This window comes from Apium graveolens, chromosome 10 (genome assembly GCF_009905375.1).
Source record: "Apium graveolens cultivar Ventura chromosome 10, ASM990537v1, whole genome shotgun sequence".
In the NCBI taxonomy this organism is placed as follows: domain Eukaryota; kingdom Viridiplantae; phylum Streptophyta; class Magnoliopsida; order Apiales; family Apiaceae; genus Apium; species Apium graveolens.
The window spans coordinates 100,538,006-100,610,094 of record NC_133656.1 but is presented as its reverse complement, the minus strand read 5'-3'; the positions used below and the strand labels follow the sequence as shown (position 1 = coordinate 100,610,094).

The 72,089-nt window shown below is 36.5% G+C and overlaps 1 protein-coding gene and 1 pseudogene across 1 annotated transcript; one reads left to right on the top strand and one right to left on the bottom strand.

Moving 5' to 3' along the window:
* The first annotated feature begins 43,708 nt into the window (after nucleotides 1-43,708).
* LOC141693079 (calcium-dependent mitochondrial ATP-magnesium/phosphate carrier protein 2-like) lies at nucleotides 43,709-56,301 on the top strand (annotated as a pseudogene).
* On the bottom strand, nucleotides 56,157-57,476 carry LOC141693080 (uncharacterized). The gene is made up of 2 exons (XM_074498085.1): nucleotides 56,687-57,476; nucleotides 56,157-56,289 (listed from the first exon to the last, which is right to left on the bottom strand). Exons 1-2 carry the CDS (start codon nucleotides 57,218-57,220, stop codon nucleotides 56,236-56,238), a joined length of 588 nt encoding a protein of 195 aa, XP_074354186.1. The 5' UTR covers nucleotides 57,221-57,476; the 3' UTR covers nucleotides 56,157-56,235.
* Between the last annotated feature and the right edge of the window lie 14,613 nt (nucleotides 57,477-72,089).

Here is a 72,089-nt window from a genome sequence, read left to right as displayed (position 1 = left end):
ACCTTGACTATGACCTCTACCCATTCCAGGGTTTCCTTGATCATCTTTTTCATCATCCTTTCCTGTCAGTGTCTTGTCAGTCTTATATTTGGACTTAATTACTTTCTCCCCCTTTTTGGCATCAGCAGGTAGTAGAAGAGAGATAAGCAATTCCACTGAGGATTGGATTTCAGTCAGTTGTGATTGCTGAAAAGCTTGATTTTTCAGAATATCATCAATCTGAGCTTGTTGATGATCTTGAGTCTTCTCAATATAAGCAATCCTGTCAATGGTAGGTTGGAAGAACGTTTTCTTATCAATTTTCCAAACTTGTTCCTGTTTGATAAAGTTTTCCTGAATCTTGTGTAGCTCTGCATGAGTAGTGGAGTGAAGACCTTGTAGATGTTTAGTACTCAATGCAGTGACCCTAAGCTGGGTTTTGAAATCATCAGAATTTAACATTTCATCAGCTTTAGTCAAGTGCTCAGCAAGATGCTTTTTAGTTGGAACACATGAAACTGAGTTCCATTCCTTAGTCCAAACCTGACCTGCAGGAGTTTCACTCCAAGGTACTGGTGCTTCTCCGGTAACAAACTTCTTAACCAATTCAGACTTTAGAATAGTCTGTTGAGGAGCATGTCCTGAAGGACCTGCTGCATCAGCATCTGCAGTTGGAGCAGCATCACCAGTATCTCCAGCATTTGCAGCATCAGAACTTAAAGAATCAGTATCTTCTGATAAGACAACAGTGTGAGTAGCAATGGAGGTTTCAGCATCCTCTAATTGCTGATCTGGTTCTAAGTTCTGATCAACAGCCAAATCCTGATGCTCACCTAAAGTCTGATCATCAGCATCATGATGTAGAGAAGGTGTTGTTGATAACTCAGGAGTTTGAACAGCATCAGTAACAGGTGTTGTAGAAGGATTAATTGTTGTTGGAGCTTCTAAGAGAATTACTTCAGGCACAACCAAGTTTTGAACATCAATATCAGCACTTGTGCCTGGATCAATAGGAGACACAGATGGTGTGTTAGCCTTTTCAGAAACAGCTTCCTGAGATGGAGTTGATGGAGAAAAGTGACTGGAGCAAATTCCTTGTCTTGTGAGATCGGACATTCTTGATCCCCTTCCTTAGTTGCTTCCTCTTCATCATCTGAAACTGGCCTTTTTGCCCTCTGTTTCTTGTATCTCTTTGTTGATTTGGATTCCTTGGGAGTTTCAGGAACTGTCATTCTTCTTAGCCTTTTGAGAAGCCTAGATCCCCCAATTCCAGAATCCTTCTGAGAAGTCTCTTTCTCAGCTTCACCTACAACAGGTTCTGAAGAAGGAACCTGTTCCTTCATCAGATTCATCTCTCAAGGCAATCCTCCTTCTCTTTTGAGGTGTTTGACGAACAGTCTTTGTCCTCTTAGGCTTGGAGGATGAAGGCGTCACAGTAGGTGCTGAGGATGATGGTTTTTGGGTATTTATTGTTGGTTGGACATCAGAGTAAACAGATCTATAAGTATCAGGATTAGCATTTACGAGGATCTGTTTTACAGACTGAGGAATCTGTAATGGTCTAACCACTGATTTCTTAGTGTCAGCATTTACCAGGTTATTAAAGTAGCGTTTTGCAACTTTAAAAGGTGGGGTTGAGGAACTGACTAATTGAGGTTCATCAGTACAAAAAGTATAAATAAGTTGACAGAATCTAGCAAAATAGACAACATTCCTATCCTCTGTCATCCTATCCACAATAAAACTAATTATACCAGTTGCAAAATCAAAATGAGTTTGGTTTATAATAGCATACTGTAACGACCGAGAATTTTGCATCGTAATTAAGAAAGTAAAGTATGTGTTATGTGATGAGATTATGTGATGAAGTGGTGATTATTTGTCTTATCTGTATACTAGAGTTAAAGAGCGTGGATAAAAACGTTCCAATTTAAAGAGTTAACTTAAAAGTCAAGCTGTGGTTTCGAGCCGTCAGGTAGAACGGAACCCGTCCTAGTATGAAAATTAAATAATATAAAATGTGAACTATAGGTGAAGTAAATGAAAGAAGTATTTCGTCTTAAGAGACGTGTTGATTGGCAAAGGTAATGAGAAGCGTATTCGAAACGCTGAGCGTCGGGCCGTCAGGCTGAACGTGACCCGGTACGCGTAAAAAGGGAATGAAGATTAAAGAGGGATAGATTCTATGATCAGACCTGAGTCGTTATGTGACTATATGCGTGTGATTGCTTGACTGTGTGCATGATTATGTTCTGTGTTAATTTCTGTGAATTTTAAAGGAATTATGTGATTTACATAAGGGTTTATTTAACCTTCGTGCATTTTTATAAAATCATCTGAGATGGATAAAAACATGGGATTTGTTCTGTTATCTCGTAGAGGTCTTAGAGAACTTTTAAAAATGATAAGTGAATTTAATTGTGGGTCTTGGCATTTTTAAATTGATTTTATGTGGAAAAGGTATTTATTAAGGCAAGTTTGCGAAATTCATATAAAATCAACCGCTCGCTTAAATTCTTATTATGAGTAATGGATGAAAAGCTAATTTCGAGACCTACGCGTTAAAAATGTTATTTTCAATAATTCTCGACTTTCCGAGAGAGATATATTTTGTATTTGAATTTTATCGCATTTAAGTAAAAAGAAAAGGAATGAGTGATTAAAAGGAAGTTGGTAAATTACTAGATTGCCCTTGTTTCTAAGTGCTATATATAATCCACCTTTCTTTCTTTTCTTTCTTTTTTGTGCTCTCACTTTCTCTTCTCTCTTTTCTCTCTCTTCTCTCCCGAACTCTCACTCCACTCCTCTCTCTCTCTCGGCAACTCTCTCTCTCTCTCTCTCTTTGATTTCTCTCGGTATTCCTCTCTTTTCTTTGATCAAACACCCAATCATCCCTAAATCTTCTTGTTAAACACTTATTTATAGGTAGAAGTGTTTGCATGTGTGATTAAGCTTGCATGTCGATGTGTGGGTGTTGTGTGTGTTCGGTGTGTGTGTTCACCCGAGAACCACATGGTTCTTCTTGTTGTTGATTGATGTTATCTTGTTTAAAGCTTGATTCTTTGCAAACAAATGATAGAAAAGATGTGCATGTTAGTTATTTTGCGTAATTGACGGAAATTGGGGGTTTCGTGGTTGGACACCCTCGAATGAGGGCACCACCGTGAAGCCACCGCCACCGGTGATGAACTCCGGTGAACCGGTGGTGAGTTGTGATGTGAAAACTGAACTCTACACAAAGTACACTTAAATTTTCGTAGATGCATGTGGTGTTTCTATATAACCGAATGGGTTTATGTTCTTAAAGTGATAAAGTTGATTTTTGACCATGAAATTAATAGTGGATAGTTGTTAATAAAAGTTGTAATTTATAAACTTGAAATGATGCATGCATGTTAAGATTTCTTGAAAATTTGGAAAAGGGTTTTTGGCTTCTTTGATAAAAATCGAGTGGGTGTTTGATTAAATGATTCCTTTGATTGTAAATGAATGTGTGCATATGATTGTGCTTAGAAAAATCAAAAATTGAGGTTGCATGTGAATCTTTGCTTCGGGTTTTGTGGACTTTTGCTTCGGCTTTTGTTAATAAAGAAGAGGGAATCGGTTTTTGCGGGTTAATCTTGTTGAATACTAAGTTTATGTGGCTTAAATGTGATTGCATGATAGTTTTAAAGAAGATCAATTAGTGCATGTTAAATGATTAGTCTTTGAGTTGAAAACCATGTTTTTGCCGAATGAAAACAAGATAAAAGGGGGTTAATTATTGATTGAGCAAATGCATGTTGGTTGAATGAGTTAGATGTTGTATGGAATGATCTTGTTAAAAACTAAAATAGGTAGAGAATTTGATGTATTGCCTTGTATGTCGATTTATGGAAAAAAAACTCGAATGGATTCTTAGGAATAAAAAGGCGAAATTAAGTTGATTTAATGGCTAAGTAAGATTTTGATTGCATGACAAAAATTAAGAAGTGTTATGTTCAAATTTTGGTAATTAAACGGAAGTGTTGATCTCGATCTTAATAAAAGTAAGATTCGGAGTTTTTGGTTAAAAAGGGATGAATTTTAAGTGCTAAATGATCCTTGTGAATTGCATTAGTTGTGTTTGCTTATATGAGATTGAAAATGAATATATGTGGATGTGTTTTTGTATGTGTGGTTCGAATTAAGGAACAAAGGAAAAGGTAATTAAGTTGATTAATATAAGCGATAGTATGCACGTAAATGTTTGGTTAAATAAGGTCTAGCACTCGTAAAAGAGTCGTGTTAGTGTGATTTGAGAAATAGCCTAGGTCAAGCGAGTACGCTTTGATTGCTAGGTATATAAGGATATAAAAACTACGAGAAAGAATTGTGCTATGTGCTATGTGCTGTGTGCTTATTTGTATAAGCTATACTCGTATAGTTCGAGTCAAGAATATAATCGAGTTATCGTATAGTGTGATCGTTCCGGGAACGAGAGTTGGGAATCTAATTAAGGTTTTGGTTTTTATTGTAGAATCGGAGCGTGAGGGCATTCGGGCTAGGAAAAGGGAAAAGTATATTAGGTGGCATTAGTTCACCCTCAGGAAAGCAATTTCAGGCAAGTAACTCTGATTACTTGTGTAAATGATTATAAAGGAAATATTGTTCATACCATGTAGAGTATTGAACTGTTAAAGTATGAAACCCTTGCTTTATGAAACCCTGATATTGATTTGAAGTACCCTTTGTTCTTGATAACCTGTTATTGATAGCCTATTGATTTCACTCATTGATAACCTAACCTTTCTGTTCAAGTTACCTATAATGCCATGATCATATTGAACCTTTAATTATCTTGGTTAACCTTGTTTAATGATATTCTGTTTCTTTTTGATCACCCTATTGATCTCTAAATCAATGTTTATCCTTCTAGTTTAGTGTCTTGTTATCCTTGATACAGAATTCTTGAGAATTGTTCCTTGTGTATCTTTGATTCACATCCCCTGAACTTTGTTTTATTTAAATCTGAATGAAGAATGAGTTTCGACTTGAAAGAGTCCGAATGATTTCAAAGGCTTGGTAATGATAAAATGAATTTTAGAAAAACCTATTGTTTTTTTTCCAACTCAAGGTTTTCCGAATGAATTCCTGATGGATTGGATTGAGACGTAAGAGGCTAGTGGGACTAGTCCAGTCATGGTAAGAGGCTAGTGGGACTAGTCCAATTTAAGGCTGAAATTATTCCGAATGGTACCTTAAAGACCGGAAATGGAGGTCGATACTGGGCTGATCACCCGTATATAATGAAATGAAAGATAAGTGATCCAATCAAGGGTTCTAAATGATTATTTAAAAGGGAACTGAAACTTTTGTTCAGTAAATGGATTTTTGGAAATGAAAATGGTTTATATTGTTTTGAAAAGAGTTGATTATGTTATTGTGGAGCTTAAAGCTCAGAACCCTGATTCCTGAAATTATTGATCATATGAATGATTCTATATCTTGAAATACTGCTATATAGTTACTTGCTGAGTTTTATACTCATTGTTTTGTCTTAATCTAACCATGGCAGTTAAGCAAGAAGATGGCCAGGCTTAGGCGCACTGCTCGTAAGAGCGTACCTGGTGGTCCCTACCGTGTTGAGGGCTTCCAGTTGCCAGAGCAGGTAGTACAGGTTATGAGTGAGCTCGCGCCTAGTAAGAGGGTGTTTAAAGATACAATGGGTTATCTGTCGGTTTCCCAGCCGGAATCGATATGGATTATTCAATAATATTTTGGGTTTGTAAGTTATATTCTATGATTGGTAGTTGTAATCTTGTCTCATACTTTATCCTGTTGATCCTGTTAGTAGTTAATCGGGGTTTATGCATATTTAATTAGTAGATTAGAGGTGTGTGAGTCCTCATTTCCTAACCCCGAGATTGAGGGCGTCACAAGTTGGTATCAGAGCTACAGGATCTAGTCCCTGAGACAAGTTAGGTTTTAAAAAGGGGTATTTTGGGAATATATCTATATCGTGAGAGAGTTCGACTCATGTAGAGTTGAGTTAGACTATTAGGTATAGTCTAAGGAAAGTGTTTGATTGGTAAAGCAGAAACTAGAGTTAGGGTTTGAGTTAGCTGGAAGCTTTATTTGACCCTAACATTGTTTCTTGGTTGTTGTTTTATGTTTTTTCTCAGGATCCTAGTAGTGGTAGTGACTCAGACTCTGAGATTAGCTTGACTGGTACCCCCGTGGACCCTATTCCACCCTCTCCAGAGGAGCCTGTATATGTTAGTTCAGACCCAGAGGAGGACCCTTCTGAGAGTAGTGAGATCCCCATGCAGAGATTTCACCCTTGAGGCTTGATTCAGAGACCCCTGCCCCTGAGCCAGAGTCGGAGATGCCTAAGACTGTTCCTGTCAGTATTGGTGGCAAGTTAGCCTAGGACCGAGACTTTGTGTACTCCCGCATTCCTGAGTTGGGAGCTTTGGTAGATAGGTTGATTCGAGACTCTAGGCAGAGGACCTCAGTGGTGGTGGAGAATGGAGAGCTTAGGATTGCAGTTGGTGGAGCAGGTTGCCAGGAAGAGATTGGATGAGGGACCATCCACTAGTGATGCTGATGCTGAGGCCCGGAGGCTGCATAAGATCATTCGCTGGATGTTGGTTGTGTTGAGAGAGATCCTAGATGATTAGACGGGACTGTTGGTTGAGCCCGTAGATTGTTGTTGTTGTTTTCAGCGCCGGTAGGCTATGGGATACTTGGTCAGATGCCGGGATCCCTTTTTCATTTATCTTGTTGTATTTCAGACCAGTGTAGTAATAGTAGTAGTTGGAAGTTAGGGGTAGATAGGGGATGTTTTCCAGTTTTTCCTCTGTTTAACCCTGCTATTTATTGTACCTTGTTTCAGAACCTTAAAATCCAGAATATTTCCTATGTAACCCTTGATTTAAATAAATCTATTATCTTGCTTTCCTTTGTGCACCTTGTTTATCTTATAAACTGTTCTCAATGCCATGTTTTTTGTACAACCATGTCTAAGATCGTAAACCCTATTCGTGCCATGATAAAACAACACTGATATGAGAATTATGTAGTAATAGGATTGCATGTGCAAATTGGGTAAAACTTAAAACCCATAAAAGAGATTTCATAAAAATTGTTGTTGTATGTATGCCATGCTATCGTATTGCTAAATAATTGCTCAATCAGGTTTGTAAGAAATGGACAACTCACCAGATCACCAAGAAGAAGAAATTCCCACCCAAGATCCAGAAATAAACCCGGAAACCACTTTGATGAGCAGACTTGCTCAGCTTTTGCAACAACCTGTGACCCCAAAAGTTGGAAATTTCAAGCACTTTCAATCTGTTCACCCTCCAGAGTTCTTAGGTTTGCCAGATCCGATTAAAGCACAGTCGTGGTTGAGAGAGATGGAAAAAGCCTTTGAGCTAGCCGAAGTTAAGGACGATAAGAAAGCTAAGTACGCAAGTTATTACTTGAGGGATGAAGCAAGTTTCTGGTGGGAGTCTTCTAAGGCGTTGTTGGAAGGCAAAGACTTATCTTGGGAGAAGTTTACTGAGATGTTTCTGGAAAATATTTGCCAAGTTATATGCAAGATCAGTTGGAGATGAAATTTTTGGATCTTAGATAGGAGGAAATGTCGGTAGGAGAATATGAGGTGAAGTTTTCGGAGTTGGCTAGGTTCGTGCCAGAGTAAGTGAATACTGAAGCAAAGAAGGCTAAGAGGTTCCAGCAGGGACTTAATCCGTGGATTAGGAGTCAAATAGCAATGTTGGAGATCAAGAACTATGCTGCCTTGGTTCAAAAGGCAATGATAGTGGAAGGTGAGCGGGAAGCTGCTCGAAGAGAAAATGAAGGAAGAAAGAGGAAGTTTGAAAGCTCTGAGCAAGAGCAAGGAAGTTCAAAGTTCAGAGGAAAGTTTGGAAAGAATGGTGGAGGTCAGAACAAAAAGTTTCAGAAGTTTAGACCCGGGAATGGAGCTTAGAAGAACCGTTTCCAGAAAGCTGGACAACCGGGAAAGGATAGCAGGCCCCAGATGCAAGAATGCAGGAACTGTGGAAAGAAACACCCGGGGAGGTGTAATAAGCTGGATATAACATGTTTTAAGGGCAACCAGAAGGGGCATTATTCTTCGGAATGTTCAAATGAAATAAGGAAGCCTGATTTGACTTATTTCAAGTGTGGCAAGGTAGGCCATATGGCTAGGAATTGCAAGGAGCCTGTGCAGAAGGCTAATGTTCTCAGAATTGCTGGACCGCCGTCTCTCCCAGTACCATCAGCTCAACCCAGAGCTAGGACCTTTAACATGTCAATGAAAGATGCGGTGGAAAATATGTGGATGTGGTAGCAGGTATGCTTGTCTATAAACTCAGTAGAAGTAAAAGTTTTGATGGATTCTGGAGCGACCAGATCTTTTATTTCTGAAAGCATTCTTGATAAGTTAAATTAGTGTTGTGTACCCTCTAGAGCCTAATTTGATTATAGAGGTAGCAAATCAAGAGAAAGTTCTTGTTAATAAGTTTTGTCCCGATTGTGATGTGTCTATAGAAGGTCGGCATTTTTCTGCTGACTTAATTCCTTTTAAGTTAGGAGAATTTGAGGTTATTCTAGGAATGGATTGGTTGTCAAATCATGAGGCGCAAATAGAGTGTAAAAGTAAGAAAGTGAAGTTAAAAACCAAGGATGGTGAGGAAGTGATATTTAAGGGAAAGAGGCAAGAGAAGAAATTTCTAACGGTTATTGAGGTAAGAAGATTAATACGACAAGGATGCGAAGTTTATTTGGCTCATGTCGTGGACGTGGAGAAAGAACCTGTAAGGATCGACGATATTCCGGTAGTAAGAGATTTTCCGGATGTGTTTCCTGATGAATTGCCTGGACTACCTCCAGACAGAGAGATCGAGTTTACGATTGAATTGGCTCCTGGTACGGAACCAGTGTCGAAAGCTCCCTATCGCATGGCGCCGGTTGAAATGAAGGAATTGGCAGCTCAGTTGCAAGAGTTGTTGGACAAAAGAGTAATCCGACCGAGTGTATCCCCGTGGGGCGCATCGATGTTGTTTGTAAAGAAGAAGGATGGAAGTATGCGATTGTGTATCGATTACCGTGAACTGAATAAGTTGACGATCAAGAATAAGTACCCTCTACCGCGGATCGATGACTTGTTTGACCAATTAAAAGGAGCTTCGTGCTTTTCAAATATTGATTTAAGATCTGGGTATCATCAACTAAAGATCAAAGCGGAAGATATACCCAAGACAGCGTTCCGAATAAGATACGGACATTATGAGTTTTTGGTGATGGCATTTGGCTTGACGAATGCGCCAGCTGCATTTATGGATCTTATGAACAGAGTGTTCAAGCAGTATTTGGACAAGTTCGTGATAGTGTTTATTGACGATATACTTATTTATTCCAAAACGGAGGAAGATCATAAGGAGCATTTGAGGATTTCCTTGGAAATTCTGCGAAAAGAAAAGCTGTATGCAAAGTTTTCAAAGTGTGAATTTTGGCTAAAAGAAGTGCAATTTCTTGGTCATGTAGTTAATAAAGAAGGAATTAAAGTGGACCCAGCCAAGATAGAAGCTGTAATGAATTGGGAAAGACCCAAGACTCCGACGGAAGTCAGAAGTTTTCTGGGATTAGCCGGATACTATAGAAGATTTGTACAAGATTTCTCAAAGATCGCAGTTCCATTGACAAAATTGACGAGGAAGAATGAGAAGTTTGTTTGGACAGAAAAGTGTGAGGAAAGTTTCCAAGAGTTAAAGAAGAGATTGGTAACCGCCCCTGTGTTGGTATTACCAGATGATAAAGGTGAATTTGTGATATTCAGTGATGCTTCCTATAAAGGACTTGGATGCGTGTTAATGCAACACGGGAAGGTGATAGCATACGCGTCAAGGCAACTCAAACCGCACGAGTAAAAGTATCCAACGCACGATTTGGAATTGGCAGCAATAGTGTTTGCCCTCAAGATTTGGAGGCATTATTTGTACGGGGAAAAGTGCGAGATTTATACGGACCATAAGAGCTTAAAGTATATCTTTACTCAGAAAGAACTGAATATGCGACAAAGAAGGTGGTTGGAATTGATCAAAGATTATGATTGTGCGATAAACTATCATCCTGGAAAGGCAAATGTGGTAGCTGATGCTTTAAGTCGAAAGGAAAAGTTGAATATGTTAACGTCATCAGAAGAATTAATCAAGGACTTTGAAAAGATGGAAATAGTGGTGCAGACTCCAGAATGTGGAGGTGAAGCCATTTATGCAATGCTGTTTCAACCTGAAATTTTGGAAAAGATTAGATGCTGTCAAGAGCAAGTGATGAATCGCGAAAGGAATAAGTTGACGGGAGAAGAAATTAAAGCTCAAAAGGATGGAAAAGGGATATACTGTGTTAACTCACGTATTTGGATACCTGATGTTGTGGAACTAAAGCACGAGATTTTGCAAGAAGCGCATAACTCGAGATTTTCAATTCACCCTGGAAGTACGAAGATGTACCGGGATTTGAAAGAAAATTTTTGGTGGCCAAACATGAAAAAGGAAATTGCAGAATGGATAAGCAAATGTTACACGTGCCAAAGAGTTAAAGCGGAACATCAAAGGCCAAGTGGATTGCTTCAGCCACTGGACATACCTGAATGGAAATGGGAACATATCGCCATGGATTTCGTGGTAGGATTACCTAAAACCAAGTCTAATCATGATACGATTTGGGTGGTAATTGATCGACTGACAAAGTCAGCATATTTCTTGCCGATAAACGAAAGGTTTTCATTAGAGAAGCTGGTCAAAATGTATCTGGATGAAATCGTGATGCGTCACGGAGTTCCTGTATCTATCGTGTCTGATAGAGATTCAAGGCTTAATTCAAAATTTTGGCGACAATTCCACGATCATTTGGGAACGAAATTGAAAATGAGTACGGCATATCATCCGCAGACAGACGGACAAAGTGAAAGGACAATTCAGACAATTGAGGATATGTTGCGAACCTGCGCAATAGATTTCAAAGGAAATTGGGACGATCATTTGCCCTTAATTGAGTTTTCCTACAACAACAGTTATCACGCAAGTATTGGCATGCCGCCTTATGAAGCGTTGTATGGAAGAAAGTGTAGATCCCCTACTTATTGGGATGAAGTTGGTGAGCGCAAGTTAATTGGCCCCGAGCTAGTGCAGCAAACGAAGGAAAAAGTTGAAATGATACAAAAGAGATTAATTGCAGCTCAAGACCGACAGGCAAAGTACGCGAATCAAGAGCGGAAAGATGTGCAATTCAAAACTGGAGACAAGGTCTTGTTGAAGATATCTCCTTGGAAAGGTTTAACTCGATTTGGAAAGAAAGGAAAGCTAAGTCCAAGGTACATTGGACCATTTGAAGTATTGCGACAAGTTGGGAAAGTGGCGTATAAATTAGCGCTACCGCCGCAAATGCAACATCTGCACAATGTATTTCATGTATCTCTCCTGAAGAAGTATAATGCTGATGCGGGTCATGTGATCGAGTTGGAACCAGTAGAAATCCAACCAGATTTGTCCTATGTGGAACAACCAGTGCGAATTTTGGATCGAAAAGAAAGGACGCTTAGAAATAAAGTTGTACCTCTAGTTAGAGTGTTGTGGAGAAATCCACTAGTCGAGGAATCGACTTGGGAATTAGAAAGCGAAATGAAAGAAAAGTATCCCCATCTATTTGCTTAGATTAGATTATGGGGACAGAATCCTTTTAAGGAGGGTAGATTGTAACGACCGAGAATTTTGCGTCGTAATTAAGAAAGTAAAGTATGTGTTATGTGATGAGATTATGTGATTAAGTGGTGATTATTTGTCTTATCTGTATACTAGAGTTAAAGAGCGTGGATAAAAACGTTCCAATTTAAAGAGTCAGCTTAGAAGTCAAGCTGTGGTTTCGGGCCGTCAGGTAGAACGGAACCCGTCCTAGTATGAAAATTAAATGATATAAAATGTGAATTATATGTGAAGTAAATGAAAGAAGTATTTCATCTTAAGAGACGTGTTGATTGGCAAAGGTAATGAGAAGCGTATTCGAAACGCTGAGCGTCGGGCCGTCAGGCTGAACGTGACCCGGTACGCGTAAAAAGGGAATAAAGATTAAAGAGGGATAGATTCTATGATCAGACCTGAGTCGTTATGTGACTATATGCGTGTGATTGCTTGACTGTGTGCATGATTATATGTTCTGTGTTAATTTCTGTGAATTTTAAAGGAATTATGTGATTTACATAAGGGTTTATTTAACCTTCGTGCATTTTTATAAAATCATCTGAGATGGATAAAAACATAGGATTTGTTCTGTTATCTTCGTAGAGGTCTTAGAGACTTTTTAAAAATGATAAGTGAATTTAATTGTGGGTCTTGGCATTTTTAAATTGATTTTATGTGGAAAAGGTATTTATTAAGGCAAGTTTGCGAAATTCATATAAAATCAACCGCTCACTCAAATTCTTATTATGAGTAATGGATGAAAAGCTAATTTCGAGACCTACGCGTTAAAAATGTTATTTTCAATAATTCTCAACTTTTTGAGAGAGATATATTTTGTATTTGAATTTTATCGCATTTGAGTAAAAAGAAAAGGAATGAGTGATTAAAAGGAAGTTGGTAAATTACTAGATTGCCCTTGTTTCTAAGTGCTATATATAATCCACCTTTCTTTCTTTTCTTTCTTTTTTGTGCTCTCACTTTCTCTTCTCTCCTTTCTCTCTTTCTCTCCCGAACTCTCACTCTCACTCTCTCTCTCTCTCGGAAACTCTCTCTCTCTCTCTCTCTCTTTGATTTCTCTCGGTATTTCTCTCTTTTCTTTGATCAAACACACCAATCATCCCTAAATCTTCTTGTTAAATACTTATTTGTAGGTAGAAGTGTTTGCATGTGTGTGATTAAGCTTGCATGTCGATGTGTGGGTGTTGTGTGTGTTCGGTGTGTGTGTTCACCCGAGAACCACATGGTTCTTCTTGTTGTTGATTGATGTTATCTTGTTTAAAGCTTGATTCTTTGTAAACAAATGATAGAAAAGATGTGCATGTTAGTTATTTTGCGTAATTGACGGAAATTGGGGGTTTCGTGGTTGGACACCCTCGAATGAGGGCACCACCGTGAAGCCACCGCCACCGGTGATGAACTCCGGTGAACCGGTGGTGAGTTGTGATGTGAAAACTGAACTCTACACAAAGTACACTTAAATTTTTGTAGATGCATGTGGTGTTTTTCTATATAACCGAATGGGTTTATGTTCTTAAAGTGATAAAGTTGATTTTTGACCATGAAATCAATAGTGGATAGTTGTTAATAAAAGTTGTAATTTATAAACTTGAAATGATGCATGCATGTTAGGATTTCTTGAAAATTTGGAAAAGGGTTTTTGGCTTCTTTGATAAAAATCGAGTGGGTGTTTGATTAAATGATTCCTTTGATTGTAAATGAATGTGTGCATATGATTGTGCTTAGAAAAATCAAAAATTGAGGTTGCATGTGAATCTTTGCTTCGGGTTTTGTGGACTTTTGCTTCGGCTTTTGTTAATAAAGAAGAGGGAATCGGTTTTTGCGGGTTAATCTTGTTGAATACTAAGTTTATGTGGCTTAAATGTGATTGCATGATAGTTTTAAAGAAGATCAATTAGTGCATGTTAAATGATTAGTCTTTGAGTTGAAAACCATGTTTTTGCCGAATGAAAACAAGATAAAAGGGGGTTAATTATTGATTGAGCAAATGCATGTTGGTTGAATGAGTTAGATGTTGTAAGGAATGATCTTGTTAAAAAGTAAAATAGGTAGAGAATGTGATGTATTGCCTTGTATGTCGATTTATGGAAAAAAACTCGAATGGATTCTTAGGAATAAAAAGGCGAAATTAAGTTGATTTAATGGCTAAATAAGATTTTGATTGCATGACAAAAAATTAAGAAGTGTTATGTTCGAATTTTGGTAATTAAACGGAAGTGTTGATCTCGATCTTAATAAAAGTAAGATTCGGAGTTTTTGGTTAAAAAGGGATGAATTTTAAGTGCTAAATGATCCTTGTGAATTGCATTAGTTGTGCTGGCTTATATGAGATTGAAAATGAATATATGTGGATGTGTTTTTGTATGTGTGGTTCGAATTAAGGAACAAAGGAAAAGGTAATTAAGTTGATTAATATAAGCGATAGTATGCACGTAAATGTTTGGTTTAAATAAGGTCTAGTACTCGTAAAAGAGTCGTGTTAGTGTGATTTGAGAAATAGCCTAGGTCAAGCGAGTACGCTTTGATTGCTAGGTATATAAGGATATAAAAACTACGAGAAAGAATTGTGCTGTGTGCTTATTTGTATAAGCTATACTCGTATAGTTCGAGTCAAGAATATAATCGAGTTATCGTATAGTGTGATCGTTCCGGGAACGAGAGTTGGGAATCTAATTAAGGTTTTGGTTTTTATTGTAGAATCGGAGCGTGAGGGCATTCGGGCTAGGAAAGGGAAAAGTATATTAGGTGGCAGTAGTTCAACCCTCAGGAAAGCAATTTCAGGCAAGTAACTCTGATTACTTGTGTAAATGATTATAAAGGAAATGTTGTTCATACCATGTAGAGTATTGAACTGTTAAAGTATGAAACCCTTGCTTTATGAAACCCTGATATTGATTTGAAGTACCCTTTGTTCTTGATAACCTGTTATTGATAAGCCTATTGATTTCACTCATTGATAACCTAACCTTTCTGTTCAAGTTACCTATAATGCCATGATCATATTGAACCTTTAATTATCTTGGTTAACCTTGTTTAATGATATTCTGTTTCTTTTGATCACCCTATTGATCTCTAAATCAATGTTTATCCTTCTAGTTTAGTGTCTTGTTATCCTTGATACAGAATTCTTGAGAATTGTTCCTTGTGTATCTTTGATTCACTCCCTGAACTTTGTTTTATTTAAATCTGAATGAAGAATGAGTTTCGACTTGAAAGAGTCCGAATGATTTCAAAGGCTTGGTAATGATAAAATGAATTTTAGAAAACCTATTCGTTTTTTTTTCCAACTCAAGGTTTTCCGAATGAATTCCTGATGGATTGGATTGAGACGTAAGAGGCTAGTGGGACTAGTCCAGTCATGGTAAGAGGCTAGTGGGACTAGTCCAGTCATGGTAAGAGGCTAGTGGGACTAGTCCAATTTAATGCTGAAATTATGCCGAATGGTACCTTAAAGACCGGAATGGAGGTCGATACGGGCTGATCACCCGTATATAATGAAATGGAAAGATAAGTGATCCAATCAAGGGTTCTAAATGATTATTTAAAAGGGAACTGAAACTTTTGTTCAGTAAATGGATTTTTGGAAATGAAAATGGTTTATATTGTTTTAAAAAGAGTTGATTATGTTATTGTGGAGCTTAAAGCTCAGAACCCTGATTCCTGAAATTATTGATCATATGAATGATTCTATATCTTGAAATACTGTTGCTTTCCTTTATCGAAAGATCTATTTTGATCCTATAATGATTTGTGTTGAATGTCGGCTTTCATCCTGTTTCGAGCCTTGTTTCTTGAAAGCCCAACTATTCTTCGGATACCTTTCCTTATCTCAAAGAAAACAAAAATGAATATACGGAAATCTGCCACCTAGATTAGCCAGAGTAGAATACCCTAGTTTATTCAAAGTATATTGAGATTTGATATTGTAGAACTGCTATATAGTTACTTGCTGAGTTTTATACTCATTGTTTTGTCTTAATCTAACCATGGCAGTTAAGCAAGAAGATGGCCAGGCTTAGGCCCACTGCTCGTAAGAGCGTACCTGGTGGTCCCTACCGTGTTGAGGGCTTCCAGTTGCCAGAGCAGGTAGTACAGGTTATGAGTGAGCTCACGCCTAGTAAGAGGTGTTTAAAGATACAATGGGTTATCTGTCGGTTCCCAGCCGGAATCGATATGGATTATTCAATAATATTTTGGGTTTGTAAGTTATATTCTATGATTGGTAGTTGTAATCTTATCTCATACTTTATCCTGTTGATCCTGTTAGTAGTTAATCGGGGTTTATGCATATTTAATTAGTAGATTAGAGGTGTGTGAGTCCTCATTTCCTAACCCCGAGATTGAGGGCGTCACAAGTTGGTATCAGAGCTACAGGATCTAGTCCCTAAGACAAGTTAGGTTTTAAAAAGGGGTATTTTGGGAATATATTTATATCGCAGAGAGTTCGACTCATGTAGAGTTGAGTTAGACTATTAGGTATAGTCTAAGGAAAGTGTTTGATTGGTAAAGCAGAAACTAGAGTTAGGGTGTGAGTTAGCTGGAAGCTTTATTTGACCCTAACATTGTTTCTTGGTTGCTGTTTTATGTTTTTTCTCAGGATCCTAGTAGTGGTAGTGACTCAGACTCTGAGATTAGCTTGACTGGTACCCCCGTGGACCCTATTCCACCCTCTCCAGAGGAGCCTGTATATGTTAGTCCAGACCCAGAGGAGGACCCTTCTGAGAGTAGTGAGATCCCCATGCAGATTTCACCCTTGAGGCTTGATTCAGAGACCCCTGCCCCTGAGCCAGAGTCGGAGATGCCTAAGACTATTCCTGTCAGTATTGGTGGCAAGTTAGCCCAGGACCGAGACTTTATGTACTCCCGCATTCCTGAGTTAGGAGCTTTGGTGGATAGACTAGCCAGGGAGTCTAGGCAGAGTGCTTCTGTTATGGATGATGAGTGGCGAGTTCGAGTGAAGATGGTGGAGCAGGTTGCCAGGAAGAGATTGGATGAGGGACCATCCACTAGTGATGCTGATGCTGAGGCCCAGAGGCTGCATAAGATCATTCACTGGATGTTGGTTGTGTTGAGAGAGATCCTAGATGATTAGACGGGACTGTTGGTTGAGCCCGTAGATTGTTGTTGTTGTTTTCAGCGCCGGTAGGCTTTGGGATACTTGGTCAGATGCCGGGATCCCTTTTTCATTTATCTTGTTGTATTTCAGACCAGTGTAGTAATAGTAGTAGTTGGAAGTTAGGGGTAGATAAGGGGATGTTTTCCAGTTTTTCCTCTGTTTAACCCTGCTATTTATTGTACCTTGTTTCAGAACCTTAAAATCCAGAATATTTCCTATGTAACCCTTGATTTAAATAAATCTATTATCTTGCTTTCCTTTGTGCACCTTGTTTATCTTATAAACTGTTCTCAATGCCATGTTTTTTTGTACAACCATGTCTAAAGACCGTAAAACCCTATTCCGTGCCATGATAAAACAACACTGATATGAGAATTATGTAGTAATAGGATTGCATGTGCAAATTGGGTAAAACTTAAAACCCACAAAAGAGATTTCATAAAAATTGTTGTTGTATGTATGTCATGCTATCGTATTGCTAAATAATTGCTCAATCAGGTTTTTAAGAAATGGCCAACTCACCAGATCACCAAGAAGAAAAAATTCCCACCCAAGATCCAGAAATAAACCCAGAAACCACTTTGATGAGCAGACTTGCTCAGCTTTTGCAACAACCTGTGACCCCAAAAGTTGGAAATTTCTAGCACTTTCAATCTGTTCACCCTCCAGAGTTCTTAGGTTTTCCAGATCCGATTAAAGCACAGTCGTGGTTGAGAGAGATGGAAAAAGCCTTTGAGCTAGCCGAAGTTAAGGACGATAAGAAAGCTCAGTACGCAAGTTATTACTTGAGGGATGAAGCAAGTTTCTGGTGGGAGTCTTCTAAGGCGTTGTTGGAAGGCAAAGACTTATCTTGGGAGAAGTTTACTGAGATGTTTCTGGAAAAATATTTTCCAAGTTATATGCAAGATCAGTTGGAGATGAAATTTTTGGATCTTAGACAGGAGGAAATGTCGGTAGGAGAATATGAGGTGAAGTTTTCGGAGTTGGCGAGGTTCATGCCAGAGTACGTGAATACTGAAGCAAAGAAGGCTAAGAGGTTCCAGCAGGGACTTAAGCCGTGGATTAGGAGTCAAATAGCAATGTTGGAGATCAAGAACTATGCTGCCTTGGTTCAAAAGGCAATGATAGTGGAAGGTGAGCGGGAAGCTGCTCGAAGAGAAAATGAAGGAAGAAAGAGGAAGTTTGAAAGCTCTGAGCAAGAGCAAGGAAGTTCAAAGTTTAGAGGAAAGTTTGGAAAGAATGGTGGAGGTCAGAACAAAAAGTTTTAGAAGTTTAGACCCGGGAATGGAGCTCAGAAGAACCGTTTCCAGAAAGCTGGACAACCGGGAAAGGATAGCAGGCCCCAGAAGCAAGAATGCAGGAACTGTGGAAAGAAACACCCGGGGAGGTGTAATAAGCTGGATATAACATGTTTTAAGTGCAACCAGAAGGGGCATTATTCTTCGGAATGTTCAAATGAAATAAGGAAGCCTGATTTGACTTATTTCAAGTGTGGCAAGGTAGGCCATATGGCTAGGAATTGCAAGGAGCCTGTGCAGAAGGCTAATGTTCTCAGAATTGCTGGACCGCCGTCTCTCCCAGTACCATCAGCTCAACCCAGAGCTAGGACCTTTAACATGTCAATGAAAGATGCGGTGGAAAATATGGACGTGGTAGCAGGTATGCTTGTTATAAACTCAGTAGAAGTAAAAGTTTTGATGGATTCTGGAGCGACCAGATCTTTTATTTCTGAAAGCATTCTTGATAAGTTAAATTATGTTGCGTACCCTCTAGAGCCTAATTTGATTATAGAGGTAGCAAATCAAGAGAAAGTTCTTGTTAATAAGTTTTGTCCCGATTGTGATGTGTCTATAGAAGGTCGGCATTTTTCTGCTGACTTAATTCCTTTTAAGTTAGGAGAATTTGAGGTTATTCTAGGAATGGATTGGTTGTCAAATCATGAGGCGCAAATAGAGTGTAAAAGTAAGAAAGTGAAGTTAAAAACCAAGGATGGTGAGGAAGTGATATTTAAGGGAAAGAGGCAAGAGAAGAAATTTCTAACGGTTATTGAGGTAAGAAGATTAATACGACAAGGATGCGAAGTTTATTTGGCTCATGTCGTGGACGTGGAGAAAGAATCTGTAAGGATCGACGATATTCCGGTAGTAAGAGATTTTCCGGATGTGTTTCCTGATGAATTGCCTGGACTACCTCCAGACAGAGAGATCGAGTTTATGATTGAATTGGCTCCTGGTACGAAACCAGTGTCGAAAGCTCCCTATCGCATGGCGCCGGTTGAAATGAAGGAATTGGCAGCTCAGTTGCAAGAGTTGTTGGACAAAGGAGTAATCCGACCAAGTGTATCCCCGTGGGGCGCACCGGTGTTGTTTGTAAAGAAGAAGGATGGAAGTATGCGATTGTGTATCGATTACCGTGAACTGAATAAGTTGACGATCAAGAATAAGTAGCCTGTACCGCGGATCGATGACTTGTTTGACCAATTAAAAGGAGCTTCGTGCTTTTCAAAGATTGATTTAAGATCTGGGTATCATCAACTAAAGATCAAAGCGGAAGATATACCCAAGACAGCGTTCCGAACAAGATACGGACATTATGAGTTTTTGGTGATGGCATTTGGCTTGACGAATGCGCCAGCTGCATTTATGGATCTTATGAACAGAGTGTTCAAGCAGTATTTGGACAAGTTCGTGATCGTGTTTATTGACGATATACTTATTTATTCCAAAACGGAGGAAGATCATAAGGAGCATTTGAGGATTTCCTTGGAAATTCTGCGAAAAGAAAAGCTGTATGCAAAGTTTTCAAAGTGTGAATTTTGGCTAAAAGAAGTGTAATTTCTTGGTCATGTAGTTAATAAAGAAGGAATTAAAGTGGACCCAGCCAAGATAAAAGCTGTAATGAATTGGGAAAGACCCAAGACTCCGACGGAAGTCAGAAGTTTTCTGGGATTAGCCGGATACTATAGAAGATTTGTGCAAGATTTCTCAAAGATCGCAGTTCCATTGACAAAATTGACGAGGAAGAATGAGAAGTTTGTTTGGACAGAAAAGTGTGAGGAAAGTTTCCAAGAGTTAAAGAAGAGATTGGTAACCGCCCCTGTGTTGGTATTACCAGATGATAAAGGTGAATTTGTGATATTCAGTGATGCTTCCTATAAAGGACTTGGATGCGTGTTAATGCAACACGGGAAGGTGATAGCATACGCGTCAAGGCAACTCAAACCGCACGAGCAAAAGTATCCAACGCACGATTTGGAATTGGCAGCAATAGTGTTTGCCCTCAAGATTTGGAGGCATTATTTGTACGGGGAAAAGTGCGAGATTTATACGGACCATAAGAGCTTAAAGTATATCTTTACTCAGAAAGAACTGAATATGCGACAAAGAAGGTGGTTGGAATTGATCAAAGATTATGATTGTGCGATAAACTATCATCCTGGAAAGGCAAATGTGGTAGCTGATGCTTTAAGTCGAAAGGAAAAGTTGAATATGTTAACGTCATCAGAAGAATTAATCAAGGACTTTGAAAAGATGGAAATAGTGGTGCAGACTCCAGAATATGGAGGTGAAGCCATTTATGCAATGCTGTTTCAACCTGAAATTTTGGAAAAGATTAGATGCTGTCAAGAGCAAGTGATGAATCGCGAAAGGAATAAGTTGACGGGAGAAGAAATTAAAGCTCAAAAGGATGGAAAAGGGATATACCGTGTTAACTCACGTATTTGGATACCTGATGTTGTGGAACTAAAGCACGAGATTTTGCAAGAAGCGCATAACTCGAGATTTTCAATTCACCTTGGAAGTACGAAGATGTACCGGGATTTGAAAGAAAATTTTTGGTGGCCAAACATGAAAAAGGAAATTGCAGAATGGATAAGCAAATGTTACACGTGCCAAAGAGTTAAAGCGGAACATCAAAGGCCAAGTGGATTGCTTCAGCCACTGGACATACCTGAATGGAAATGGGAACATATCGCCATGGATTTCGTGGTAGGATTACCTAAAACCAAGTCTAATCATGATACGATTTGGGTGGTAATTGATCGACTGACAAAGTCAGCACATTTCTTGCCGATAAACGAAAGGTTTTCATTAGAGAAGCTAGTCAAAATGTATCTGGATGAAATCGTGATGCGTCACGGAGTTCCTGTATCTATCGTGTCTGATAGAGATCCAAGGTTTAATTCAAAATTTTGGCGACAATTCCACGATCATTTGGGAACGAAATTGAAAATGAGTACGGCATATCATCCGCAGACAGACGGACAAAGTGAAAGGACAATTCAGAAAATTGAGGATATGTTGCGAACCTGCGCAATAGATTTCAAAGGAAATTGGGACGATCATTTGCCCTTAATTGAGTTTTCCTACAACAACAGTTATCACGCAAGTATTGGCATGCCGCCTTATGAAGCGTTGTATGGAAGAAAGTGTAGATCCCCTACTTATTGGGACGAAGTTGGTGAGCGCAAGTTAATTGGCCTCGAGCTAGTGCAGTAAACGAAGGAAAAAGTTGAAATGATACAAAAGAGATAAATGGCAGCTCAAGACCGACATGCAAAGTACGCGAATCAAGAGCGGAAAGATGTGCAATTCAAAACTGGAGACAAGGTCTTGTTGAAGATATCTCCTTGGAAAGGTTTAACTCGATTTGGAAAGAAAGGAAAGCTAAGTCCAAGGTACATTGGACCATTTGAAGTATTGCGACAAGTTGGGAAAGTGGCGTATGAATTAGCGCTACCGCCGCAAATGCAACATCTGCACAATGTATTTCATGTATCTCTCCTGAAGAAGTATAATGCTGATGCGGGTCATGTGATCGAGTTGGAACCAGTAGAAATCCAACCAGATTTGTCCTATGTGGAACAATCAGTGCGAATTTTGGATCGAAAAGAAAGGACGCTTAGAAATAAAGTTGTACCTCTAGTTAGAGTGTTGTGGAGAAATCCACTAGTCGAGGAATCGACTTGGGAATTAGAAAGCGAAATGAAAGAAAAGTATCCCCATCTATTTGCTTAGATTAGATTATGGGGACAGAATCCTTTTAAGGAGGGTAGATTGTAACGACCGAGAATTTTGCGTCATAATTAAGAAAGTAAAGTATGTGTTATGTGATGAGATTATGTGATTAAGTGGTGATTATTTGTCTTATCTGTATACTAGAGTTAAAGAGCGTGGATAAAAACGTTCAATTTAAAGAGTCAGCTTAGAAGTCAAGCTGTGGTTTCGGGCCGTCAGGTAGAACGGAACCCGTCCTAGTATGAAAATTAAATGATATAAAATGTGAATTATATGTGAAGTAAATGAAAGAAGTATTTCGTCTTAAGAGACGTGTTGATTGGCAAAGGTAATGAGAAGCGTATTCGAAACGCTGAGCGTCGGGCCGTCAGGCTGAACGTGACCCGGTACGCGTAAAAAGGGAATAAAGATTAAAGAGGGATAGATTCTATGATCAGACCTGAGTCGTTATGTGACTATATGCGTGTGATTGCTTGACTGTGTGCATGATTATATGTTCTGTGTTAATTTCTGTGAATTTTAAAGGAATTATGTGATTTACATAAGGGTTTATTTAACCTTCGTGCATTTTTATAAAATCATCTGAGATGGATAAAAACATAGGATTTATTCTGTTATCTTCGTAGAGGTCTTAGAGACTTTTTAAAAATGATAAGTAAATTTAATTGTGGGTCTTGGCATTTTTAAATTGATTTTATGTGGAAAAGGTATTTATTAAGGCAAGTTTGCGAAATTCATATAAAATCAACCGCTCACTCAAATTCTTATTATGAGTAATGGATGAAAAGCTAATTTCGAGACCTACGCGTTAAAAATGTTATTTTCAATAATTCTCGACTTTTCGAGAGAAATATATTTTGTATTTGAATTTTATCGCATTTGAGTAAAAAGAAAAGGAATGAGTGATTAAAAGGAAGTTGGTAAATTACTAGATTGCCCTTGTTTCTAAGTGCTATATATAATCCACCTTTCTTTCTTTTCTTTCTTTTTTGTGCTCTCACTTTCTCTTCTCTCCTTTCTCTCTTTCTCTCCCGAACTCTCACTCTCACTCTCTCTCTCTCTCGGAAACTCTCTCTCTCTCTTTGATTTCTCTCGGTATTTCTCTCTTTTCTTTGATCAAACACACCAATCATCCCTAAATCTTCTTGTTAAACACTTATTTGTAGGTAGAAGTGTTTGCATGTGTGTGATTAAGCTTGCATGTCGATGTGTGGGTGTTGTGTGTGTTCGGTGTGTGTGTTCACCCGAGAACCACATGGTTCTTCTTGTTGTTGATTGATGTTATCTTGTTTAAATCTTGATTCTTTGCAAACAAATGATAGAAAAGATGTGCATGTTAGTTATTTTGCGTAATTGACGGAAATTGGGGGTTTCGTGGTTGGACACCCTCGAATGAGGGCACCACCGTGAAGCCACCGCCACCGGTGATGAACTCCGGTGAACCGGTGGTGAGTTGTGATGTGAAAACTGAACTCTACACAAAGTACACTTAAATTTTCGTAGATGCATGTGGTGTTTTTCTATATAACCGAATGGGTTTATGTTCTTAAAGTGATAATGTGTGCATATGATTGTGCTTAGAAAAATCAAAAATTGAGGTTGCATGTGAATCTTTGCTTCGGGTTTTGTGGACTTTTGCTTCGGCTTTTTTTAATAAAGAAGTGGGAATCGGTTTTTGCGGGTTAATCTTGTTGAATACTAAGTTTATGTGGCTTAAATGTGATTGCATGATAGTTTTAAAGAAGATCAATTAGTGCATGTTAAATGATTAGTCTTTGAGTTGAAAACCATGTTTTTGCCGAATGAAAACAAGATAAAAGGGGGTTAATTATTGATTGAGCAAATGCATGTTGGTTGAATGAGTTAGATGTTGTAAGGAATGATCTTGTTAAAAACTAAAATAGGTAGAGAATGTGATGTATTGCCTTGTATGTCGATTTTTGGAAAAAAACTCGAATGGATTCTTAGGAATAAAAAGGCGAAATTAAGTTGATTTAATGGCTAAGTAAGATTTTGATTGCATGACAAAAAATTAAGAAGTGTTATGTTCGAATTTTGGTAATTAAACGGAATTGTTGATCTCGATCTTAATAAAAGTAAGATTCGGAGTTTTTGGTTAAAAAGGGATGAATTTTAAGTGCTAAATGATCCTTGTGAATTGCATTAGTTGTGCTTGCTTATATGAGATTGAAAATGAATATATGTGGATGTGTTTTTGTATGTGTGGTTCGAATTAAGGAACAAAGGAAAAGGTAATTAAGTTGATTAATATAAGCGATAGTATGCACGTAAATGTTTGGTTTAAATAAGGTCTAGTACTCGTAAAAGAGTCGTGTTAGTGTGATTTGAGAAATAGCCTAGGTCAAGCGAGTACGCTTTGATTGCTAGGTATATAAGGATATAAAAACTACGAGAAAGAATTGTGCTATGTGCTATGTGCTGTGTGCTTATTTGTATAAGCTATACTCGTATAGTTCGAGTCAAGAATATAATCGAGTTATCGTATAGTGTGATCGTTCCGGGAACGAGAGTTGGGAATCTAATTAAGGTTTTGGTTTTTATTGTAGAATCGGAGCGTGAGGGCATTCGGGCTAGGAAAGGGAAAAGTATATTAGGTGGCAGTAGTTCAACCCTCAGGAAAGCAATTTCAGGCAAGTAACTCTGATTACTTGTGTAAATGATTATAAAGGAAATGTTGTTCATACCATGTAGAGTATTGAACTGTTAAAGTATGAAACCCTTGCTTTATGAAACCCTGATATTGATTTGAAGTACCCTTTGTTCTTGATAACCTGTTATTGATAAGCCTATTGATTTCACTCATTGATAACCTAACCTTTCTGTTCAAGTTACCTATAATGCCATGATCATATTGAACCTTTAATTATCTTGGTTAACCTTGTTTAATGATATTCTGTTTCTTTTGATCACCCTATTGATCTCTAAATCAATGTTTATCCTTCTAGTTTAGTGTCTTGTTATCCTTGATACAGAATTCTTGAGAATTGTTCCTTGTGTATCTTTGATTCACTCCCTGAACTTTGTTTTATTTAAATCTGAATGAAGAATGAGTTTCGACTTGAAAGAGTCCGAATGATTTCAAAGGCTTGGTAATGATAAAATGAATTTTAGAAAACCTATTTGTTTTTTTTTCCAACTCAAGGTTTTCCAAATGAATTCCTGATGGATTGGATTGAGACGTAAGAGGCTAGTGGGACTAGTCCAGTCATGGTAAGAGGCTAGTGGGACTAGTCCAATTTAAGGCTGAAATTATGCCGAATGGTACCTTAAAGACCGGAATGGAGGTCGATACGGGCTGATCACCCGTATATAATGAAATGGATAGATAAGTGATCCAATCAAGGGTTCTAAATGATTATTTAAAAGGGAACTGAAACTTTTGTTCAGTAAATGGATTTTTGGAAATGAAAATGGTTTATATTGTTTTAAAAAGAGTTGATTATGTTATTGTGGAGCTTAAAGCTCAGAACCCTGATTCCTGAAATTATTGATCATATGAATGATTCTATATCTTGAAATACTGTTGCTTTCCTCTATCGAAAGATCTATTTTGATCCTATAATGATTTGTGTTGAATGTCGGCTTTCATCCTGTTTCGAGCCTTATTTCTTGAAAGCCCAACTATTCTTCGGATATCTTTCCTTATCTCAAAGAAAACAAAAATGAATATACGGAAATCTGCCACCTAGATTAGCCAGAGTAGAATGCCCTAGTTTATTCAAAGTATATTGAGATTTGATATTGTAGAACTGCTATATAGTTACTTGCTGAGTTTTATACTCATTGTTTTGTCTTAATCTAACCATGGCAGTTAAGCAAGAAGATGGCCAGGCTTAGGCGCACTTCTCGTAAGAGCGTACCTGGTGGTCCCTACCGTGTTGAGGGCTTCCAGTTGCCAGAGCAGGTAGTACAGGTTATGAGTGAGCTCGCGCCTAGTAAGAGGTGTTTAAAGATACAATGGGTTATCTATCGGTTCCCAGCCAGAATCGATATGGATTATTCAATAATATTTTGGGTTTGTAAGTTATATTCTATGATTGGTAGTTGTAATCTTGTCTCATACTTTATCCTGTTGATCCTGTTAGTAGTTAATCGGGGTTTATGCATATTTAATTAGTAGATTAGAGGTGTGTGAGTCCTCATTTCCTAACCCCGAGATTGAGGGCGTCACAAGTTGGTATCAGAGCTACAGGATCTAGTCCCTAAGACAAGTTAGGTTTTAAAAAGGGGTATTTTGGGAATATATCTATATCGCGAGAGAGTTCAACTCATGTAGAGTTGGGTTAGACTATTAGGTATAGTCTAAGGAAAGTGTTTGATTGGTAAAGCAGAAACTAGAGTTAGGGTGTGAGTTAGCTGGAAGCTTTATTTGACCCTAACATTGTTTCTTGGTTGCTTTTTTTTGTTTTCTCTCAGGATCCTAGTAGTGGTAGTGACTCAGACTCTGAGATTAGCTTGACTGGTACCCCCGTGGACCCTATTCCACCCTCTCCAGAGGAGCCTGTATATGTTAGTTCAAACCCAGAAGAGGACCCTTCTGAGAGTAGTGAGATCCCCATGCAGATTTCACCCTTGAGGCTTGATTCAGAGACCCCTGCCCCTGAGCCAGAGTCGGAGATGCCTAAGACTGTTCCTGTCAGTATTGGTGGCAAGTTAGCCCAGGACCGAGACTTTGTGTACTCCCGCATTCCTGAGTTAGGAGCTTTGGTGGATAGACTAGCCAGGGAGTCTAGGCAGAGTGCTTCTGTTATGGATGATGAGTGGCGAGTTCGAGTGAAGATGGTGGAGCAGGTTGCCAGGAAGAGATTGGATGAGGGACCATCCACTAGTGATGCTGATGCTGAGGCCCGGAGGCTGCATAAGATCATTCGCTGGATGTTGGTTGTGTTGAGAGAGATCCTAGATGATTAGACGGGACTGTTGGTTGAGCCCGTAGATTGTTGTTGTTGTTTTCAGCGCCGGTAGGCTTTGGGATACTTGGTCAGATGCCGGGATCCCTTTTTCATTTATCTTGTTGTATTTCAGACCAGTGTAGTAATAGTAGTAGTTGGAAGTTAGGGGTAGATAGGGGGATGTTTTCCAGTTTTTCCTCTGTTTAACCCTGCTATTTATTGTACCTTGTTTCAGAACCTTAAAATCCAGAATATTTCCTATGTAACCCTTGATTTAAATAAATCTATTATCTTGCTTTCCTTTGTGCACCTTGTTTATCTTATAAACTGTTCTCAATGCCATGTTTTTTTGTACAACCATGTCTAAAGACCGTAAAACCCTATTCCGTGCCATGATAAAACAACACTGATATGAGAATTATGTAGTAATAGGATTGCATGTGCAAATTGGGTAAAACTTAAAACCCACAAAAGAGATTTCATAAAAATTGTTGTTGTATGTATGTCATGCTATCGTATTGCTAAATAATTGCTCAATCAGGTTTGTAAGAAATGGCCAACTCACCAGATCACCAAGAAGAAGAAATACCCACCCAAGATCCAGAAATAAACCCAGAAACCACTTTGATGAGCAGACTTGCTCAGCTTTTGCAACAACCTGTGACCCCAAAAGTTGGAAATTTCAAGCACTTTCAATCTGTTCACCCTCCAGAGTTCTTAGGTTTTCCAGATCCGATTAAAGCACAGTCGTGGTTGAGAGAGATGGAAAAAGCCTTTGAGCTAGCCAAAGTTAAGGACGATAAGAAAGCTCAGTACGCAAGTTATTACTTGAGGGATGAAGCAAGTTTCTGGTGGGAGTCTTCTAAGGCGTTGTTGGAAGGCAAAGACTTATCTTGGGAGAAGTTTACTGAGATGTTTCTGGAAAAATATTTGCCAAGTTATATGCAAGATCAGTTGGAGATGAAATTTTTGGATCTTAGACAGGAGGAAATGTCGGTAGGAGAATATGAGGTGAAGTTTTCGGAGTTGGCGAGGTTCATGCCAGAGTACGTGAATACTGAAGCAAAGAAGGCTAAGAGGTTCCAGCAGGGACTTAAGCCGTGGATTAGGAGTCAAATAGCAATGTTGGAGATCAAGAACTATGCTGCCTTGGTTCAAAAGGCAATGAGAGTGGAAGGTGAGCGGGAAGCTGCTCGAAGAGAAAATGAAGGAAGAAAGAGGAAGTTTGAAAGCTCTGAGCAAGAGCAAGGAAGTTCAAAGTTCAGAGGAAAGTTTGGAAAGAATGGTGGAGGTCAGAACAAAAAGTTTCAGAAGTTTAGACCCGGGAATGGAGCTCAGAAGAACCGTTTCCAGAAAGCTGGACAACCGGGAAAGGATAGCAGGCCCCAGATGCAAGAATGCAGGAACTGTGGAAAGAAACACCCGGGGAGGTGTAATAAGCTGGATATAACATGTTTTAAGTGCAACCAGAAGGGGCATTATTCTTCGAAATGTTCAAATGAAATAAGGAAGCCTGATTTGACTTGTTTCAAGTGTGGCAAGGTAGGCCATATGGCTAGGAATTGCAAGGAGCCTGTGCAGAAGGCTAATGTTCTCAGAATTGCTGGACTGCCGTCTCTCCCAGCACCATCAGCTCAACCCAGAGCTAGGACCTTTAACATGTCAATGAAAGATGCGGTGGAAAATGTGGACGTGGTAGCAGGTATGCTTGTTATAAACTCAGTAGAAGTAAAAGTTTTGATGGATTCTGGAGCGACCAGATCTTTTATTTCTGAAAGCATTCTTGATAAGTTAAATTGTGTTGCGTACCCTCTAGAGCCTAATTTGATTATAGAGGTAGCAAATCAAGAGAAAGTTCTTGTTAATAAGTTTTGTCCCGATTGTGATGTGTCTATAGAAGGTCGGCATTTTTCTGCTGACTTAATTCCTTTTAAGTTAGGAAAATTTGAGGTTATTCTAGGAATGGATTGGTTGTCAAATCATGAGGCGCAAATAGAGTGTAAAAGTAAGAAAGTGAAGTTAAAAGCCAAGGATGGTGAGGAAGTGATATTTAAGGGAAAGAGGCAAGAGAAGAAATTTCTAACGGTTATTGAGGTAAGAAGATTAATACGACAAGGATGCGAAGTTTATTTGGCTCATGTCGTGGACGTGGAGAAAGAATCTGTAAGGATCGACGATATTCCGGTAGTAAGAGATTTTCCGGATGTGTTTCCTGATGAATTGCCTAGACTACCTCCAGACAGAGAGATCGAGTTTACGATTGAATTGGCTCCTGGTACGGAACCAGTGTCGAAAGCTCCCTATCGCATGGCGCCGGTTGAAATGAAGGAATTGGCAGCTCAGTTGCAAGAGTTGTTGGACAAAGGAGTAATCCGACCGAGTGTATCCCCGTGGAGCGCACCGGTGTTGTTTGTAAAGAAGAAGGATGGAAGTATACGATTGTGTATCGATTACCGTGAACTGAATAAGTTGACGATCAAGAATAAGTACCCTCTACCGCGGATCGATGACTTGTTTGACCAATTAAAAGGAGCTTCGTGCTTTTCAAAGATTGATTTAAGATCTGGGTATCATCAACTAAAGATCAAAGCGGAAGATATATCCAAGACAGCGTTCCGAACAAGATACGGACATTATGAGTTTTTGGTGATGGCATTTGGCTTGACGAATGCGCCAGCTGCATTTATGGATCTTATGAACAGAGTGTTCAAGCAGTATTTGGACAAGTTCGTGATCGTGTTTATTGACGATATACTTATTTATTCCAAAACGGAGGAAGATCATAAGGAGCATTTGAGGATTTCCTTGGAAATTCTGCGAAAAGAAAAGCTGTATGCAAAGTTTTCAAAGTGTGAATTTTGGCTAAAAGAAGTACAATTTCTTGGTCATGTAGTTAATAAAGAAGGAATTAAAGTGGACCCAGCCAAGATAGAAGCTGTAATGAATTGGGAAAGACCCAAGACTCCGACGGAAGTCAGAAGTTTTCTGGGATTAGCCGGATACTATAGAAGATTTGTGCAAGATTTCTCAAAGATCGCAGTTCCATTGACAAAATTGACGAGGAAGAATGAGAAGTTTGTTTGGACAGAAAAGTGTGAGGAAAGTTTCCAAGAGTTAAAGAAGAGATTGGTAACCGCCCCTGTGTTGGTATTACCAGATGATAAAGGTGAATTTGTGATATTCAGTGACGCTTCCTATAAAGGACTTGGATGCGTGTTAATGCAACACGGGAAGGTGATAGCATACACGTCAAGGCAACTCAAACCGCACAAGCAAAAGTATCCAACGCACGATTTGGAATTGGCAGCAATAGTGTTTGCCCTCAAGATTTGGAGGCATTATTTGTACGGGGAAAAGTGCGAGATTTATACGGACCATAAGAGCTTAAAGTATATCTTTACTCAGAAAGAACTGAATATGCGACAAAGAAGGTGGTTGGAATTGATCAAAGATTATGATTGTGCGATAAACTATCATCCTGGAAAGGCAAATGTGGTAGCTGATGCTTTAAGTCGAAAGGAAAAGTTGAATATGTTAACGTCATCAGAAGAATTAATCAAGGACTTTGAAAAGATGGAAATAGTGGTGCAGACTCCAGAATATGGAGGTGAAGCCATTTATGCAATGCTATTTCAACCTGAAATTTTGGAAAAGATTAGATGCTGTCAAGAGCAAGTGATGAATCGCGAAAGGAATAAGTTGACGGGAGAAGAAATTAAAGCTCAAAAGGATGGAAAAGGGATATACCGTGTTAACTCACGTATTTGGATACCTGATGTTGTGGAACTAAAGCACAAGATTTTGCAAGAAGCGCATAACTCGAGATTTTCAATTCACCTTGGAAGTACGAAGATGTACCGGGATTTGAAAGAAAATTTTTGGTGGCCAAACATGAAAAAGGAAATTGCAGAATGGATAAGCAAATGTTACACGTGCCAAAGAGTTAAAGCGGAACATCAAAGGCCAAGTGGATTGCTTCAGCCACTGGACATACCTGAATGGAAATGGGAACATATCGCCATGGATTTCGTGGTAGGATTACCTAAAACCAAGTCTAATCATGATACGATTTGGGTGGTAATTGATCGACTGACAAAGTCAGCACATTTCTTACCGATAAACGAAAGGTTTTCATTAGAGAAGCTGGTCAAAATGTATCTGGATGAAATCGTGATGCGTCACGGAGTTCCTGTATCTATCGTGTCTGATAGAGATCCAAGGTTTAATTTAAAATTTTGGCGACAATTCCACGATCATTTGGGAACGAAATTGAAAATGAGTACGGCATATCATCCGCAGACAGACGGACAAAGTGAAAGGACAATTCAGACAATTGAGGATATGTTGCGAACCTGCGCAATAGATTTCAAAGGAAATTGGGACGATCATTTGCCCTTAATTGAGTTTTCCTACAACAACAGTTATCACGCAAGTATTGGCATGCCGCCTTATGAAGCGTTGTATGGAAGAAAGTGTAGATCCCCTACTTATTGGGATGAAGTTGGTGAGCGCAAGTTAATTGGCCCCGAGCTAGTGCAGTAAACGAAGGAAAAAGTTGAAATGATACAAAAGAGATTAATTGCAGCTCAAGACCGACATGCAAAGTACGCGAATCAAGAGCGGAAAGATGTGTAATTCAAAACTGGAGACAAGGTCTTGTTGAAGATATCTCCTTGGAAAGGTTTAACTCGATTTGGAAAGAAAGGAAAGCTAAGTCCAAGGTACATTGGACCATTTGAAGTATTGCGACAAGTTGGGAAAGTGGCGTATGAATTAGCGCTACCGCCGCAAATGCAACATCTGCACAATGTATTTCATGTATCTCTCCTGAAGAAGTATAATGCTGATGCGGGTCATGTGATCGAGTTGGAACCAGTAGAAATCCAACCAGATTTGTCCTATGTGGAACAACCAGTGCGAATTTTGGATCGAAAAGAAAGGACGCTTAGAAATAAAGTTGTACCTCTAGTTAGAGTGTTGTGGAGAAATCCACTAGTCGAGGAATCGACTTGGGAATTAGAAAGCGAAATGAAAGAAAAGTATCCCCATCTATTTGCTTAGATTAGATTCTGGGGACAGAATCCTTTTAAGGAGGGTAGATTGTAACGACCGAGAATTTTGCGTCGTAATTAAGAAAGTAAAGTATGTGTTATGTGATGAGATTATGTGATTAAGTGGTGATTATTTGTCTTATCTGTATACTAGAGTTAAAGAGCGTGGATAAAAACGTTCCAATTTAAAGAGTCAGCTTAGAAGTCAAGCTGTGGTTTCGGGCCGTCAGGTAGAACGGAACCCGTCCTAGTATGAAAATTAAATGATATAAAATGTGAATTATATGTGAAGTAAATGAAAGAAGTATTTCGTCTTAAGAGACGTGTTGATTGGCAAAGGTAATGAGAAGCGTATTCGAAACGCTGAGCGTCGGGCCGTCAGGCTGAACGTGACCCGGTACGCGTAAAAAGGGAATAAAGATTAAAGAGGGATAGATTCTATGATCAGACCTGAGTCGTTATGTGACTATATGCGTGTGATTGCTTGACTGTGTGCATGATTATATGTTCTGTGTTAATTTCTGTGAATTTTAAAGGAATTATGTGATTTACATAAGGGTTTATTTAACCTTCGTGCATTTTTATAAAATCATCTGAGATGGATAAAAACATAGGATTTGTTCTGTTATCTTCGTAGAGGTCTTAGAGACTTTTTAAAAATGATAAGTGAATTTAATTGTGGGTCTTGGCATTTTTAAATTGATTTTATGTGGAAAAGGTATTTATTAAGGCAAGTTTGCGAAATTCATATAAAATCAACCGCTCACTCAAATTCTTATTATGAGTAATGGATGAAAAGCTAATTTCGAGACCTACGCGTTAAAAATGTTATTTTCAATAATTCTCGACTTTTCGAGAGAGATATATTTTGTATTTGAATTTTATCGCATTTGAGTAAAAAGAAAAGGAATGAGTGATTAAAAGGAAGTTGGAGGAAAAACATGATCTGCATCAGAATTTGCAGATCTTTTCCTAATCTGAATTTCATAACCTTCAGCTTCATTTTCTTTCTGAAGAGTTGACTCTTCAGCTTCCACCTCCTTCTGAAAAATTACATTTTCAGCTTCTACTGTCACAGGTTCTGATGCTGGAACCTGGACCTGTTCATCCTCATCAGATTCATCCCTCAGAATAATACTCCTTTTTCTCCTTGATGGAGATTTAGGCACATAGATAGTTCTTTTGGGCCTAAATGATTTGTCAGATTTTACAACTGGCACCTTTTGAGAAGTACCAGAGGTTGGTTGGAAATAGGTTCTGATGGTAGGCTGTAGTTGAGAGGATGGAGCTGGTTGAGTATTGGAAGGTTCTGTAGGTGGAGGCTGTGCTGGTGCTGCATCAGGATATATGGGTGTGTATGTGTGAGGATCAAAATTTACTAAGAAGTGTTTTACTGATGTAGGAATTTGAAGGGGTCTTAGTATCTCTTTCTTATTATCAGTAGATAACAAGTCTGTGAAGGCCCTTTTAGCAAGTTTAAAGGGTTGAATTGACTCACTAAAGTTTTGGGGCTTATCAGAACAATATAAACTGTAAATGAGTTGACAAAATCTAGCAAAATAAACAGTATTTGGGTCCTCCTTCATCCTAACCCAATAAAACCCAAAATAGTAGTAGCATAATCAAAGTGAGTTTGATTTAGAAGTGTATACCCTATTTGCTGACTCATAATTGGAATGACATCAAAGTTGGAGCATTTGTTGGCAAAAGCTCTGGTGATGCAGTCAAAGAAGAAACTCCACTCCCTTCTTATGTAGGGTCTCTTCAGTTGTCCCAGCTTGGATAAACTTTTCTCATAGCCAAGATTAGCCATCATACTCTGTAGTAGTGGATCTTCAATCTGAGCATTGAAATTGCAATTTTTTGGCAGATGTAGAGCTTATCGAACAACAGACAAAGTAACCGGATGCTCATTTTCCCCTGTTGTGAAAATAATACTTGGGGACCCAGCTTCACCACCATCATCATAAACACCACTCCTCCAAAACTCCAGTATCTGTGTTCCTGAGAGTAATTGTGGTTGGGCTAAAGTTTACCCAATCTCACTGCGAGTAAGAAAGTCTTGGATGAAGTGAAGATCTGATGGAGTTTTGTCCTTGCTAAGAATAGCCATTTAGTTGTTGGGGACGAACTTGGATCCATTAAAAATAATGTCCTTTGGTGCCATTTCTGTAAGAAATTAAGTGAAAAGTTGTGAGTACGAAAGGTGTTTGATAAAATGCCTGGAAGAGAGTCCATCAGAAAATTGAAAGAAAAAGAGAGAGAGAGAGAGAGAGAGTAAAAGAAATAATAGATAAAGTAAGAGTACGTAAAAGATTGTGAAATCTTTTAACTCTAATATATATACTCTTTCCACTCAACGGCTCTTTTTGGAAGTAAAACAGACATTTGACACCTGTCACACAGTAAATAGTCAAAACAGTGGTTAGTGGGCACGGGAAATGTGCAGTAATTATTGCTTTCTTTGGTTCATTCTGAGATAGAAAGGAATGATAGAGACATTCATTTGATGTTGCAGTTCTAGTTCTGACACCTGCTTCAGGATCTCCAATTATTAAGTCAGGTGTGTGTGCTTTAGTCCACTTCTTTGCAGATGGAAGTTGATCTCTAGAACTGGATCCTCCCCCATGATCCATGCTGTCTCCATCAGCATTTTATGATGCTCCCCCTGTAGTTATGCTCTCTGAGACTTCAGAATTTGAGTTGGATCCTTCAGGATTTGAAGAATCAGAGTTTCCAGAATTGTCAGAATTTGGCTCATCAGAACTTGATGAATCAGAATTTGAAGAGCCAATGACTGGTTCTGATGCTTCTTGAGAATCCTGAGATGTGGTATGATCATCAGGTTGCTCCCCCTGAATAGGTGCATTTTCCCTTGGAGCAGTTACCACAGTTTCAATGACATCAGAATTTAACCCGTCAGAACTTACAAGATCAGGATTTAGGTCATCAGAATTTACAGAATCAGAATTTACATCTTCATTTTCAAATCTCAGCTGATCATGATCATTGAAATCTTCAAGTCCAGTAATCTTTTTATAATCAAAAGATACATTGATAGATTCCATGACAACCCTAGTTCTTAAATTGTAGACTCTGAAGGCTTTTGTGGAAAGTGGATATCCAACAAAAATTCTTTCATCAGCTTTTAGATCAAATTTTGACAGCTGTTCAGGATGAGTCTTAAGAACAAAACACTTACATCCAAATACATGAAAGTATTTCAGCTTTGGTTTCTTTTTCTTCACCATCTCATATGGTGTTTTTCCATGCTTGTTGATGAGTGTAGTATTTTGTGTAAAACAAGCAGTCTGCACAGTTTCAGCCCAAAAATAGGTTGGTAACTTTGCTTCATCAAGCCTAGTTCGTGCAACTTCAATAAGAGTTCTATTTTTCCTTTCCACAACTCCATTTTGCTGTGGAGTTCCTGGTGCAGAGAATTCTTGCTTGATTCCAGTTTCTTTGCAGAACTTTTCCATGATTGAATTCTTGAACTCAGTGCAATTATTACTTCTTATGATTTTAACATAATCTTTGACTAACTTATCCAGCTGTCTGACATGATCAGTTAGAGTAGATGCAGTTTCATTCTTCTTGTGCAAGAAATACACCCAAGTGTATCTTGTGAACTCATCCACTATAACCATAACATATTTCTTGTTTGCAATAGACATGACATTGACTAGACCAAATAGATCAACATGCAGTAAGTGATAAGGCTCAATAATTGAGGATTCAGTTTTGCTCTTGAATGAAGATTTTCTTTGTTTTGCCTTTTGACATGAGTTACAAAGACCATCAGGAGCAAATACTGATTTTGGTAGTCCTCTCACAAGATCTTTCTTTACTAGCTAATTTATGTTGTTGAAATTTAAATGAGAGAGTCTCTTGTGCCAATTCCAGCTTTCTTCAATTGATGCTCTGCTTAACAGACAGATTGCAGAACCATCAGAGTTTGTTGAAAGTCTGGCTTCATAAATGTTACCATGTATGTAACCTTTTAGAACCATTTTGCCTGTAGAATTACTTATAACTTCACAGTATTCTTCAAAGAAATCCACATGATAACCTCTGTCACAGATTTGACTCACACTTAGCAGATTGTGTTTAAGTCCTGAGACAAGAGCTACTGATTCAATTATGACATTCCCATGATTGATATTGGCATATCCCAGAGTCTTTCCCATGTTGCCATCTCCATAATAAACTCCTGGGCCAGCTTTCTCCATAAAGTCTGATAGTAGGGCTTTATTTCCAGTCATATGTCCTGAACATCCACTGTCCAGAATTAGGATGTTTTTCCTGTTGCCCTGCAATCACAAAGACCACTATTGTTAGTATTAAGGACCCAGACTTGCTTGGATCCTTTGGTCTTTTTATGTTTGTTAGCATTTGCAATGGATTTAATTTCAGAGTTTATGCTAATATGCTGTTTATCAGACTTTATATCAGACTTTGCATCAGACTTTACACTAGAAGGAATTACACTAACTTTCTTTAAAGAAGGTTTTATTTGATAATAATCATAGTACAAACTATGATATTCCTTACAAGTATAAATGGAATGCCATAAAGTACCACAATGAAAATAAGGATTTTGTGGTTTAAACCTAACATATTGACTCTTAACTCCTGATCTAGGAGGTAAAGAGTTTATATCTTTATTTTTCCTATAAAAAAAGCAAGATGGTTAGAGTTTCCACATTTATAGCATTTCTTTCTAGGAGCATTATGAACAGGCATATAATTATTACTTTTATTCACACCTTCCTTTCCATTTCTATTTTTCCTAGCTTCCTTTACCTTGTTCACATTTCTAATCTCTTTCAGCTTATGCTTAAGCTGCTTCTTTGTCATCAAACCTATGTTTACTGAAGCTGGTTTGTTCTGTTTTAATTTGTTAGAAGTTGACTTTTCTTTGACTTCTGTCTTAGAATCTTTCATCTTTTCAGAATCAAACATAACAATTTTTGCTACAAACTTAACAGGATTAACTTTAGGCTTTTTGTTAGGCACAAAGCATGCGCTAATAATTCACGCAAGTATACGCGTTCGCAAGTAAAATAGAATGATTTCTAGTTCATTCCCACAGAGACTCTGATTAATTATATTTAATTAGCACTTACTCACCAATATATGATTACTCTTCAATGTCAAGACAATAACACTTAAGGTTGATTAACTAATTATTAACTATGAGAATTAAACACTTAAATTAACACTTGAATTAACAATATTAAACACACATGAGATCATAACTTCATTACTATTTTATTCAATAGTCATTGTTATTACCCTTAGCATGTAACGGTGATGATATTAATCGAACAACACGAAACTGATAAAAGCCAACTTTTGTTGCACAAGTACCATTCTACCAAGCATCCACAATTAAGATAGAAGTTGAATAAGCATCAATTATGTTGAGAGCCTATATGTCTACAGAATTTCATAATATAACTATTTAAGCGCAAGTTATTCATTATGATTACACAGGGCAAGTAAAATGGTTAGAGTTACCTACTAATCATGCATACAATACATGAACCTATGCTAGCATGGCAAGTTCTAAATCTCAAGATTCACTGTCGCTTCACAAGAGATTAACACACTATCTTATATGTTCATGACGCACATAAGACGAATAAGCACAACCTATGCTAGATATCATACTATCATCACATACCAAGGTATTAAATAATTAACTAAAGAAATCCATAGTAAATCTGCTACGACCCCATGATCACGATTAGCCCATAATAGAAGTCATTGTCACCATGGGTTCATATGAAAACATGATAATAACACAACGATATAAACTAATAAAAATACTTAATAAAAATAGAGTACGTCACAAGAGTATTAAGTGTTAGATATATTTGAGATGTCATGTCTAATATGTTTCATGTTTAGTTTTCGGATCTTATCAAACAGGAAATATCAGGACTTACTGAAATCAGGACTTAAAAGGAAGACTAGAGCAGGTGTGAAAATTACACAATCTCAATATGAAGATGCTGAGGAAGGGGATCAGGAATCTCTGATCTCATCAGAACCAATAGTGATTGAAGCTTTGCCACCTCCACCTCAAGCTGAAGACACTGTTCAAGATATAGTGATCACACCCCCCGTCTCTCCAATCAAAGAAACTGTTACAATTGAAGATTCAGGATTAAGTCCTGAAATTGATATTCACAGGCTGAACATACCAACTGTCTTGTATTTGGAAGCACCAACAAAGGAGACAACTCCACCTGTTTCTCCACTAAATGCTGAAGTTCCTACCACACCAATTCTGGATGTGGAAATAGATGAAGTTGTACCAGAATCACCTTCAGTGACACACACTTTAGTACTCTCAGAAGATGATGAGATTCACTCAAGTTCTGGAGACAGTGCTCCAGTAAATGCTCCAATTCTTGGAAATGAGGCACTGCTTAAAAAGTTTGTTGAAGAAGATGCTCCTGTTCCATGGGAAGAAACTCACAGAGGAGTTGAATGGACCAAGAAGTGGAATGAATCTGACTTCATTCCCATCTCAATAGTTATGTCAGATCATATTGCAAAAGCTGATGAGTTGTTGACAAATTCTGACTTCAAAGCTCAACTTAAAGTCACAGCTCTCAATACTAAAAGTCTTCAAGGTCAACACTCCATTACTCATGCCAAGGTTGATAAACTACAGGAAAATACTGATAAGCTGGACCTGATGCTCAAGCTAGACAAGAATAGGTTTATCAGACCAATTCATGAGAAAGTTGAAGCTATTGAGAAAGTTTAAGAAAAGCAGCAGGCCCAACTGGATGAGGTCTTGCAAAATCAAGCTGCTCAACAAACTCAGCTAAATGAAATCCAATCTTCAGTGGAACTTCTTCTCTCTCTACTCCTATCAGATGATGCCAAAAAGGGGGGAGAAGGTAGTTAAGTCCAAATGCTCAATTATTCAAGTACTGAAGAAGAAGGACGATAAAGGAGATGACCAGGAAAACCCTAGCAAGGGAAAAGGTCAAGGTCAAGGGCAAAGCAGCAAAGTTTCTTCACATAAACTAATTTTTTATTCTAGAAAATCTTCTACACAGAAGAATACAAGTTCTGAAGCTGTGAATGCTCAAGTTCTGAAAGCAAGTTCCGACAATCAAAGTCTGATATCAAATTATGATATTCTCATTCAAGGAGGAAGTCAAGACTCTCAGAAGTTTTTACATACTCTGAAACTTAAGGGAAGAGAGACTACTGTCTACTATAAAGATCCCAAGATTCAGACACTTGATGAAGAGATTGCTAGAAGATTATTTCTCAAGCATAATCCTGGAATGGATTTAGAGACTCTAAAGGAGGAGGAAGCTAGATTTGCAGCTGAGAAGACAAATCTTAAATCTAAAGCTTCTAATGCAAAGAAACCTCCAAGGCCTAAGGAAAAAGGCATTGTGATCAAGGAAAGGTCAACTTCTGAGGCTTCAAAGCTCAAGACAAGATCACAAGTTGAGATTGATCCCAAAGTAAAAGGGAAAGAAAAGGTTGATAAACCAACAAAGATTCAGAAGAAGAAAATTCCTTCAGTGCTAATAGATCCTGTCTATCAAGGTACAATGCATGATGATGATACTCTGATAGAAGAGGAAGTTGAATCTTTGAAGAGAGGGAAGAAACTGAAAGAAACAGAGTTAACTACTGATAATGCTCAAGCTACTCAAACTCTGGAAGCTCAGAGTTTATCAAATTCTGAGAAGCTATCTGTTCAAGAAAATAATGAAACAGCAAATCCTGATCAAGTCATCAAGACATCAACCTCTGACAAAGCTCAAGTTGATTTGAAGAAGATGACAGTTACTGATAAGAAGACACTCCTATGAAAAAATGTTAAACCATCAGATCCTAAGAAAAGTCAACTACTATCTGATTTCATGACTGTTGGATTGAAAGCCATAGAAGCGAGAGACAGAGCTGGATTAGGTTTTGAAGAAGCTAAGATCAAAAAAGGAGTTGAAGTAATTACCAGAGATCCATTCTTATTAACTGACAAACCTCTTGAGGAAGTTACACAGAAATACCTTGACAAGGTTATATCTGTTCAAGTGGTACTGGATACTCATGATAAGAGTAATGTCAAAGAAAAGCTGATTCTATTTCTTGAAGATGGAAGAACATACAGAATGTCAGAATCAGATGTGCTGAACAAATCTCTGAAAGAACTTCAATTCTTTCATTATCTTTTGGAGATAAAGTCTGAGGTTACCAGAAGATGATCAAATTTCATCATGAAGACCATAAGGGATAAAGCCAGAATCTCTGGATCAAGGGTTGTAGAATTTATTCCAAAGATAGTTGATGATGATGGAAATGAAATTTTAATGAAGAAGAATTCTGCTAAACTTGAAGTTATTCTGAAAGAAAAATGTCTGTGCTATAATGAAGATTCATCTCACCCAAGGGTAATCAGACTTGGTGATGGTTTGAAAAGAAATCACATCTCAGTACTTAGGACTGCAATCTACCAGATTAAGAGTCAAGATGAAGAAATGAAGCAAGTCAAGGCTACATTAGCTCAAGTCCCGAGGAATGCAGAAGAGAAGCTGATATCAAACTTTGTCAGGAATCACTTTGGATTCAGATTGATTCAGTAAGATTGGTAAAAGCTGCAAGGACTGTAAGTTGTAGTTAGTTGTCTAAATAAACTCTCATTACATTTGTACTTAAATGTTTTTGACATCATCAAATCTATTAACTTGTATATTTTTCATAATTTACAAGTTGGGGGAGATTGTTAGATATATTTGTGATGTCATAACTAATCTGATGTGTTTAGTTTCAGAACTTAATATCAGGACTTACTGGAAATCAGAACTTACTGAAGTCAGAACTTATATCAGAACTTAAGACCGTCAGGATTTATATCAGGACTTAAGTGCGGGTATTTAGATAAGGAATGCAGCTGATTTATAGGAGAGTATCTGGACTAAAATAAAAGAAGATATGCATGAACAATTGGACAACTAGAAGACTTGTAAAAGGATAAGATCCGATTGATATATTTTAGGAGACATAATTATATTCCATATCAATTAGAAGATATCTTGTAACTGTGTACTATATAAACACAACTTAGGGTTTACACTATATGTATTATCATTCACGTGAAAGATTATTCATTGTAACCTTAGCAGCTCTTAGTGATACTGTTCATCACTGAGAGAGTAGTTTAACCTACTTTGTAACAGAGCTTATTATATTGAATAAACTTGATTACTGTTACATACTTGTGTTCTAAATCGATTTGATTGTATAAACACTATATTCAACCCCTTCTATAGTGTTGTGTGACCTAACAAAATTAACTACAGGAATCTATAAGTAAATCCGTTAGAATCCCACGATAACGATTAGTTAATAATCGAACTCATCGTCACCATGGGTTCCAATGAAAGCATGATAATAAACAATATAAGAGTACTAGGGTTCAAAGACAAATCGAAAACTAGCATCCAAGTATCAACTATATTAAAGAAAATAAAAGCCTTATTCTCCGTAGTCGTCTCTTGCCCTCTAGGTCTTCTTATTGCTCTCACAGGCCTCCTTGTTGTTAAAAACATCTTTTTACGGGTATATATAGGCTCAGAATGACCAGGACTCTCAAAATCTTCAATTTCGACTAAAATCAGGATTCTGGGGCAGAAACCGGTCGCGGCCGCGCTGACCTTCTGGAATTTTTCTTACAATTCTTCTTTTGGCCATATCTTGAGTTCTGCTCATCAGAATTAGGCGATTCAACTGTTCACGCGAAGCTAACGAGATTCTCTACAACTTTAGAATGGCCTAGACTTCCAATTCTGATCACTTTTCAACATATTTCCTTTAAAAGCTCCTTTCTTCATATAACTGATGCCTGAAATGCAATAACGCAAAAACACATCAAAAATACCAACAACTTGAGTTCAAAACACCAACTTATGCCTGTAATGAAGCGTTCCAAGTAGATATAAAATCCACTTATCATATGCCTACTGAAGGAGCCAAAATGGTTAAATCTTTAGGAAAAGAAGTTCTTACTTTCAATCCTGATGGGAAGAAAATTGAATTTCTGGAGCTGGATAATTTGGCACTTGGAGAATCAAATCTACATGACCTCAGAGTTGCTGTTTATCAGAATGATGAGTCAACAGAGGAGCTCAAGGATATCAAACAGAGAATGGAAATATATGTGAATGTTCTTGAAGGACAACTACTCAGGAAACTCTTTGATGAAACTACAGACTGTACTGAAGTTCAAGACTGAAGATAAAGTTTGGAAGCACTGACTATAAGATAAATTATTTGTTTGTATTTCTACATTTAGATAGTTTTGACATTCGCGGTTCGTAGGTGGGTTCGGGTGGAGTCGTGGGACCGCAGAGGGAGTCTTCATCGATCTTTTCTCACTCACTCTTTCTTTTAAATAAGCTTCTAAATCATCAATTTAAAACTTGTACATATTTCATAATACACAAGTTGGGGGGGGGATTGTTCGAAGAAATTGATAATATTAGCTTATAAACTATCAGAGTTTATTATCAGCATTTGATATCAGAGTTTAGCAGAAGGTGATGTCATCAGCATATGTCATCAACATTTGCTGATCAGTAACTAATATCAGTATTTAGTCACTTCAGCTAAAAGTCAGGAGATATCAATGATGGAAAGGATTTGCAGAATACAAGTCGGTGAAGGACTTTACTTCTAATAGCAATCAAATTAAGGATATGTTTTATGATTCCTTATTATAATTGAATATGATTTCTTTTCTGATTGTGTAGTTGTGCAGTATAAAAGCCAAATTAGGTTAACACTTTGTGTGTCGCGTATTGATACATCCTTTTTGTAATCTAGCAGCTCTCAATGATATATGTTCATCCTTTGAGATATTAGTTTGTAATCAGTTTTTATCAATCAATAGAAAACTTTTCATCCCGTTGAGTGGTTATTTCGATTTATCTGCATAAATTGTATTCACCCCCTCTACAGTTGTATTAAGGACCTAACAGTGAAAATAGAAAAGTTAAATGAATGAAAACTAAAATTCTTAATATTTCGTATATTGTATTCTTATATAATATAATATGTATAAGAGGGATCTTATCCAAATTATGATCCCTGTACTGCCAATGTAATAAGGACCATTAGATCATGGTTTAAATAAATGATAGTCGTTGGATTTAAAATAAAGGAATATTCTATTTTCATAATCTAAACCGAATATAAGTAGGTATTCTAAATCAAATATAAGTAGATATTATAAATTAAATAGAGTATTTAGGTACATCGAAATATGAGGAGGTACTCTAAATGAAATATGAGTAGGTATTCTAAATTACAAAGAATATTTAAGTATATCCATATTTAAGTAGGTATTCTAGATCAGACAAAAGTAGTTATTTTAAATTGTGTATAATATTTAAGTATATCCAAATATAAACAGGTATTTTAAATCAAATCAAATATAAGTAGTTATTCCAATTTGTATATAATATTTAAGTACATATCCTAATTTGAATAAAATACTTAATGTAATATTCATGACCGTCTTTTTCTTCAATTTTGGGTTAATTTTACGGAGATAATATTTTTTGAACAATTACTGAATTAAAATTTATTTCGTGAGTTTTGAGTGGGATGTAGAATTGTCAAAATCTTATTTGCAGAACTCAAAATAGAGTCGAAATAAAATCAAACGAAACCCCGTTGTCGGAACAAATCATATGTAAAATATTTTCATTTATAATTCATTTATTTAACTAATAAATATCTTTTTCTATATTAAAATATTAAACTCGATATAAAACAAATATAATTTATTCATTCATTTATTTATTTTATTGAAAAAAATTTAAAAACCCGTGCTTTCGAACCGGAATAATTTTAACGAGATAAGGTGGAAGGGGCTTTTTGATTCCCAAATTCGGTCGGCCCAAACAAAACTCCCAAACACCCGTATGTATCCATCATCTACTCTCTCCATCGTCTAACATATTAGGGCTTAAAATTGCAGATAGGGCTTAAAATTGCAGGTACCATGGTGGTAACAAGAGGGACTAAGGAAGCTGATAGCAAGAAGTAATTTTTTTCCCCTATTAACTTTGCTGGTTTTAACGCATAAACGATAAATGTCAACTGACAAGTTTTTTTTCTTTTAATTTTCGCTAGGAAAAACGGAAAAGCCAATAAGGTCTGTTTATATCGAATTTCCTTTCAGATTTTGGGGTTATTTGTCAACTTTTGTTTTTCCAATTTGCTAGCATAAGCCCCTGTAATTTATATGTTGTTATTTATAATTTGTTGTTTAAACAGACTGTGGCAACCGCATCCATGAAAAAACAAAGAAGAAAAACTCTGTTGGCGAGAGAGATGGACGCATACTCTATGTTCATGTAATTTTTAACCTCTTTTTTTTTTCTTATTCAAGAAAAGGTGTTCACCAAATGTTTTGATTCTATTCCGTTATCTTGTTTGATTATAGGATTACTGACTTTCTGAAGCGTTATTACCAGAATCATCCACGCTCAACCACTGGATTGGTAACATCTCTACTTTCTATCCAACTATTTTATATCACTTCCTTAGTGTTAATTCAGTTCTTTCTCTTTTTTTTTTCCATCAAAGATTCCAGATGATGCCGAAAAATGTGGATTTAATGAATGGATTAACATGAGTGAATCTGTAAGTATCTTTTGTTAAAATTAAATATTAGATATGCTGCAAGTTTGTTATGATCTCAAATTTCCCCTATTTAATTATTTTCTCAGGAGAAAGCTTCGTGGATTGAAAATGTCAATAATATGAAGGCTGGAGGAAAAACCCTGTTCCAGCTTCGCTGTGAATATTATTATCTTTATTGATCAGTGTCTATTGTGTGTTGACTGATACAACACTATTTTGTTCGTGGTTCCAAGATCTGATAATGTAATTCGTTTGTCCCGCTGGGGCGCCTGAGGGAGGGGGCAATTACAGGAGAGACCGCGGATGGGAGGTAGAAAAGGAGGTTTTGGCTTTCACGACTTGTATTTTGTTGACTGGAAGATAGTATTATCCCACATGGAAGACTAAGAATGACTAACAAGGAGAAGCCAATCAACTTACATAAGCATATAATGGAATATTATATGGGAGTCTACGGGGTAAATTCAATGCATATATATGTCATATGTGTATATTATGTGTTGGTAATTCTTTGGTTGCTACTTCATTTGGCATAATGATTCTATAATTCTGGCTGCAATCATTTTGATTTGGGATTTCTGTAAAAAATTATTACTGCAGGAGTTTTTGAGAATCTTTCTGTTCCATCTTAAATATTTTTACCTTAGGCAAGATGCTTCTATAAAGCACAAAGTATAATTGGGGTACCTTCATGTTTCTACAAGTGATACCTGACCAGAGCGAGTTTGTCTTTTACCTAATGATTGGATCGAGTTATGGTCAGACTAGGACCAAAGGAGTCAGGTGACTCATTTTTCTGATCCAGCTTAGATATTTGAAATCCTGTAGAATATTTGATTGCTTATATACAAAAATAAGACTATCTCTGAAAAGTTTGTACAATGTCCTCGAGTATATATAATGGTAATGATTTTAGCTTAGGGTTTTGAGGTATCCCTCTCCCACTCTGCCCGGTTCTCTTTATTGTTTCTCTTCTTGGTAAACACGCTTGGTCAGTTCCCGCACCCCCTTATTTGCTGTATTTCACATGCTACAGATCGAGCTTACTGTATCGTTACTGTTCAATACGATATTGTTGTACAAATTAATTCGTTCAAGCCGAATTGCTACTAAACTCTTCTTCTTGGCTGTCAGGGTTGGAAACTTCTTCATCTAATGTTTGCATCAAGACACAGTTTATCCAAGCCAACTACTAAGATAGATAAAGAGGTTGAGAATGTTTACTCAATTGTTGTAATTTTTTTAAGTTTTCATTTTATAAGCAATTAAGCATACGCAGTTGGTACTAATCATTTACATGATTACCAATGTCTGTGAAGTTGACAATTACGAATGCAATCATATTAACTTCGGACTTGGTTGGGTCTTTCATGTGCTTTTCAGTCCACCAAAAGGCATTGATTTTCGAAAATGGGTCGCGCGGATGCTGGCTTAGATGATACTAGAAAACTTATTGATGCTACAAGAGGGGAGGTAGAGGTGATTCAACGGTTTGTACCTTCATTTTGTTTACATGTTTTAGTATTATATGCCTTTTTACCTAAATCTCTGAATCCTGTAGATACCTGAACTAAGAGATGATCTCAAAAAAGTTGGTGTTGATGTTCGATCAGTGCGCCATACAGTTCAAACACTTGTGATATATATATATATATATATATATATATATATATATATATATCCACACAGCGTGACCTTTATTCTTATCATTCTCTTTGCTGGCCATCTTATCTAACTTGTTACTGGTCTAAATGTGAATATTGATTCAATATTGAGTTCTTTGCATTTTGACTTTGTCATTACTCATTTTGAATATTGCCGTTGTATGAACCAGTTTGTCCATAAGTCAGCAGATGGTTATCCTGGTAGGCTTGACCTGGATCTTGATAAGCCATTCATGTCCAGTATGGAGCACTGGGTCCAGAAGACGACATATGATAATACTGGTATACTTGGTTAAGTACTTCAAGTACCTGCACAACACCACCACCTTCTGAACCTCCTTCCTCTTTAATAATACTAAAAATCTTTTCTAAAGCACCTTGGAAAGACAAGAATTTTTTGAATTTCCTACAGTTTGAATCTTTTGTATTTTGCTGCTTATCTGTCGTGTTATAATTTGGATTTTGGGAGTATAAAAAAGGTCTAATCTTGATGTTGTATATTTAGAGTTGGCATTTTTTATTTGCTTTTTGCAATTTGGAAAAAAAGAGAGTTGATATATTGAACTGGTGATATACTAAAGTTTTCATACAATTGTTTTCAGGACCAAGATACAAAAATCTGCAAGATCATACTCAAAATGTCTATAATGACAAATTTACGCTGTATCACTCTGGATGTTACTGGCACATTATTAGCTTACAAGGGGGAGTTCGGTGACTACTATTGCATGGCAGTCAAATCTGCGGACTTCCGTGTCCAGACTACAAGCGTGTACATAAGGGCTATAAAATTGCATACACAAACATGGCAAAAGAACATCCCAGTTTTGGGTTTGCACAGAAAATTTCCAACATGGTGTGGTGGAAAACTTGTGTTAGAGACTCTTTTGTAAAGGTAATTATTTCATCTTATTTTTCCAGAACTTCTTGCATGTCAGATCTTTAAAAACTATACATGTGTGGTATTATTTTCTCCTCGCTAAGCTAAATCCCCAGATGTTTACTATTTATTTACTATTTAAGAAAAGGAAATTACATTATTTTATAATACTCTGACTTTTCATGAAAGAGCAATACTTAAGATTGTTGCATTGCAATTGAAGTAAAAATCTAACAGCATAAGAAAAAATAAAAACGCAGTATTCTCAGTCACATTAATGATTCACTGAAAAAGGATAGATCTTACCACTAAGTCAATAACCCCTAGGTAAATTTAAATTGGTGTTTGTGTGTGAGTATATTCTCAGGGTGCAGGCCATACAGCTCCAGAATGTTATGCGGCTATGTTTGAGAGATAGAAATCTTTCAGGGATGAAGGTTTACTGGTTGGACTCGTTAGCAACGCAGAGTACTGGTATCGGGATGTTATTCTTCCAGCCATGGGTTTAAATCAGGTATATATGCATAGATAAGTTTGGAATGACCCCATGAAAATCATTTATTACTGTATCATTGATTAAAGTTATACATGGTAAATGTGATGACAATTGAACTTTTCTTAAATGACCTGTTAAATTCTAGGGTTCAGAGTGGGACTTTGGCGTGTTCTCGGGTCTTGAAGGATTTGAAAAGCCTGATCCGCAAATTTACAAAATTGCTCTGAGGAGAGCAGAAATATTGCACCAGAAGCAGTTCTGCAAATTGGAGATAACATGCGTAAAGACTATGTGCCTGCAAAAAGTATAGGAATGCATGCTTTATTGTTGGTTAGATTTAAGACACCGGATGCTGAAGAATGGAGGAAATCTGGTGCAACTGTGCTACCTGACTTGGTTGCTGCACAAGAATGGCTTACTTCTGATCAGTCTACTATTCAGTAGTCTGTACTTTGTACATGACTCTTTCATATAACCCAGAGGAAAAACTCCAAATTGTCACACAAGATCTAGCGAGCACCAGAAAAATATAACGGTGTTGATTAAGAATACCAGGTTCAAACCTCATGATCCATAAGCATATCCATAAGGCGAGTTATTCCACTGAGGAGTGGTGAGTATAGCTTCTTGCAACCTGATAAAGAGGTCAACTATCACCTAAATATTACCAGAAAATTAAAAATGCAGGATTTTACCTATTCCTGGAATTTGTGAGAAAGGGCAGTCAAAAGCTGAAGCGTATAGTATCAAACATAAAAATCCTCTTCCGACTGAGAAGGTACATAATCAGTTTTACTTGATCCACATGTATGACCGACTTAATTTTTATGCTTAATTTGTTCGCACTATGAAAAATGATAAAGGCCCTTACCAGCAAACTTAAAAGAATAGAAATGCTTTCTACTCCTCTTAATAGCAAATTGGTATTCGTTATATCTGGTTGAACCTCATTTGGAGGACCTTTTGCATGATCAACTGGAATTAAAGCACTCACAACATGGTCCAAAGACTCCAAACATGTTCTTCATCTACAATTAGGAATATGGCAATTGTGAATAAGGATCTGTTCCTTGAGACAAATGGAGGTGTTTTTTTGGTGCGCATAGTAACCATGAAAATAGCTTCTGGCGTGATATAACATTCTGCATCAAAATAATTATGGATTTTTATAGAAAAAATATCAAATTCCATAATCTTATGATTTATGTGTTTAGTGGCTACAGTAATATGAACTTTGCCGTTTATGGAAGTTGTAGCCTCAACTGTCACCTAACGATCCTTTTCTCTTTCTTACCATTCAGGAGCGGAGACATCATAAAATGGATGTTCAGGAGAGGGTTCAAACTTAGACAAAGCTTCTGCGATCAGGGCTATAGATACAGGGACAACCACCACAAGTATGAACTTTGGCTTAATATTTTCTTTAAGTTTTAGAATTAAGTAAACGAAGATGGAACTTTGGCTTAATATTTTTTTAAGTAAACAAAGATGGTGTGTGGGCGGATTCAGGAATTTTAGTTTAGGGGACACCGGACAAATTTTGATTTTATGGGGGATACATGTCCCCCGGTGCCCCTTACTAGATCCTCCCCTTGTAGCATGTACAATGCAATTCCTGATATAACATTAGTGCTGTCAAACAGTGGGCTGTAAGTTATATCTACGTCTAAGGCACTGCTATTTTTGATGCAACCTATCTTACACGCTAAATATGGATGGTGGTTCCGCTCTTTCTTACCGGTGTATTCATGCACACGGGGTGGACAACTTCATCATTGACACAAGGCAATGCTAATATAAAACCATAGACAGGAAATAAAATAACAAATTAGACATTACAAAAATGGTGCATCTTAGTACAGGCACCAGACGTTTAAGATAACATAATATCTGTTTTAAATTCATAGTAGCCATGTCCAACTTATTGTGCTCAAAACAAAGTCCCCATACAAGGACAACCTACTCACTGCACGGGAAAGTTACTCTCCTTCCAGCACAACCTAACTCATTTCCTGCAGACAGTTACTCAAATTGCCAAGCAGCAGCTCTTTTATAGAAGTCTTCATTTACCAACAAAAATTTGCCGCCACAGGAGCTTTAAACCCCTCTCGGAAATAGTTTACTAGCACAATCTGGTTAAACAATCCAACAAATTTAGTGTACATCATTTTCAATGGCACGTGCTATTATGCTTGGCACGTGCTATTATGCTAGTTTACATATTAATAAGTAACATTAATTGCAGTTATTATCAAAAAGTAAAAAGTTGATTTGCAACATAGGATTTTTTTTTAAGAAATTAAAAGATAAAAACAAAGTTAATGAAATTATAAAATTATTTGCAATGCTCTTATTAGACAACTAATATATTTTTGTAAAGGTTAAAAATAATAAAATTAGTACTTTCAAAATCTATAATTTTCAATAGTACAATATAATTATAAATAAAATTTACATATATTAAATTTTTATAAAAAACTAAAAAGTTGGTTTGCGACATAGAAAATGTTTTTGGGAAAAGAGTAAAATATGTAAACAAAATAAATGAAATTATACGTATATGAATATATTATAATAAAATCATATAAAATGACACTAGAACTACAATGCTAATTTAGAATAAATGTACTATTAAATCAAATTAGTAATTGACACTTTTGAAATATATTTTTTAGAATTTTATAATATGAGATAAAGTTATCAAAAATTAATATAAACTAGTATTAACAAATTATCAAATCTGTATTTAGAGACGCAAGACAAAGAGTTAATAAGAAACGGTGAATTATTTAATAGCATAGACCGTTAGAAATATTTATCATTCCAAAAATAAAACAAATTCAGGTATATATATATATCAATTTTAATAATTATAAAATTTGATAATTTTAAAATTAATTTAAGTTGCTATTTTAGGATGAATTTAAAAATATTATAATTAAATGAAATTAGAATAAATATATGCATAAATAAGTTATAAAGCACTCGTGCATTGCATGGGTAAGAAACTAGTATACTAATAATGCTATCTATTCTATACTATTATAAGCGAAATATGGTTTCGTTTGGTCCGTTGGTTAACTCTTCCTAAAAAGTACGTTAATAACTTCCAAAATAAAGTTTAAACAAATATAATTTTATTAAAAATATTAAATCATGTATATAATATAACTACAAACTCTATGAATTATTATTCAACTTAATTTCTAATTGCACTCAACTTCTTTCTTTCAAATTATAATATAACTAAATAATTAATAAATCAAGAAAATTTTTAAAAATAATATTTAAAAAATAATACCATGTCATCCACATACTCCTATTCAAGACTCCCAATTTCCTACCTCTGAACCGGCACAGAAAAGCGACCTATAGACTGTAGTAAGAGGTCATTTTAAGATTTTAATTATCTAAAATTTGAATACTTCAATAATATTATAATGTATACAAAATAATAGGTAAATATTTGAACTTCATTAATCTCAATCTCGAATAAGTGGAAAAACGTTGGAAATACATAAACCGCTGCGTAATAGTGCATGTACACGCTTATTATTTTTTATAATTTAAATAAAATAAAAAAATAAAAAATTTCAAATATTATAATTAGCCCGTGCATGGCAGGTTATAGGCTAGTAAATATTAAGACTAAATTGCTTTTTGGATACTGGAAGAATAAATATTTTGCACATCTAAATTATTATTTTAGCCATTTGTTTGGCTTATTTTTTTCTTTTCTTACAAAGAAAAGGCTCCTGGTCATGTAGTTAGAAATTTTATAAAAGAGTGCTGGTATAAATGTGGTTGTAGTAAAGGCTGTGAAATCGTGTTGTTCAGCTAGGCATAAGTGCAAATTTACTGGTAAAACTTGCTTACTGGACACTATGATATGCTGCAATAGTTTCACTTAAATACCAATCATTCTGATTTAATGCTATATTTTACGAATATAGCTTATATTATGTCCATTCATGTTCTAGGAAGTGGATTAATCATGAACTGTGTAACTTATTACTTTAGGGTTTTATGACTCCTGGAGGAAAGGGCTGGGGCTTAGGACACTTGAGAACTTGCCTAAAGGTGCATTCATATGTGAATATGTGGGAGAGATAGTGACCAATTCAGAACTATATGACCGAAACAAGCAATGTGCTGGCGAGAAGCACATATACCCTGTCTTATTAGATGCAGACTGGGGTTCAGAGGGTGTCTTGAAGGATGAAGAGGCCCTATGTTTGGATGCGACATCTTATGGAAACATAGCAAGGTTTATCAATCACAGGTACTCTTTTAATGGAATGAAACAATGCTTAGAACATTTATGCAGTCTCATGGTTGCAGGCTTTGTTTTTTATGCCTAATTATTGAAATTACTGGTGTAACCTTCTGAGTATATAGCTATAGACTACATAAGGAAATTTTATACCTACATTTGAAGAATTATTTAACTGCTTATGACATCATAATTTGTCCACGTAATTGAGTTGGTAAATTACGTTTCTCATCAGGTTTCACAAATCATCTTCTGCTATTTAGAAAATATATCATCTGGTAGTAGTTGCAAGATAAAGTCTTTCAAGGGGAGGGCCGTTCTGGTGATGAATTCTGTGTTTTACTTGCTGATACTGGAGTATAGACAAAATTATGCGATCTAATATATTCTGAATCGTAATATTGTAATTTCTGAATGAATTTAAATTTTATAATAATTTCTAAGTTAAAAGGTCAGAATTGAAGTTTTTCAATGCGCAACGGAGGCTGGATCTGGTGGTTTTCATGGTAATCCCCATTTTTCAGTATAGCCATTATTAACTTGATAACCACTAAAAACTTCACTGAAGTACGATTTATGAAGATTTTCTTTTGAAGACGCACTGCCTATATACATTCGTTCTTTATTGGTTGAATTAGGCTGGAAATAGGCAACGGATTATGTCTGTCTAGGACGTCCTTTCTCTACATCTTTCATATATAAGTTGTTTGCAATTATTTTCTGAACAGAATAGTGTTATTATGATATTTTATATCCTTTCCCTTTATCTATACAATCCATAAGATCCAAGTTCCAGCTTGTCTATGCTTTAATGAATCTAATTCAATTTGCTTATACATTGATTGGATGCTGCAGTGACTAAAATAGCTTATTATCTTTAATTTTCCCTTGTCTATTATTTTATAAATTTATATCACACTAACAAATCTATTGACTAGGTGTGGTGATGCTAACATGGTAGAGGTTCCAGTTGAAATTGAAACACCAGATCATCACTATTACCACGTAACGGCAATAAACTTTCATTGTTCATTTTGTAGAATTAAGCTGTTTTATTTAGTTGCATCTCTAGGAAACCCAAGGCTCGGGGTTATGTTGTGTTCCTTACCTGCAGGTTGCATTTTTTACAGCAAGGGAAGTTACTGCTGATGAAGAATTAACTTGGGTAAGTAAACCATTTGTTGATTTGTTTCAAATATGAAGTTCGAATATGTCTGAGTGAGTTTCTCAATTCAAATTGCTTTACAGGACTATGGCATAGACTTTGGTGATACTAATCATCCTATTAAAGCATTCAAGTGTTGTTGTGGAAGCAAATTATGAACGAAAGAGTATGCCTTATGTCCTTAGTATTATGTTCACAGCATGGCATCATAAAGCTTATAAGTTTGCAATTTTGCTTCATAATAAATTCCATGAATAATATAAATTATGAATTTACTTTCTAAATGTAAAATGTAGCATGACGTCATCAATCTTATAACTTCGCAATTTTGCATCATAATAAATTCCTATGATTATCATACGAGTTTACTATTAGATGTGAAAAATAGACATTGTAATTGGGAAGTACCCAAATTAAGAGACTCTGAATAATGTGTCTATACTCTTATGTTCTTTTATGTCAGTAGCTTAATGTACCTGTCTCAAAGTTTTGATATCAAAGTACTATGTTCATGTACTATAGTGGGATTGTGTGCTGCAATGGATCCCTTGTAGAAACTACTCTTTCTTGCATCATAATAAATTCCCATGATTACTATACATGTTTACTATTAGATGTGAAAAATAAACATTGTAATTGGGAAGTACTCAAATTAAGAGACTCTGAATATTGTGTCTATACTCTTATATGTTTTCATGACATTAGCTTAATGTACCTGTCTCAAAGTTTGATTCAAAGTACTATGTTCATTTACTATTGTGGGATTGTGTGCTGCAATGGTTCTTTTGTAAAAATTACTCGTTCTTGCATAGCTTTATAGAATCTGCCCATTAACTATGGTTATATTTTTGAAAGTTACCAGTATTATAATCTTAAAAAGCAAAAATAAGGATTCCTTATTATACTAATCCTTCCAAAATGCAGTTTATTGCATTAAATATGTTGACCACAGTCTCTCGAACTTGTGTTTATCTAAAAAGTTATATTATAAAATGCAAAAAGGAAAAAAGGTATTAAGAGGGTATCAGGTGAAAAGTTGGATATTTGGTGAAGTAGGATATTGGGTGCTTTTCCTTCAGAATATCCTATTTGTGTTTGTGAGTCTAAAGGTTACAGAAGAATAGTTGCATACCAAGTGCAATCTAGGTGACTAATATACTAAGCTACTAAGCTCTACAATCATCAACCATCTTGGTCTGTGTAGCCAAGGCCATTATATCTGTTTGTGCACAGTTTTTCCAACATCCTATATAGGAGTTCACTCTAATTTTATGATCTCAATTATTATCAGCTCCTTTTTCTTGATTAATATATTTGATTTTATGACCAATGATAGCCTAGGAGCTGAACTTGCTTAAGATGCGCGGTGGATGACAAACTCGGGATCTTTAAAGAATTCATGTTGTTTCTGATTTTACTCTGTTTATCAAATCTAGAGTAGCAAATTTGTAGATGGTGGAAATACCTTAATAATTGCCTCCCATATTCATTGATATTACCCTGTTTAGCAAATCTAAAAGTAGCAACTTTATAGTGTGGCAGTTTATAATTTGTGCAATGCCTTTGAACATCTGCCGCATTGATATTTTGTTGGACCTTTCTTGCAAATTTCTATGATAAATCGAAGTGCTGTCTTCTTCTTATAAGCCCTGGCAGTTGCTTTTTGCAGGGATAGAAATGGATGACGAAGAATTAGCTCGCTTTGTGGAGCATGTTGACATGGATAATAATGGAATTATCACTTTTGACGAGTGGAGAGATTTTCTTCTGCTATACCCCCATGAAGCCACTATTGAGAACATTTACCATTACTGGGAAAGGGTTTGTCTTGTGGATATTGGAGAACAGGCTGTCATTCCATAAGGCATCAGTAAACATAAACAAGCTAGTATGTATTTGATTGCAGGCGGGGTTGCTGGAGCTGCTTCTCGTACCGCAATAGCTCCTCTTGATCGTCTCAAGGTTATGTTTCAAGCTCCTCTTGCTGTTAAACATATCTGGAAGCAAGGTGGTCTTTTTTCGTTTTACCGAGGTAATGGATTGAATATAGTGAAGGTTGCACCTGAGAGTGCTATTAAGTTCTATGCCTATGAGATGATCAAGGAATTCATTGGAAGTGTTAACGGAGAAAGTAAAGATGACATTGGGACATCTGGTCGGCTTGTTGCTGGTGGTCTGGCTGGGGCAGGGGCACAAACCGCCACCTATCCTCGGGATCCGGTGAAGACAAGGTTACAAACTCATGTTTGTGAAAGTGGCAAGGTTCCATCTTTGGGAAAACTATCGAAGGGATATATTGGTTCAGGAGGGACCCCGTGCCTTCTACAGAGGGCTTGTACCGTCTCTGCTTGGGATTATTCCTTATGCTGGCATTGATTTAGCTATATATGAAACTTTGAAAGAAATGTGGAAGACATCTATTCTCACGGAAGGCGGTATGATGCTTATATTTTTTTACAATTTTCTTGGTGGTTTGCAATAAACTCTTTGCACATAAATAACTTGTAAATTTTGAATTGTTGAGTCCTTTTGTTTTCTGTAGAGCCTGGAGCGTTTTTTCAACTGGGTTGTGGAACAATTTCAGGAGGCCTGGGTGCAACATGCGTTTATCCGTTGCAGGTTGTCAGGACAAGGTGCAAATTATCTAGTTTTTTTGTTTGCTGTAGGTGAATTAGAAAATTTGTTCTTCATTTCTCGGTTCTCATCCTTGGAATTAATATTTTTGCTTGACTTTTCAGAATGCAAGCTCAACATTCTAATGCAAATGCTGCATATTATGTATTTAAGTGAACCCTTCAGCATGAGGGTTTAAGAGGTTTCTATAAAGGACTTTTTCTGAATCTACTCAAAGTAGTTCCGTCAGCAAGTATTACATATATGGTTTACGAAGCGATGAAGAAAAATCTAGGTCTTTAATGACTTTCCTGAAATGCCTTTGCAAAGGCTGCCACAAATTTTGAAAGCACTGCTGCAATGGTGAATAATGGTGGCAATGAAGCCGTGGAAAAAACTAATGAGCATGTGATACCATTATTTGGGTTAGATGTTTTATTCCCCGTGAAGATAGCCTAAGGGGGTGTTGTGATAATTTCTTTTTGTGTTTATTTATGGGAACATGCTGAAATTAGAGGTAGACTTATATTTTTCAGGTCTATTTCATTAGCAAGTGTGTGACACTCTTATAATTTTGTTTGCATAACTGCAAATTGAAGATAGAGATTTGAATTTTGAGGAACTTTCCATTTTTCTTATTGGAAACCTGTTCCCCTAGTCTCTTTTCTTGCATGTATAATTTTCCTTCCTCTGCCAGTATAATAGGAGCTGCATTATATACACTTTGTAAGGCTCTGAATTTATATCTGATGAGCTTTGTTTTTAATTAATAAATATGTAGCAGAAGTAGAATAAGTAATCTGTTTATAACTGTTGGCATCAATCAACCGTATATTATAAAATAACATTTAGATCAACGATTAAATTGATGAGCAAATTTTTTACTACTAGAAATTACTACCAGCCATTTATAGAGGAGCCTGAATACATAGTAGCAATAGACATAATTTATCAAATAAACATAAAATAGTAGACAATAGTTTAACATATACATATTCTCTGCTTGTGTGAGAGATCTACACTCTGATGCAGACTGCTAACATGGTGAATAATATGGTGAAATTTTACAATCAACATTAACACAAAATAAAGTAGGGTTCAATACCTTAGTTTCCACAACTGGATCATTATATGCATGCTGAGGGAGCTGGTACACATCTAGGAAATACCTTGTCGGTTTTGGAGTTCCTTCACCATGGGAGGTATGTAAACAATACCTTGCTTTGGTGCCTTGTGAAACCTGGCCAATCTTAATTTTTGCCGCCCTTCCATATCTTGTCCAAACAGCCAATGATACAGGTGGTTGGCCAACAGGAGGGACTCCGACGACCTGAACCATGTCTTTGTCCCGTTTTTTCGGTTGACATACCCAGTGGTGCCAGTAATAGAGCGGCAAAAACGCACCTTGTTGAACCCCATAATGCCCACGTAGCTGATCAATATCAAATTTGGTAAAATCCTCGACAGCGATAATTTGAAATTCAGCTGGCAGTTCATCCTGAACAAATTGTCGAAGAGCTGTAAGTAATTGTTGGTCCGTAAAGCCATTCATTGCCTGAAATGGATAAGCATTGAATGCTGGTCCATTAAAGACGGGCACGGGCAAGAGCTCTTGTGGAAGGGATCCCGGGTGGTTCATGATTTTTTATGGTGATCCTGGTGAAGATGATTCAGGATTTGAGAGAAAAGAGTGCAGTGGGGAGAGGTGAGGAGAGTGATTGTATTTTAAAGGGAAAAAAAGAGACTTTAGAAGTCCATTATTCATCAAATAAGAGAGCCTTTAGATGGTCCAGTGACTCAATAACTTTGCAGAATGGTGGAACAACTTTGCAGGAGCCTGCAAGTCTGTAACTTTGAACTTGAATGCATACAGGAACAAGGACAAGATGACGCACATGAAGACATTCATGGTTCTTCATGGTTCACGGGTTGTACCGTTCACTTAATATATATATATATATATTTTTTTTTTTTTTTTTTTTGCTAAATTATATATATATATATTTAATGTTCAGTGGCTACTTTCTAATGTATACTAGAGTTGAGTGATAAAAAAACCTGTTTTCCCTATTATCTAATATAAATAAAGTACTTTAAAAGTTTTTTATTATATAAATAAAATATATTAGAATGATGTTTAGAAAGTGCAATTACACCAGCTACATTAATTAACGAACTGAACTATGCATATAGATCACTGAGGACTGTAATTTCTCAAGTTTGGGCGGGGGCAATAATACATTCAAAGACTGGTTGGGGGCAATTATAAGAAAGCATTTAATGGTTCGTTGGGTTGGATAGGTTGGTTTTTATGTGAGAAGTAAAGTAATAAATAAGTAGTCGTACAAAAACAGTACATAAAGGAGTAAAAAGATTACAGGAATATCATGTACAATTGTACAGAACACATTTAATATGCAAATTTACAGTTTTAAGTGGTGATCGCTGTGCATTCAGTTATAATTAAACCGAATCGGATCTTTTTTTGACTAGAAAACGAAATATAAGAAAAAGGGTAAAATTCCACAGCCACGGTTGGCTCCATGTGTTAGCAGCCAACAGGAAAAGATTTCCGCAATGTTTCAAGACGGAAGACTTCCGCAATGAAACAATGCGGAATACATCCGCAATGTTTCAAAGCGGCAGTCTTCCGCCTTGAAACATTGCGGAAGAATTTTGTTTTTCTTTAATTATTTAATAATATGTGCTTTAAATATGTTTCTGATTTAAATATGTTTCTGATTTAAAACAAAAATAATATTTATATTTTAAAACAATTATGTTATTTTTTAAAAATAAAGTACTTAATAAAATTTAAGAAATAGATTTATATTGAATTAAACATTGAATAAAATTTAAAATAAAAAAAGAACCACTTCCCTTACTTACCATCATATTAGTTCGAGGGACGTATACCCGGTTTTATTTTTAAAAAATATAAAAATCAAACATAAAACTATAAATTCAAATTTATTTATCATCAAATTTAATAATGGAGATTTAAATGTTGAAGATAACATGAAACATTCAATATTAGAAATTTCAAATGAAATGATACAACTTACTAATAGACGTTGTACTTCATTCATACTTATCAAGTGCTTAATATATGTTCTCAACAAAATAATATTTATTTATTTTTTCACATACCTATATTATAAAAAACAAATTAAAATTAAGTATTATATGTTTAGACAATTTTTTTAAATATTTAATGTATTATTTTCATAAAAAAAGGCAAAATATACAATAATAATAAAAAAAATTAATTTTTTGATATAAAAAATTTATGTAATATTGACAAGTAACATGAATGTTATTATGAATTTTAATCCGGATATGTCGTCTTCGGCATATAGTGATGCACTGAAGGGTTTGGGCAAAGCTTTCAAGCTGCCGAAGAAATTTGCTGCTGTTGGTTCCGGATCTAATGCTTTTGTTGAGGAGGGGTCCCAGAGCAATGTTGTATCAAGGCCAGAGGTTGATGTTACTGAGAGGGCTCCGGAGAAGGATGTTAAGCTGGAAGTTGGTGATGAGTTCGATAACCTTGAGGATCTTGGGCCTATAGGGGAAGTTTCGGGCGTTGAGTCCGGACGAAAAAAGAAGAGGCTTCGGACACTTGGGACGAAACCTCCTCGGGCTGAGAATTTCGAAGCGGGTTCTGGGTCCGGAGCTGGTAAGGGAAAGGGCTTGGAGGATGAAGGTCTGAATGCAGGCAGTCCGGAGCTGGAAGTTAAAGTTACTCCCAAAAAATATTATTTTAACATGACTTGAAATTGCCTTTTGTTTTTCCCGAGGAAAACACAAGTTAAAATTGCATTTTCAGCCTAAAATATGATTTGAAATTACTTTTTCAGCTTAAATCACGATTTAAAATTACTTTTTTGTTAACACAACTTTTGAAAATGACAAGAGAGACCTTTTGATGCAAAATAGTGAGAGGCCACAACACCATATCCATCTATGGTGCCAACACCCTGACCGTACATATGACTAGTTTTAAAATATATATATTATTACCCCTATCCCTCCCAATTGTTATTGTTTTTATTATTTTAAAATGAATAAAAGATATAGTTTTATATTTTTTTAAAAAAAATTCTTTTTCTGAATAAAAGTTTAAATATTCTATTTTTATTCAGAAAAAGAAAATTGTAAAAAAAATTATAGAACTATACTTTATATTCATCTTAAAATGCGTGCCGAACACACTCTAAAAAATGATAACAATTGGCTGGGAATGAGGGAGTATATATTATTAAAACTGAATTATTAATATATTATTTTAATAATAGATATATAAAAATTATCATAATTTTTTTAAAGATAATTGATATTTACTTCAAATTTGATAATTATTAAAAATAAGTTACACAATTATAATTTATACAAGTCTTAAAATGTTTGTCAAAGAAATAGAAAATAGCTATATAGAAATGAGTGGAATGGAAGAATAGTTCTTATATATGTATGAGGTATAATACATGTGATGCCCTCAATCTCGGGGTTAAGAAATGAGGACCCACACACCTTTAAACTATGAATAAATAAGTATAAACCCCGATTAACTACTAACAAGATCAACATGATAAAGTTTGAGACAAGATTACAATTACCAACCAAAATATATAATTTACAACCCAAATATAAAACCAAATTTACATAATCGATTTCGAATTGAAACCGACAGATAACCCAATGTATCTTTACAACTCTCTGACTAAGCGCTTGCTCACACAAATCCTACACTACCTGCTCTGGCATCTGAAAGCCCACAACACGGTAGGACCACCAGGTACGCTCTTACGAGCAGTGCGTCTAAGTCTGACCATCCTCTTGCTTAACTTCCATGGTTAGATCAAAGCAAAACATATGAGTATAAAACTCAACAAGTAACTATATATGACAGTTCTACAATACAATATCCACAATATACCAATTCTGATTTTAAGGCATTCTACTTTAACATTTCTAGGTGGTAGATTTCTGTCTTTGGGCTTATGAAAGGGTTCATGAAGAAAGGCTTTGGGATTTAGGAATCAAAACACAAGATAGGGTGAAAACCGACATTCATCACAAATCATTAACAAAATCTCAAATGATCTTTTAAATGGAAAACGAGAATCTATTCAACTTTGAAAATCAACATGATTGCTAATAGTATAAGAATCAGGGTTCACAATTTGTACGCAAATTGATATCATCATCAATTCTCTTTTCAAAACATTATAAGCCATTTATGAATCAATTACTGAATAAGGAAATTCAATTTCTCTTTAAATAGTATGAACCTTTGATTGGACTACTTTCACTTTTGATAATAATAATACGGGTGATCAGCCCGTACCGACCTCCATCCGGTCTTTAAGGTACCTATGACATAATTTCAACCTTAAATCGGACTAACCCCGCTAGCCTCTTAACATGACCGGACTAGTCCCACTAGTCTCTTACGTCTTAATCCAATCCATCAGGAATTCGTTTGGAAAACCTTGTATTGGAAAAGAAAGATTTTACTAAATTCATTTTAACATTACCAAGAATATGAAATCATTCAGACTCTTTCAAGTCGAAACTCATTCTTAAGTTCAATTTCAAGAAATCAAAGAAGGTGAATGAATCAAAGATAACAAAGTACAACACTAGGGATCTTGATCAAATGACCACAAAGTATACAAGTTAGGGAATCAAGCAGTTTCAAGGATCATTGTGGACATGTTTATAAAGGAATGAAGGTTCATTACACAAAGGGGTTCACAAAGGTTCTTATAAGGTTTACAAGAATTCAAGGTATTAACAGGTGATCAGGATAAGAAAAGGTTACCAAAGGGTTTGAACAATAATATTATCAATAACAAGTTCGCAAGGACAATGACAGGGTATCTCAAGAATCAATAACATGGGTACATCACTATAAGAGTTCAATACTCTACATGACATGAATAATATCCTCTTTATAACAATTTACACAAGTAAGTAGAGTTATTTGTCTGAATTCGCTTTCCTGTTTCACAAGGGTTGAACTACTGCCACCTAGTATACTTTTCCCTTTCTTAGCCCGAATGCCTTCACGCTCCGAATCTACAATCCAACAATTAAAACCCTAATTAGATTCTCACTCGACGTTCCCAGAACGCTTAACAATTAACCCTTTATCGAAAAACCCTAAGAGTATACATATACTCAATTATAATCACACAACACGCTTATACCATAACTCGTATACTATAACCAAATAGACATAGCATATAATCCTTATATTTTAAATTTTATACCTTGAGTTTTTATATCAATTATATAACCCCATACCAAGATGACTTAATCCTTCCTTTTTCATCATTTAATTCGAACCAAAACACATACATAAATCACATAACTTGTAACGCCCTCCAGACCCGGGGTATAAGTCTGGGGATTACGAGCTAATTACCAAACCTATACAATCTGATTAACAAATAATAAAGAAATGAAACTAAACCCCTTTAACACTAACCAGGATCTTTTTAGGTTGAAGTATGAAAACAAGAACCACTAACTACTTTATTACAAACCAAATTTAATATCTCACAAACTCTCTTTATTACAAACCATTGTCTAATTCATTTTAAACTAAGTTCAGCTTTTATTCAAACACACACACTATCTATCAACACTCCACTTGCTCAGGCAACTCAAAGCTTTCTTCCTGGATTGGGATCAACACCACCTGCTCAGGCAACTCAAAGCTTTCTTCCTGGATTGGGATCAACACCTTGGGTATGAGAGGATCCCGAGGCTTGACCCGCTTCTTTACCACTCGAGTCCTGATGGGTTTCATATTCCTTCTTAACTAAAAACAATAAGGTGAATAACAACAAAAAGGGTGAGCCAAAAATTGCTCTACAAGTCCACAAAATATAAACAGTATTAAAGCAATATAGATGAATCCGTAACCCGGGTATATCTGCAAAGATATAACCCCGCGAGAATAGAAAGAAGGCCATTTCTGGCGAATACAAACGAACTAAACTGGACTCAAGTTCGCAGCTATACCCTGCTGATCAGCCAGGATACAGTGCAGATCTATATCTCACTATATAGATCCCGTCGGGCACCCAGGCACTACGACCCATCTCAAGGATCCGTTTATGTCCTGGTCCTTAGGATTAAGTAAATTTAATCCCCAAAAAATTATTATCCAGTCCCTGGAATAGCAACCGGAACAATCGGTATGCTTTGATATATTCTAATCACCAGAATATATCAATAATTGTGAGTAACAATTGAAATATGAACAATGAATTCAAATGAAAAGAATAATTCAAAAGTCGAAATGAAATATAAACAAGGGAATAAAAAGAGTGCAAACGTGATAAGAATATCACTATTCTGAAAATAGAATAGGGGAGAAACTTGCCTTCTGCGCGACTCACTGCAATTAAATCACTTTCGTCTATCACCTACTCGACCTGCCTTGCTGGCTTAGCTTCTGTTAGCAAAATAGACTGGTTAAGTCATTTTATACTTCAATTGCATCTTGAATCGACTTCATTTCATTCCTATTATCTACTCATACGCTTATGACTGACTTGTATATTATATATAAGCAAGTAGGACTCGATTAACCACATAATACACATAAGCACATAAGCACATAATCATTTTTATAGTTAAAATAATTTTTAGAATCAAAATCGACTCGATGATCGCTCCACTGATCGCCATCTGCTTCATTTCCCATTTTTCTGAAATTTTTCGGACTCGTCTCGGCACGCATTACGACTGATAATCAAGCAATTAATAAAGTCAACTAATTTCTAGAAGAAATTAGGTCTTAATGTTATTTTTAATAAAATGGATTTATTTTTCTGAGTCAAATGGCTTTTGTTTCGCTTAAATCGGGCTAACGGTCTAATTAATATCAATTAAACACTGATAATTCAATTTATTATTCAATATAAATAATTATTGCAAATTTTTAAATACTAAAATCATTTTTAAATAATTATTTAATAAAAATCAAAGTCAAAAATAATTTTTTTATAATTTTTGGAGTTAAGATGAATATGTTTTGATTTATTGAAAGTTACTTGATTAATTATCGAAATAATTAATCATTTTCAAATAATTAATAAATAAATAACTAATAAATAATTAATAAGTAATTATTTAATAATCTAAAATAATTAATCCCTAATTATTAGGATTGATTTAGTACAAATATTTACAACTTATCATTATTTATTCGATTAGATCGATTATTTACAAGTAAATAATCGATATCATTAACTGATACGTTAATTATTGAATAAATAAGTTATTATCCGAATAATATTTCAACTCAACGATCCACTACCCGTATTTATACGAGTTATTCACATTTCTCGCATAATTATCGAAACATTACAGTTTTTATTACAATTTATACGATTTAAATCAACTATCTGTATTTAATTATTCGTTACGAATAATTATTACGTAATCTAAACGAAGGTAAATATATAAATCGATACTCATACTCCGAATTCCTAAAATTTGAAACGTTACTCGAATAATTCTGAGGCACTAGCTTTAATCGATTAATTATCGAAATAATTATCGAATTAATCGATCCAATTATATAATTTCATTTATTAAAGAATTAACTAAATAATAAATAATAAATAATTACCTAAATAAATAATTAAATAATTAAATAAATAATTATATTTTCGAATATCTAACTTAATAAAATAATTTAGAATTTATTTACAAAATATTTCAGATTTTTAATCTGATTTATATTTGATTTTTATAATTTACAAAATTAAATTCTGTTTTATCAAAATAAAGGTAAATAAATTTAATTCCAGAAACATAATTCAGATAAACGAATTGGGGGATTTTGGATCGAAACCGGGTTATTTTCCGGGTTAACAATCGGGTCAGGGATGGCTAACCGGGTCGGGAAGAACACGACCGGTTTCTGGAAAATCTCCAGTTTCCGGCGGTTAAATCACGAACTTAATGTGATGTTTCTGCTCCGTTTTCGACACGAATCCATTCCAGAACCTCCCTGTAGTTCAGCCCCGGCCTCGATGATTCTTAACACCGCCTCCACCATCTTCTCTGGCGAAAAATGTCCAAAATCCGGCGACCTTCAGCCCAAGTTCGGCGAGATTGATTTCCAGGCAATACCAGCATCGTTCGAATCGTTGTTTGATGGGTTTTCGTTCTGAATTTCACGAGGAACACAACTAAACTAATATCATAACCTAATAACCCCTACAACTAGTTCTCCGATCAAATCAAACACAAGTCCGGCCAAAACTCAAAATCACGATTCCGTACACGAAAAATTACGATTAATATATCAAAATAAAGCTATTAACTTCTACAATCAAACCCAGCCATCAACAACAATCACAGCATCACGAAAATCACAGAAAATCGAATAAAAAATTCGGGTAAAACTACGAACTCGAACCATACCCTCCTGGGGTTATACCAATCAATTGAATACTCAAAATCATCCTTATGACTCAGGGAAAACTATACGAATCATCAAAATCATCAAACAATTCAAGAATTAAAAAGCCTAATTCGACTATAAACCCTAAAATACGAATTGAAAATCAAAGCAACAAAACACAAAATTGATGACAGAAATAGAAAGTAGAGATCAAGCGCTTTCGATTGACTACTCACATGCTTGATTTGGAGATCAGAATCACGATGAAATCGCTGGTGGAAGTCAAGAACACCAAACCCTAATTTCTGGAAAATTGGGGAAATTGCAGAATTTCTGATTTTTAATTAATTAAATTAATAATAATTAGGGTATTTATAGCTGCAAAATTAATACTCCTAAATAAAATTAAGGGGCTAATTATACATTTAATAAAAATATTTGACCCTAATTTTCATAATTTTTGGGTATTAAAATTTAATTTATAATTATTTTATATATACAATATATATGCCAAAATTTCCCAAAAATTGTGAATAATGCAAAAATACAAAGAAATAGTATAAATAAAAGTCCTATAATTTTATAAAAACAAAAATGTGATTTTTGTGGGGTTTTTAACACCCAATGGGGCCCGGAAAAGTCATTTTTCACAAAACGAGAAAATTTATAAAATATCTAGATGTTCAGAATATTGCGATGGTAAAACCCGTTTGATGAAAAATAAGGCCCATTATTTTATTTGAAATACTGGCTTTAAAATCATGGCCTGGGTCGTAAAACGTTTGAAATGAAAGCTATGAATGTGAAATAAAACATCTGGAAAATACCTTAAAAATACAGGAATGACACAGAATATACGTAACACGTAACAATTAGGGTTTAACAGATAATCACACACAAATGACATCTTAATACACATAATTTATTATAAATATAATATAATACAACGTAAATTTTTCAGTCGTTACATCCTTCCCCCTTAATAGGATTCTGTCCTCAGAATCTTCTATGAAAACAAATGAGGGTATTTCTCTAACATCTCACTTTCAAGTTCCCAGGTTGATTCTTCAACCATAGGATTTCTCCACAACACTCGCACTAAATATACAGACTTATTTCTCAACACTTTCTCTCGCCGATCTAAAATCCTTATCGGCTGTTCTACAAAAGATAAATCAGGTTGGATATCTATCGGTTCATACTCTATTACATGCCTAGAATCAGGATTATATCGCTTAAGCATCGACACGTGAAACATATTGTGAATATGTTGCATATGAGGCGGTAAAGCTAATTCGTACGCAACTTTTCCCACTTTCTTCAAAATTTCAAACGGTCCGACGTATCGTGGTTTCAATTTACCCTTATTGCTAAATCTGGTCAATCCTTTCCATGGCGATATTTTGAGTAATACGTTTTCTCCATCCTGATAGTCCATATCCTTCCTTGATTGGTCTGCATATTTGCATTGCCTGTTTTGCGCTGCATCGAGTCGTTTCCGAATGAGTTCAATCTTTTCTTTAGTTTGTTGAATTAATTATGGACCCAAAATCTTACGTTCTCCAACTTCATCCCAATGTACTGGTGATATGCATTTTCTCCCGTATAATGCTTCGTACGGTGGCATTCCAATGCTGGCGTGATAACCGTTATTGTAAGAAAATTCCACCAAAGGTAAATGCTCATCCCAACTGCCTTCGAAATCGATCGCACAAACTCGTAGCATATCTTCAATCGTTTAGATAGTTCTTTCACTTTGCCCATCGATTTGCGGATGATAAGCGGTACTCATGTTTAACTTTGTTCCAAGGCATTCTTGAAATTGTCTCCAAAATCTTGAGTTGAAATGAAGATCTCGATCAGACACGATAGATATTGGAACTCCATGTGGCATCACAATTTCCTTGAGATACAAGTGCACTAGCTTGTCAAGCGAAAATCTTTCGTTAATCGGTAGAAAATGTGCCGACTTCGTGAGTCTATTAATGATTACCCATATCGCATCATGATTTGCCCTATTTCTCGGTAGTCCTACTACAAAATCCATCGCTAGATGTTCCCATTTCCATTCTGGAATGTCTAACGGTTGTAATAATCCGGTCGGACGTTGATGTTCCACTTTAACTCTCTGGCATCTGTAATATTTACTCACCCATTCTGCTATTTCCTTCTTCATATTCGGCCACCAAAAGTTTTCCTTCAGATCGCGATACATTTTTGTGCTTCCTGGATGAATGGAATATTTCGAACTGTGCGCATCTCGCAATATCTCTTCTTTTAGTTTGGCCACGTTAGGGATCCAGATTCTCGATGCAAAGCGTAAAATTCCTTCATTATCCTTCTGAGTTGTGATCTCTTCTCCCGTTAAGTCGTCATCTTGACCCATCACTTCTTCTTGACAGCGGCGAATCTTTTCTTGCAACTCCGGTTGGAAAGTCATAGCGTAGATAGTTTCTACAGATTCATTGGGAATACGAATCTCGATTTCTAATTTGTCGAATTCCTTGGCTAATTCTTCGCATGAAGTTAACCGATTCAATCTTTCTTTCCTGCTCAGCGCATCTGCTACAACATTTGCTTTCCCTGGATGATAACTGATCGTGACATCATAATCCTTTATCAATTCCAGCCATCGACGTTGACGCATATTCAGTTCCTTTTGCGTAAAGATACACTTCAGACTTTTATGATCTGTGTAAATTTCACATTTTTTACCGTAGAGATAGTGTCTCCAAAGCTTCAATGCAAATACGATCGCTGCCAATTCCAGATCATGCGTAGGATACTTCTGCTCATAAGGTTTAAGTTGTCTCGAAGCATATGCAATGACGTTACCGTGCTGCATCAATACACATCCTAACCCACGATACTAAGCGTCGTTGTACATGACGAAATTCCCTTGCTCGTCTGGCAATACAAGTACCGGTGCGGTTACTAACTTATTCTTTAACTCTTGGAAACTTTCTTCACATTTATCATTCCATACAAACTTTTCACTTTTTCGAGTTAACTTGGTCAGCGGCGTTGCTATTTTCACAAAATCCTTGACAAATCTTCGATAATACCCTGCCAATCCCAAGAAACTTCGAACTTCTGTCGGTGTCTTTGGTCTTTCCCAATTTAACACGGCTTCAATCTTTGCTGGATCGACTTGGATGCCTTCTCTACTAATGATATGCCCTAGAAATTGTACTTCCTTTAACCAGAATTCACATTTTGAGAATTTAGCGTACAGTTGCTCTTTCCTCAGAATTTCCAAAGCTATCCTCAAGTGCTCAGCATGCTCTTCTTCCGTCCTTGAGTAAATCAAGATGTCATCAATAAATACAATCATGAATTTGTCCAAATATTTCTTGAATACACGATTCATCAGATCCATGAATGCTACTGGCGCGTTTGTCAAACCAAATGCCATTACCAAAAACTCATAATGCCCATATCTCGTACGAAACGCAGTCTTTGGAATATTTTCAGCTTTAATCTTCAATTGATGATAGCCTGATCGCAAATCTATCTTCGAAAACCATGAAACTTCTCTTAGCTGATCGAACAAATCGTCGATTATCGGTAGCGGATACTTTTTCTTGATGGTGAGTTTATTCAATTCCCGATAGTCGATGCATAATCGCATGCTGCCATCCTTCTTCTTCACGAATAACATCGGTGCACCCCATAGGGATACACTAGGTCGTATGATGCCTCGGTCTAGCAGATCTTGCAGTTGCGTTGATATTTCTTTCATCTCGACTGGAGCCATTCGATATGGAGCTTTTGATACTGGTTCTGTACCTGGTGCTAGATCAATCGTGAACTCAGTTTCCCGATCTAGCGGTAACCCTGGAAGCTTGTCTGGAAAGACGTTCGGAAACTCACACATAACTGGAATGTCTTCTATTCTAGGACTTCCTTTCTCAGTATCTAACATGTAAGCTATGTACACTTCACAACCTTATCGAAGCAATCGTTTAGTCTGCATCACGGTGAGAAATTTCTTCTGCTATTTTTCGCCCTTGAATATTACCGTTGCATTTTCCGCATTTCACAATTTGACTTTCTTATTCGCGCAATCTATCTGAGCATTATGACACGCTAACCAATCCATTCCCAAAATGATATCAAACTCTCCTAGCTTAAAAGGAATCATATCTACAGAAAAATGATGTCCAGCTATCTCTATATCACACGCAGGACACACTCGATCCACTGGAACTTGGTCGTCATTCGCTAATTTTATAATTAATGTCTCGCCCAACCATTCGATTTTGCAATGTAATTTATCAAGAAATTCTTCAGAAATAAATGAACGGGTAGCTCCGGAATCAATTAATACTTTTAAACTTACGGAATTCACCAAAAGCGTACCTGCGATAACACGTGGACTCTGCACTGCTTCCTTCATTGTCATGTTGAAAGTTCTTGCTCTGGGTTGATTCGACGGCGGGGGCGGAGGTAATGCCAATACTTTCAGAATACTGGCTGCCATTGCTGGTCCTTTACAATTTCTAACGATATGTCATTTCTTTCCGCATTGGTAGCAAGTGATTTCTGCTGTCTTTCCCGTTGGACATTCGTTAGAATAGTGCCCTTTCTGCTTGCATTTAAAACATGTCACATCTGATTTAATATATACGCCGGTATGCTTGCGTCCACAAGTTTTGCAATACGGCACTAGAACCTTGACAATTCCCTGCTGTTTGAAGGCTTGGAAACGATTACCTGCTTTTTGTGTACCTTGTCCTATCCTTTTAAAATTCAAATTTGTCCGGGCTTGAAATCCCGGCTTCCTGCTGGAGCGGTCTTGGAAACTTCCCTGTCCTCTATCTCTTTGAGATCTTTCACTTTCTCCTTCGATGATCAAGGCTTTTTGGACTACGGCGGTATATGTTGTTAATTCAAAAACTGCAACCTGTCCACGGATCCACGGTCGTAATCCCTCTTGAAACCTCTGAACTCGTTTCTCTTCAGTGTCCACATGTTCTGGGACGAACCTAGCCAACTCATGAAATTTGGCTTCGTACTCTGTTACGGACATACTTCCCTGTTTCAGTTCCAAAAACTTTACCTGCATCTGATTTCTTATGTAACGAGGAAAATGTTTCTCTAAAAACAACTCTTTAAACTTATCCCAAGCAATAATATCTTCATCCTCTAAAGCCTTTTTAGATTCCCACCAATAATTTGCCTCTCCTTTCAACAAGTAACTAGCAAAATCAGTCTTCCGGTCCTCACCTATCTTCACTAGTGCAAACGCTTTCTCTATTTCTTTTAACCAGGTGGTGGCTTTAATAGGATCAGTAGATCCCTCAAATTCTGGAGATTTAACTGACTGAAACTGCTTAAAAGTAACAACATGTAATGGTGGTGGTAATTGAGGTTCAGGACGAGGTGGCTGTTGTAACATTTGTTGCTGAATCTGTTGTTGTTGATGTTGCATCTGCTGCTGCATCATTACCATCTGTTGTTGCATCAGATGGAACATTTGGTTCATGGTCTCATTAGTCTGACCTTCGGAATTATTGTTAGAGGTCTCAGCCATAGTCTTTCTTTTTGGTGCCATCTTCTTTTGATAATAAAACAAGTGATATTTCTTTAACAGTTTAATAAACAATTGACAGTAGGTAAGAAAACAATTTATCCTGTATTAACAACATGCTTTAAATAAAGAAAACGGTTGCTGAATATAAAAACTGAAAATGTAAGCAGACAAATAAAATAGTTGTTCTTTTCTTTTCTGTTTCATTTTCTCTCTTTTTTTTCCAACAAGAATTATAATATGAAAAACTGTAAAACAATAAAGTACAAGTAAATGCTGTAAAACTGTAAAGATTGAAATTTAAATAAAAGAAATTTGAAAAAGTTCAGTTTATATATATATGTGTGACACCAGCCTCAGGTGTAAATGCTTGATACAAAAAGTCTCGTGCTACTGGTAATCACTACGGCTACACGTCATACTACCACTACAGGTCAAACTACTACTACAGGTTAAACTACTAGTACACACGTACACACTACTCACTAGGTTATACTATGCTGCCTCTATATACATCTGTACTCTAAAGTCACTGCCTCGAAACCGTCACTGTCTCAAAACCCAGGCGGAATACGCCTAAGCTCATCCCTAAGTGCCTGGATCAAAGTCTGTGTCAAGCGAAATATCCTGTAGAACTCTGCGAAAGAAGGTGGTCCCTCATGGGTCAAATCATCAAGCTCCCAAGTGGCACTCATCAAAACTGACTGCAATCGCTGTCTCATATAGTAATCTGGTTGTAGGGCTGCTAACGGTCCTCTGTCCCTCTGGTCAAACAGATGCATGATCTCTTGACACTGTGCCTGCCAATACTCCACATCATCCCTCATAACCCTGTACTCATGGTATGGTACCATATACGGCTGAGCAACCTGATCTACTGATTCCTGTGAAGGAACCCTCGGTATACCTGCACCCTGCTGTGGTAATCCTAACTATAGATCCACATCATGCTCTCCCATCCCCTCGACTGGAATCATCTGAAATACATCCGGCTCTGGGGCATGCACTGGTATAGGAGGTAACAATGGTGGTGGTGGTAACTCCTGCTCAATCCCCGGTATAAACTGATGCTCAACTGGTAAAGGAACCATCGGCTCAAAGAACTTAAATGGGTCAAACATCTCTATGGGGTCATGAACTATCCCCTGTACTGGTGTTACCGGCTTCTGTGGCAATGGTGGTGGAGGTGGTAGAGGAGGAAACATATACTCAGATACTGGAGGTATAATTGGTGCTGCTGGCCCGGTGACTGTCCTCTTAGAAGATGCAGAATAACCAGAAGATGCCATCTGATAATATACCAAGAAAAGAAAAGGTCACTAGATAGTCCTAAGATTTATACTTCCTAATCTAATCTGACCTAAATCCTAACACTACTCTTCCAATTTGTCTATTCCTATTCTATGTGATCTTCCTATCTTATCTTAACCCTAATGTTCTTGTTTTCATGGACCAAACCTACAGCTCTGATGCCAAACCTGTAACGCCCTCCAGAATCGGGGTATAAGTCTGGGGGTTACCAGCTAATTACCAAACATGTACAAT

Bases quoted from the DNA above. Each gene is read 5' to 3' on its own strand.
- LOC141693080 (XM_074498085.1), bottom strand. From the start codon at position 57,220: ATGAACCACCCGGGATCCCTTCCACAAGAGCTCTTGCCCGTGCCCGTC. The intron at 56,290-56,686 runs GTATTGAACCCT...TATATAATGCAG, and splicing joins ATCCAGTTGTGGAAACTAAG to CTCCTATTATACTGGCAGAG.